Here is a 71399-nt window from a genome sequence, read left to right on the forward strand (position 1 = left end):
GCCTCATTGGGCACCCAGTGAGGAGCACGGCTCCCTTTCTAGCCCAGACTCTTGTGGTGCCTTCGCGTTCTCTCAGGAGGTCGGTGTGGCATAACAAATGCCTTTTTAATGACTGAGATCTGCACTTAAGCATATTCTCCTGCTTTGCTGTATCATTAAGTCTTTAAACCCTTCAATATTTTAATGATTTTTATAGTCCAGTGATGTGCAGGTTCGTTCACGTTATTATGCCCTCCGCACTCCCTTGCAAATGAGATGCCCCGGCTAGTGGGCACCAAGGAGCACTTAACACATGGCGCTGTTCTGAATGGGTCCCTGGCTCCATCACAAGTTAGACTGCCTAAAACAAGAGGGAGGAAGACTGTTCTACAGATATGACAAACAACTTAGCGATTGACTAGTTTTATGCCACATTCATCTTAAAATTCTTTGGGGAGCTTTGGGGAGCTCATGAGAGTGGGACATCTTTGTGAGACCAGTTGGAGCAAATGTGGCTTGTCTTAGTTCATACAACGTTCTGCAACAGGGTGCCACAGAGTGGGTACCTTCCAAAGGGTAGAAATGGAGTTTCCACAGTCTGGGGCCCAGGAAATTTAAGATCAAGGTGTCAGCAGGTTCAGAGGTGGCAATTTCTGTGTCCTTGCATTATAGAATAGGTTGGGCCAAGGGGGGGGGGTCAGGGGCTCTTTTATAAGGGCATTAATCCTATTCCTGGGAACCCCAGCCTTATGACGTAACCACAGCTCAGCGGCCTCACCTAACACCATCGTCACATTGAAAAGTCAGGATTTCCGCTTCTGAAGGGAGGAGTATAAACATCCCATCTCTGACTTTGTCGGACACTCAGAACAGGCTTGCTAGAGACAGAACCCCTGTTGGGGTCTCTGCCTTTTGCCTCGGCCCAAATCCATCTCCTGCTCTTCTGGATTGGAGCCCATGTACACCGGTACAATGAGAGCCTGATGGTGACATTAGGGGACAGCTCCAGAAGCAGGGGCCGGTTGAAAGGTCAACTTCAGTGACACAGGGACACAAGGTTCATGTTTCGTTACACCGGCCCCAGTGATGATAACCCAGGAGGCTCCCTCAGGCAAGCCTTAACTGACAGTGTCACTCACTCAGAGCTTCTGTCCCCTAGGTTCACCCCTCTGCATCTACACAGTCCCATTCCTGGTTTATGGACCAGTCGCGTATTTTACTTAACCATCATTTTATGGTTACCTTGTACATTTCTCTTCACACTTTTACCATGTGACCCTGGCAGCAGCCTCAGGTATCTGGCGTTTACCCCCCCCCCCCCGCCCCATCTGTTGATCGACTCTTTAAGAGGTTCGCCCCATGGTGACGCTTCCTAAAAAGCCCTTCTGAGAGTGTGCTGCCATTGTGAAGTGCCACCTGCCTATGTATGGACACGTCACAGATGTCCTTCTGCTCTTTGGGACTGTCTCTGCGCCTGTTACACACTGTCACCATCACTGTGGTTTTGTAGTGTCTCTGGTTGAGCAAATCTCCTCTCTACTTTCCCTTTTAAAAGCTATCCACGCATAGTGTTCCTCACAAAGAAAGCCAGCCAGCACATTGTCTGGCTCTGTCTTAAGTGCGTAGTTGAATCATTAGCGTAATTAGGTCTTTACAGAGTTATCCAATACAAGGCATCCTTTATCGGGACACTCAACCCAATGCAGATCGCTTTATGCTTCCTTATGAGAACTTTAAAAACGCTTAGAGACGCCTTGTGTGTTCTGGGTTAATAAGCTCCCACGCTTCTGGTAATCCATGCCGCTGTTATGAATAGTATCTTCGGAGCGATACTTTCTAGCAGCAGAGACTGTGGGCGGAGACAGCTGCTGCTGATTTTTGCAGGTTGATCTTGTGTCTGCCACACTCCCTGAACCTTAGCAGTTCTCACTTGCTCCAGACGCTGTTTTTTTTTTTTTAAGTGGATGGATGGGTGGTTTTTACACAATTATAAGAAGTATGTTTCTCTCCCCCCCCCCCCAACCTCTGTGGTGGTTGGCGGTGGGAACTAGGGGAAGTGTGACTCACTGAGAAGCGGAAAATCTCTAGGCCTCTGTATGCTGATACGTGTGGGTTCCGTGTAGCTTTTGGAGACTTACTGTCTGGCCAGCAAACACAGAGATGGAGAAAAGGGGGACGTAAAGTGCTATGGATAGAAAGAGGTGGAGAGGTTTAGAAAGAAGGAGGCTGGGCCTTAGAAAGAAGTGGTCAGCCTGGGACTTGAGAGACAGCTGAAAAAAATAAATGGTAAAAGGGCCCGAGAGTCCAGAGGGATAGATCAGATGACTCCTGCTCAACAGTGCCACCCAAAGAAGTCCCTGGGGCCATTGCATATCTTACTGTAAGACACAGAGAAACCCTGGCTCAAGAGACAGTCTTGGGTCCTGACAGATGCTCTACCTCAGCTCACACACAGCTAAGAGAGACCATGCTCCATCAGAAGCTGCCACACTGTTGGGACTGTGACCCCAAAACTTCTCAAGCCAAGGAACATCTTCAGATCCAGACCTTCTACGCTTCAGAGCCTCGGAGGTCAGCTCTTAACCCCAGGAGGCTCCCAGTACTGGTTCTCCCGAGAGAAGCTGGTTGAGAACCTTAGCGTGCCTACTGGTCGCCTTGGTTTAAAACTATAGCTAAGAGGTAAGATTGCTTGGTTGAGAGCTCTTCATGTCCCCGTGAGAAACAGCAAATGAGGCTATCTCTGCCCTGCGCAGTGTTCCTGGGGACAGGTGGTAGTTTACCAGTCCTGATTTCAAGTGGCTGTGAAATCAGGAAGTGAGGGGGCTTGGTTCTCCCATGTGGTTCTGGCCAGGTTTAAAACAGGAACAAAACATTTGACTGAGCCTTGCAGGATTTAACTCAATTCCCCGCCCTGCCTTTGCCCCTTAATTGTTTTGGACAATTTCTGCACACAGGCAACGGGAGCCCTGAACCTCCTGGGAGAAATTGCCTTTTTTATGCAGTCAGGGATGAGTGGAGATGCTTGGGCAGGTCTGTTCTTGCTGCTGGAAACAAAAAGATGCCTTCCAACCATACACTGTGCCAGGACCTGGGGGGTCTCCCACGGAGACGGGCCTCAAGAAGCCCTTGAAGAGGCCAGATCCTCCGAGTGAATCTGTAAGGGCAGGGTGTGGCTGGCCAATGAGAAGACGAGAAAACCACCTGGTCCAGTTAACTCCCTTGAGCTTGTCAAGTGAAGGCCGGACCCACACTCCCCCAAAGCTCTGTGGGTGAGACCCAGTGAGTCTCTGGTGAGCCTGTTTCCTGTTATGACCTGTCTCCACACGCCGAGTGGCGGCGAAACAACTGCAGTGACTAAGCTTTATAAATAGGACATTGAGAGTTAAAAATTACAGGAAATTCCCAGAGTCTCCCGTGGAGTCTTATTTTAAGGTGTACAGCTCAGAGAGAAGCCGGCTCTCTCCTCGCGACAGATAGGCAGCGACTCTGCTCTACCCGAACGGGGGTCTGGGGGGTGGGAGAGAAATTGGAGTGGAGGGGTCCTTCGGGGGCCCTGCTTAGGAACACGCCGAACCCTTCCCTCTTACTTCACTAACTCTCACTCAGCTCCCTCCTGGGAGGAAGGCACGTTTGTAATTAGCACTTTGTGGATGGAGAAACTGGAACTCACACCCATGTCTGACTCACTGCTGAACAAGAGATTACTCACATACTCTGTCCCCTCTGAACACAGAATAAGCATGCAGCCAGACCGTAGGAGATAAAGCAAGCTCTTTAAGTTAGAGCAGGCTGCCCTCGACTTTTGGTTGTCTTTCCTCTCCTGTCCCCTCAACGGTGACATGGTTTCGGGAAAGTCAGTCCAGTTTGGGATTAGTTGCTCCGCGGGTCCCTGCTTGCCGCCGGGGTTGGCTGTATCAGGGGCTGAAAGGGCAGCTGGCGGCATGGGGTTTGCAGGCTCTGAAGCTGAGGGCTCAGCTCTTTCTGGGTTTCTGGATAGGAAGACTGTTCAAATATTTGCCCAACAACTCCCCGAGTGCTTTGAAACAAGCCTGAGGAGCAGCCCTCACTGAGTCACAAAGTGTAGGCATTTGACAGAAATGTGGATGCAGGCAGTTCACCAACTTCTCCGCCTTCACAATTAGCCAGGCTGCCTCTCACCAGTGGCCTTCTCGCCATCAGTGACTGGCCTCATCTCCTTCTACTGCTCTGTTTGAAAACGTCTGGGGCATCCTCGATTCTGCAGCTCCAGCCAACCTGACCCTCCCCGGCTAGAGTTACAGGAGGCTACCAAACCTCTCTGTACCGTCTGAAACGCATAGCTATCTATACCAGAGCTTGACTCTTCCCCTCCTTAACCCTGCCCCTTGCTGACCCTAGGGTGGGCACAGGACCTCAGTTGAACTCATCCCTCCCTGGGATTTTTTCCTTTCAATTGCCAACAGGGTTGGGCACTTCTATCTTCTGTGAATGCCCGCTGGAGGACTAGAAATCCAGGGAAGCAGTGCCCAAGTATCCTGCTGTGTGGAAAAAGCACTTGCAGCCAAGAGGCAGGCAGTACTGAGGCCAGCTGCATGTATTTCATAATGTTATTTTTCTTTTTTTCTTTTTTCTTTTTTTTTTTTTTTTTTTTTTTTGGTTTTGGTTTTTCAAGACAGAGTTTCTCTGTGTAGCCTTGGCTGTCCTGGACTCGCTTTGTAGACCAGGCTGGCCTTGAACTCACAGTGATCTACCTGCCTCTGCCTCCCGAGTGCTGGGATTAAAGGCGTGTGCCACCACGCCCGGCTCCTCATAATGTTATTTTTCTACCATGTGATTCACCTTGCATTTATTTTCCCCCGTGATTAGAGTCATAAAAAATTGTGTGTGTGTGTATAACAAATACACACACACACACACACACACACACACACACACACACACACACACACACCTCATTGTAGCCCAGGCTGGTCTTGAACTTGGGCTCCTGCCGCCTAAGGGACGGTCTTAACTTCTCAAGCACAGGGATTGCAGATGTCCACTTAGTGTGCGGATATGACGTCACACTAGACACTGAACAAGCCAGTGCTTGCTCCACAGGTTCTTAGGATGAGAGCCCATTACAAAAGCCTCATAGGCTTTCTGCTCATAAGACACCATAGGTGTGATATCTGTGGGGAACCACATCCTAACAGGCACAAGCAGGTTATCTGCCCGCATCACAATCTCACCATGGGGTTCCCCTGCCCTGCTAGTTGTGTCCACTCATCCCTACGTCCATGTGTCCCCCCCCACATCCCCATCTCCGGTCTCTACCTCTTCGGTGGTGGACCCCACCTCCTTCCCACTGATGAATACATGTTTTCCAGATGCAGGTTCGAATTTCTATCCTCCCTCACAGAGAGGTGTGGTTGTGTGACTCAGTTCAGAGTATGAGATTTCAGTGTGTGCAGCTTTAAGGATGGAGTGGGGTGGGGGTAGAATACGGGGTTAGGCATGGGGGGGTTTCCTCCTCTAGGCTCCCCTTTTCTCCCCCCGCTGCCTAGTCTCTGCAGTAGCTAATGCCATCTGACACTATTTTGCTCTGTCTATTGCCTGCCTGCCTTCTCTAGAAAGCAGACACCACCCATAATGTGGTTACCGCAGTACATCTGTAATGATTGTTACAATAGTGAGCCACTTCTGAACCAGCTAGTGACCAGCCATTTCCCCGACACCTGTGTGTCCCCACTTTCCAGGTGCCACCTGCCTTACCTGGTGTGGGCTGCCAGGGCAAACTCCAGGCCTGGACAGCTTGACCTGCAGACAAGCATTTCTGGCAGTTTGGGAGTCAGTGACGTGCAAGCCGTAGGTGGCAGCCAATTCAGTTCTCTTGGAAGTTTCTCTTCCTGGCTTGCAGGTGGCTGTCTTCCTTCTGTGTTCCCGCATGGTGGGGGGAGGGGACCCTCTCATGCCTCTTCTTTAAGAGCGTGAATCCCATGAGTCATGCGCCCCACCCTCATGACCTCACCTTGCATGGGCCTCACCTCCAAACCTCGTTAGGGCTTTAACATTTAAACAAGCATTCCAGTCACATACCCGGGACCCTGCAGGCCTCCGCTTCTACCACTGAGTCGGGAACGTCCCGACTAAACGGTGCGCATCCTGTGCCCCCGACACGCAGTAGGATGGCCCTGCTACTGCTCACTATGAGAGCCCGCTTAACCAGGACAAACTGAGGAGCTGACGTGTGCAAACTAATGTGGGAAGAACTCCTTTTTCGGGTTTTAAAAAATTATTTTAAATCATGTGCCTGTGTGAGGGTATAGGGACGTGAGCATAGGTACCCTCAGAAGCCAGAGCCATGGGGACAGATGATGTGGATCTGCAGGTGGTTGTGCGCCACCCAATAGGGATGCAGGGACTGAAATTGGCCCTCTGCAAGAGCAGCAAGTGCACTTAACCCCTGAGCCATCTCTTCAGCTCCACTTCTCTCTCTCTCTCTCTCTCTCTCTCTCTCTCTCTCTCTCTCTCCCTTCTTCTTTTTCTCTCTTTCTCTCTCTTTCTCCTTCTGTCCCTCTAGCCCTCTCCCTCCTCACCCCTCTCTCAATAGGGCCTCATTCTAGCCCAGGCTGGCTTAGAACTCACTATATAACCCAGGCTAGCTTGAAACTCCTCACGGTCCTGCTGTCTCAGCCTCCCAATTGCTGGGATTACAGGTGAGCACCACAAAACCCAGATATTTGGTTGGGAAGAAATTAGAAAATTGAAAAGAATAATTGCAGGATCTGTGGCTAAGCCCAACCACAATTATAGAAATATAGTTTATTTTCTGTTTTTTAAAAAAAATCTCTAAAATATTGTTATTTTAAGCATACAGAAAGCTTAGAGAATAAAATAGCAAACACTAGTGAACACACTATAATTTTTATCATATTTGCTTTTTTTTTTTTTTAAATAACACACACGTGCCATGGCACATATGTGGAATTTGGGAGTCAGCATAAAGCAGTTGCTTCTCTTCTTATAATATTTAAGGCCTAGAGATTGAGCTCCGGGTGTCTGGCTTGAAGGAAAGCACCTTCACGTACTGAGCCATCCCGCTGGCCCCATGCCTGCTGAAGCAGGAACCATAGTCACCACACAGCATGTGAAATAACGTATTTTATTTATGCTGTCAATGTCCGCCCATTAAGCATAGGCCAGCGCTCAAGAAAATGCAGACCCTGGCCAAGGGTGAGAGAGTCAGTCTCCTCTTGGGAGGGTCCCATTGCTCCAATTCACAGCAGATGAAAGACACTCCCTCCAAAAGAATTGTGACCTCCATTCTAGAATATTCACGGTCCCTGTACTGGGTGAGGGTAGATGTCATCATCTGCCAATGATACAGTGGATCTCCCAGCTGGGGAGATGACTCCTCTGTGTCTGTCCAGAGATTCCAGGCACACCCCCAGGCTGGGCTTCGGCACTCCTGGCCACCGGGCCCAACCCATATCATAGGTCACAGGCCACCACCCTGAGAACCTAGGGCAGTCACAAGGAGGAAGTGAGAAGGGGAGGAGAGAGGAGGCCAGGAGGGATGCTGGGCCTCAGGGAGCAGGGAGATGGTGGTTGAAGGTGGGGCCACAGGATTGCAGAGGCCACAAACCCTGTGCAAACAACTTGCACCCTTTTCTCATCAAACTTACAAAACACAACTACCAAGACCTTGAAAGTCAAAGTGCTGAGTTTAGAGCATCATACCCAGGTTTGTGGCTGCCTTTGGGGAATGCAGAGCACCCAGTGACAGCCCCATCTCAGGCTAGTGGAGCTCACCCCACCCCCACCCCCTTGCTCAGAACTTAGTGGAGGCCAGCCAGCCCCTGACAGTAGCATTGTGGGAAACAGAGTATGAACAAGGGGTGGGACTAAATAATGCAGGCACTTGGGAGCCACTGTAAAGACTTGGGGTTTAAAGTTAGATGTGGGGTTCAGCAGGGTTCAAGGTCAGTCCCAGATACATAGGATGATTTTAGACCAGCACTTGGGACACAGAGCCAGGTGGGAACGCTGTGAGTTCAAGGCCAGCCTGGTAGTCTACATAGTGAGTTCCAGGTCAGCAAAGAGAGACTCTGTCTCAATACAAACAAACAAACAAACAAACAAAACAAAACAAATCAAAACAAAATTAAAAACCCTAAGACTTAGCCAAATGTAAGTCAAATATAAGTCTTACATACTTGTAAGACTTCAGAACACACAAGATAAAGAAAGCAAGATCACAAGTTCAAGGCCAACCTGTTTTACACAGCATATTCTAGGCTAGCCAGGCTACATAGCAAGAGCCTGTTAAAAATAGATAGATAGATAGATAGATAGATAGATAGATAGATAGATAGATAGATAGATAGACAGACAGGTGTGGTAAGCATTCCTTGGCAGGAGAGGATAGAGGAGAAGTGAACTCTGGGTAGTGTTGGAATGCAGGCATGCGCATATGCATGGATAGGAGGCTGGTTCCTTACACAGGTTGAAGGAAGTGGGAAGAGCAACCATGGAGCAGGAGGCTCCGCCTGGCTACTTCGAATGAGGAAGTAGGTAGGAAGATGAGGACTGCAGGAGATGCACCCCAGGCAGCTTTCACCACACCCACCTCTTTCTTTGGGTTCTCTGAACCTCACTTTGCAAATGTCACTTCTTGACCACATTGCTTTGTGTGTCTAACCAAGCACATGGCCTGAGTTCATCTCTGACAGCCTAGCAAGTTGGCCTCCACTTGTCCAGGCTTTTCCAGAAGACCCAGCTGGCCTCCGTACAGGCCCACTTGCCCACTGAAGCCAATGAGAGACGAAGGAGTCAGGTTCTCCTTCACACCCCCGACTCCAGCTGGGAGGATGGACTTGTCCGTTAAAAACCACATCACACAACAGTTGCCAAGGGGCGAGTCCCATGAGGGGCAGGTTATGCCTGAGGAATCACCCTGAGCCTTAGTTATCTCAAACGCCAGCTGTGGCTTCCTGCTTGTCCAAACCTCTCCCCATCCCAGTTCTGAGGACTTTCAGGACAAAGGGCTGTTTGCCAAGTATCTCATGTGGCCATAGCCAAGTGATAAGAGGGTTTCCACTTAGATTCAAGTATCCTTTACACAGATGCCTCAGCCACTAAGTCAACAAGCTGTTTCTGGCCAGGCCAGGATTCCAGGGAGAGGTGGGATATAGAAGCCAAGAACGTTGAGCAGGACACAAGGAGAGTTTTGGGGGGTAGGCTCACTTGGCTTCTGGCCACTTGGCTGCAGCATGAAGCCATAGGGAATGGTACATCATCTGGGAGAGTGTTGTCCCACAGAAGAGGAGCAATGCGGTGGCAGTTCTGAGGCCACTCAGCCATCGGCCCTCTTACCTTGATTTGTAGACAAGGTATCTCTCCATAGCCCTGGCAGTCCTGAAGCTCACTATGTAGACCAGGCTGGCCTCGAACTCACAGAGATCCTCCTGCCTCTGCCATCCTGGTGCTGGGATTAAAGGCGTGGGTCAACATGCCCGAGCTGTCCTCCTTAATGACTATGAAGAGCAGACACGCTCACCTGCCCCGATGGTACCCCAGAGTGCTGAAGAGGTTAGTGCAAATGCATTGCTCAAGTAGTGTCTTCAACCTATTAATTTAGGGTGACCTGAAAGAAGAGGAGCCTGAAAAAAAAAAAGATTATTCTTGCCCTTATGTCACTCCTCCAAATTATCAAGGCGTTCTCGCTGTTCTCCAGTTTTTAATTAGTGCTGTCTGGCTCCAAGACGGTACGAAACAGCGCTCCAGGCAGGTGTTTAATGTGGATCAAACGGTGAGGTAGGGCATGACTTTTGTGTCAGCGACTGTGAGAAGTAAAGAATGCCAAGAAAAATGGTGGCGCACGCCTTTGATCCCGTCACTTGGGAGGCAGAGGCAGGAGGATCTCTGAGTTCAAGGCCAGCCTGGTCTACAGAGTAAGTTCCAGGATGCCCAGGACTACACAGAGAAGGCCTGTCTTGAAAAACCAAACCAGCCAAACAAAAAAACCTATCCACTCTCCCCCTCCCCACCCCCACCCCTGGAAAAAAAAAAACAAAGATGGAAAAAACCTGAGTTAATGACAGGACAATGGAGACTGGAGATGCAGCTTAGCAAACATGGACTGCCTCGATGCCGTGGGGCTCTGGGTGCTATCCCCAATGCTGGCTCAGCAAGGAGCATAACAAGTTTCTTTAGAATCCTAGATGTGTAAGAATGTGATAGACACCTGCAAGCAGGGCGTGGGAGGGTGACTTGGCGTCCCACGCAGCAACACTTTGCACTGTAGTCTGTCCCCGCACTTGCTGGGTGGTCATACCTACATTTCTGTGTGCCTCTTCTATCTCAGGAAAGAATGTGGACAAGTCTAAGGCACCCGCTCTTAGGGGAGCTACTTTAGCAATGGTCCCGTGATGCAACCCTACATGTGAAAAACGTGAAGAAAAACAAATGCGGGGACTTTAAAAGGGGGTTTCTTAGTCCTTAAAACAAGACAAGTGCTTACTTCTGGGTTTGGACTCTGTCACGTGAAGCTGTGCGCCGGCAGCGGCTGCAGCCCTATGCGAATCAGGAGGCAAACACAGAGGACATGTCAGGGACATTGACTTTGACCCCTGTGTAAAGCTGCTGCGTTATCGTCACTAAGTGCGTTCTTGGCTATGGATCCTCTTGGTGTAAGCTGTGGCGTATTCTGTGATTTCAGTTCGTGGCATCCTGGAACTGTCAGTACAAAAACAAACAAAAAATAAATAATGAACAGCAACAAAAACCCAGCTCTTACCTCCAAGAGAATAGGACATAGTTTGTTCTGGAGTCAAATGTGGATTCGGGTTGCCTCAAATACCATGTTCCAACTTGGTGACAGTTTTGTCAAATTTGTGTAACAACAGAAGAAAGAAAATCACAAAGCAGGATACTTCTCACATCTGGTGGGGACATCTGGCAGGCGGGGTTACAGCCAAGCAGGGGAGCTTTGTCAGAAGCTTTGGGTGGTAGTTAACGACCCTCAGCCTTTGGCTTGGTGCAAACCAGGGGTCTGTTTGTACAATCTAAACAGATTTACCCACTAGTCAGAAGGACATTAGGTCACCTACAGAACTGGGCAATGAAAGGCTACCCAGAAGGCCAAGTTACCCCAGACACTTTGCCTTCCAACCTGCACCATGCCATTTACCTACAACTAGAGCAATTTAATCAGTCAGACTCGTAGAGTGTCCAAGTGTGGCTCTTTCAGAGCTTCAGCACATAAAACCAAGGGAGACCTGGTTTGTTTTGACAGTCTCTGATTCATTGCACCATAGCGGATCCTCAGCGAAGAACAGAAAAGCTCTTCAGAGGGAGAAAGGGGACAAAGGAATAGACACCAGAAGCTCCAGGCCCTATGTGAGGCTGTAAAAGTCACATAAGTTCCTGGATCCCATTTGTAACTCTGTGCGAAGAGCTCATTAAAGAGTCAAACACTTAGGAACCCGCTGTACCTCAGTGTCAGGGTGCTTGCCTAGGCTTTGGGTCCCATCCTCAGCATACCTAAAAGTGTCTCCTGCCTGATACTATACGTGGCACATCTGAGACCTTCGTAGGTACTTGTATTAACACAAGGAAGGGAGGGGAGTCCAATTTCAATCTCATTGAGAATCTCATCCTCTCAAAGGAAATACTTATTGACGTCATCATCCTGGCTGTGGAACCCTAACCTCCACGCAGTAGCAAAGAGATACGAGTACCAGGATATTTTAAGTGAGTTCTCTAACCCGGGGGGCCCACAGTCCCTAAAATAAGCCCAAGCTCAACTGGGACACCTCTGGAGCAGTAGTGTCCCTCTCTGCATGTGTTCGTGGCTTCAGGGTACACTCTAGTGAGGCTTCCACATGGACCAGATGCCTGGCTGCTCCAGACTGGCACACTCCAGTCTAGACACTTGTGTGGATGCTAAGAGGATTGGGCTCTCATAGACAGCCCTGGCTGAAACTCAGAGTAGCAGCTGTCAGGCAGCTGACCCAGAGCTAGCAGCTAGCGCTCTCTCTCTCTCTCTCTCTCTCTCTCTCTCTCTCTCTCTCTCTCTCTCTCTCTCTCTCTCTCTCTCTCTCCCATTGAGTTTTATTTGTATATATGGTAAGTATGTATTGCATCCTAGAAAAGGAGTCCCTTGGACTGACTGTCCCTTCCTCGTGTTTTGTTTTGTTTTGTTTTACCTCCTCTTGGCCCATGACAACAGCAGAGGTCATCAATGTATAAAAAGCACTCTGATGGAATGAGAGAAACCAGCTTTCATTCTAGATCTTTGAGCTACAAATCAAGCCTGGGCAGGATCTCTCTCCACAGTTGTTTAATCTGCCTGTGAGGATCACAACAAAGTCAACAGTGTCTTCAACTGCTCCGTGCTTAACTGTCACAGTTAGAAAATGGACGGTGACTTTGGAACGTGGCCAAGTGGAAACTTGGCATTTGCTCTTTCTTGCATTGTTGGTGCTCTCAAGAGCGTGTGCAGGGATACACGCATACCATTATGTGTGGCAGCAATGAAAGATGGGTGAAATATTTGGGCTGATGAGTAACAGCAAGAAGCAGAGTGAGCGTGTGTGTGTGTGTGTGTGTGTGTGTGTGTGTGTGTGTGTGCGCGCGCGCGCGCGCGCGCGAGCACATGCACATTCCTGGTTCCCACTGGATGTGAGGTGGATCCTACAAGCATGAGTCCTCTCTTTATAGACCAAGAACTCAAGGAAGCAGATGTGTGGTGTAGGCACACTTTGGGGGGCTGCTTTATTGGGTTCCTGTATTTACCACCATTTTCCACCTTAATCCCTTCCAACCCCCCAACACTAGGTAGGTGAGAAAGAGGGTTAGAGGGGGAGGGGGCATAGCTCTCTTTAGACTGCTGCCTGCTGATTAGGGACACAGAGTTCCTTGGGGCAGGGTTGATCTTCACTGACAGGATATCCAGTTTTCAGGATATCCAATTCCTTTCTCTCTCTCTCTCTCTCTCTCTCTCTCTCTCTCTCTCTCTCTCTCTCTCGTTATGTTAATATTTTTTCTCTTTAATTTATTTATTCACTTTACATACCAAGTGAAGGCCCCTCCCTCACATCAGGACTAACTGCTTCCTCTTCCACCAAGATCAGACAAGGCTACCCAGCGAGAGGAAAGTGATGCAATACCAGGCAACAGAGTCCACGTCAATGACAGCCCCCACTCCAGTTGCTAAGGGACCCACATGAAGACCCAGCTGTCCATCAGCTCCGTAAGTGTAGGGACCTAGGTCCAGTCCATGCATGCACTCAGGTTGATGGTTCAATCCCTGTGAGCCCCCACGGGCCTAGGTTAGTTGACTCCATTGGTCTTCTTGTGAAGTCCTTGTCCCCAAAATTCTCACTACAGTCTGGCCTTCTGGGGTGACACTCCTAAGTCAGTTTTAGAACTGGTGGAAGGACAGGCTGCTGGCTCCCAGACCTTCCCTCCACCCACTTGGTGAAGACTGGTGTCAGCCATGAACAGGACTCTCTATGTCCAAGAGGGAAGAGAGAACAGAGAAGCATATGAGATGCGAGTTAGCCCTGCCCCGAGCATCTCCCCCTGGCTGTCCCGCCATCTGAAAAGGGCTGCCGTTCAACTAGGACCAGAAGAAAAGCACACAGAGCTGAAGAAGTATGCTGTGGCAAAAATAAAAACACAAACAAACAAAAAACCCCAAACCAGGCAAAGCAAGACAGTCAGTCTGTTTGTGGGCTGAGCGGTCCCAGAGAAGAAAGGGACCAGAGAGAGGGATGGAACAAGAGGAAAATAGAATGTTCCCTTGGTGTTGGGGATACCTGTCAATGAATGCTACTTGGGCCAGGAAAGAAATGTACTGCATTTATTTGTTTGCTTATTTATTTCTTTATTTAGTGTGTGTGTGTGAGAGGTATGTATATATGTGTATGTGTGTATATCTGTGTAGTGTGTGTTTGTGTGTGTGTATGTGTATGTGTGAGTGTGTGTGTATGTATGTGTGAGTATGTGTGTATGTGTGTGTGAGTATGTATGTGTGAGTGTGTGTGTATGTATGTGTGAGTGTGTATATGTGTGTGTGAGTATGTATGTGTGAGTGTGTGTGTATGTATGTGTGAGTGTGTGTATGTGTGTGTGAGTATGTATGTGTGAGTGTGTGTGAGTATGTATGTGTGTGTATGTATGTGTGAGTGTGTGGTATGTATGTGTGAGTGTGTGTATGTGTATGAGTATTTATGTGTGTGCATGTGTGTGTGTGAGTATGCATGTGTGAGTGTGTGTGTGTGTATATGTGTGTGTGTATGTGTGTGTGAGTGTGTGCATGTGTGTAGGTGGTGGGGTGAGCAAGCTTCAGCACACATGTGGAAGCTGAAGGACAACTCTGGGAAGTTGATTCTCTCCTTGTACCTGGGAGACCAAGATTGAACTTGGGCCATTGGGCTTCATGGCAAGTAGGTTCTGGTCATACTTTTAATCTGATAGTTCTCCACAAGCGTTCTGGTCCCCAGCCTTGTGTCACTTTGGAGCCATGGACTTATGCGAGTAATAGTCTGGGAAGGCTCCCTGGAGGAGGTGACTCTTGAACTTAGTTACAATACAAACTTGGGCTTCTTACTGATTGCCCAGGAATCATCAAGGGCCTAATTCACGCAGCCTGGGCCAGTGAGTACAAACTCTGGACAAGCACCCTGCCCCTGAGTTCTACTCTAGCCCTGCAGTTTTGTGTTTCTGGCAAAATTCTTGTGCTTTGCATAGCAAAAATGATGATGGGTGACTAAGAGTTCCTCAGAACCCCACTGACGGGGTTATCCAGACAGGCCATCCCTGGCCCCAGTGAGCAGAGCAAGGGGCTTGAGTGGAGAGAGCAGGAGAGGGAGAGGTAGTGAAGACCTCGCCTAAGCCGCCTGTGAGAGGGTTGATGGAGCGAAGGAAAGAGCTTGGAGTTATCCCATAGGTCGTGGTGATTCTCAGAGTGGGCGTCTTGAGCTCCTTAGAGTACCATGGGCACTGCATGTGAACCAGCTTCTGTAGACCCCACCCAACAGAATATTGATTTATTTGGTCTGGAAAGGAGTTCAAGTATCTGCATTTTTCTTTTCTTTTCTTTTTTTTTTTTTAGGAAACTTACTTTCTTACTATGTCTCCCAGGCCAGCCTCACACTCCTGGACCCAGATGATCTCCCTCTGGTCTCAGCTCCCATGAGTTACAGCAGCCACCCATGACGTCATGCCCAGCAGAACACGCACTTAAACATATTAGTTGGTTTTACTTTTTATCTGAGAATTGGGTGACACTTTAATCTATCAAATAGTTTTTCTTAGTTACTGTTCTCCTGCTGTAAAGAGACACCACAGCCAAGGTGACTTATTCAGGAAAGCTTTTAGTGTCTGAGGGTGAGTCCATTTCCACTGTGGCAGGGAGCATGGCAACAGTACATCCTGACCCATAGCCAGGAGGAGGGAGGGAGGGTGGGAGGGAGGGAGAGAGAGAGAGACAGAGAGACAGACCAACAGACAGACACACAGACAGACAGACACAGAGACACATATACACAGAGACAGAGACACAAAGGCACACACATACATAGAGAGAGGCAGATACAGAGACAGAGGCAGACAAAGAGACTAGGCCTGGTCTGGGCATTTGCAACCTCAAAACTCACTCCCAGAGATACACCTCCTCCGACAATGCCGCATCTCAATCCTTCCTAAGCAATCTACCATCTGGGAACCAAACATTCAAAACTACGAACCTCTGGGGGCCATTGTCATTCAAACCACCACACACACAGACGTTCTCAGAAATCTGCATTTTTATCGGTGTGATTCCAATACAAGCTGAAGTTTGAGGCCCTGTGAAGACTGTAAAGGGCTTCACTGAGAAAAGCCAGGGTTAGGTGGGCATGCGGGTCAGCAGCCTGGGGAGACTGGAGGCCAGAGGCGCAGGTGGGGTGGGGCTAAGGGCTCATAGAATTGTGCAGCGTGAAGACTTGGGCCAAGACCCTGGCAATCTGAGTGAAGAGGACGTGACCCAAAAGAACTCATAGCCATTCAAGCTCAGCCATGCATCCATCCGTTGACGATCTACCAGTCATGGGCACATGGAGACTAGGCAGGTGCTGGGCTCCATATTTAGACCTGGGACCGAAGGATGTGACACCCAACAGAGAAGTCACCAGGCAAAAGCACAGGAGAGAGTCTGAAGGTGCCCTAGGGGAGTTCAGGGTTGGCAATTGTAAAGCACAGTGACCCTCCCATCAGCAGCAATGGGCTTTTCAGATCTTCAGAGTCTAGTTTGGTGACAATGGCAGTCTGCGACGCCTGCCAGGAGGCAGCAAACTCACCAGCAGTGAAGCTGGCTGTCAGTGTGTGTGGCCAGGCCTTCTAGAGAACCTTACAGAATGGGGGAACTTGTGTAAGTTTCTCCCTGGAGACTGGAAGACTGGTCAGGTGTTGGGGTGATCAGCTGCGGAGAACACAGGACGGCATGGCAGAGTACAATCCCTCTTTCTGCTGTGACTTGACCTTTCAATGAACACGTTCAAGCCCTAGCATCAGCTTAAGAGGAATTTCTGGCTTCTAGAAACAACCTCTGCCTTTGAAAAATCTCACAGCTAATTGGAAGAGTTGGACTTGACCATCTCTCTTGTCATGTCACGTGTCTGCCAAGTGCGCAGAGACCTCAATAAAGTTGTAGAAGAGGCGCATAGTAGAAGTGACCTATGATGCTGTAAATAAGTGTAGCATCCAGATCCATGAGTAATGGAAGTGAGGACAAAGAACCCTCCAGTCAGAAGAAACAGCATGTGTCTCACACATGGTCATAAACTGGCATGTGGTCAGGGACCATGAGTAACGGTGTATGGCTGGAGCAAAGGGCATGCATGGGACAAGGACAGGAAATGAACCCTGGTGAGAGTGGCTTAGCCTATTATCAAAGGCCCCATTATATGCAAAGATGCTGGTGTAAAATAATCTAGGAAAGCAAGAAGGAGAGACATTGACTCTGACAGCTACATTGAGGCGAGGGACAGGCGGGGCGTTTTTGTGATGGTCACCCTGGCTTGAAGAGAGGACTTGAACCAAGACAGAAGAGATTTGACCTTCAGCACTTCCTGCTCACCCAAGCCACATACCTACCTCTCTCTGATCTCCCAACAACCAGGAGCTGGGACAAGCCACATGTCCTTGGCTCCCCCAGCAGCCCTAGCCATCCTGTTGCTCCCACGCTTGTGCTTGCCAGCCTGTCCTCTGCAGGGCCACTGAGTGACCTTTCGCAGTTTTAATTGTCTCGTGCCTCTTCTCTGTTTGAAAACCCATCAGTGCTTGGTTTCCACGAGTGGTTTCAGGAATAAAGACCCGCCTCCTTCCTCGGGTTGATGAGATCCAGTTCCATGACTGCTTGATCCATGAGCCACACTCTCTAAGTTCCCAACCCAAGTCCTTTCTAGTCCTTAAGCATGCCCAGCCTAGCCCCACTTTAGCTCTTTTATGCTAGATCTTCCCCAGGGCTAGACCTTCATGGACTAGAAGTTCCTTGCCTAACTTAAATATCACATCCTCAGACTGTCCCCAACGGCCACAGCATTTGTAGGAGCTGCTCAAGTATCCATTGTCACTTTGGTTCTCTCCGTTCGTCTTCTGTCTGTCAACCCATGGTCTTCCTCCTCTGCAGTAGACGGTCTCCAAAATGGCTCCTCTTTTGTCCCTCTTTCACTGTACATACACACTGTTTCGCTGGTCAGGAAGTGGCTCCTGTCTCTCCTTCCGTTGAAGGACCTTAGGGTGCTACTATTTGCTCTGGCTGACAGAATGAGGCAAGATGGATGCTGTGCCAGTTCTGGACCTTACTTTAAAAATATATTTTATTTATTTATTTTATGTGTGTGTGAGGGGGTATGCATACCACACATGTGGGGGGGGGTCAGAGGACAACTTTTTGGAGTAAGTTCTTTCCTTTTGTCTTGTTTTGAGGCCGGGTCTCTCTTGTTGTCTCTGCCCTACTGTGGATTCTGTGCTAGCTGGCCTGCAAGCTTCTGGGCAAGTCTTCTGTTTTCACTCCCCATGTTGACCTAGAAGACGGGCAGAGCACAGATTAGCTTGTTCTGGCCAGAAGTAAAGGATGGCTCTGATGAGGTCGCTAGGGCAGTTAACTGGCCTTTCAACCCGCTGGCCAACCTGGAGGTATACAGATTTAGTTTTCCTGCCCACGTATCCAGGAGAGACAGAGCACTTGCTGTTGGCAGTAGAGCCAGTGATCTGAGACGGTTGCTCGGGCTCCAGGTGAGATGCTGATGACAGGAAGCAGGAGGAGCTGTGGGTCAGCTCAGTGGGCTTCAGACTGGCCAGCAGATGGACCAGCAGACGGAGGCCAGTGTCTACTGCAAACCTGCTCAGGTGAGGGTTGGCACCTCTGCAGAGCTCGCTTTATGGGGCTGGTCCTCCAGTAGTCTAGAAGGGTAAACTGGCATGCATCAAGGTTTTTTTTAAGTCCTGTGAAACAATACACTTCCTTGCCTTTCTTTCACATTACAAAAGGAAAAACATGTTTAACAAAACCTTTGTTTTCAAACCCCCAAGGCAAACCGGCCTTCCACTCCTGACTCCTTCTATGTACGTTCCAAAGAGTGTGAATAAGAGATAAAGTCTTAAGGTACTGCTAAATCCTCACTTTCAATACCTCAGCAGGCATCAGTCTCTCTGGGCTATTTTGTTTCTTGCCCTGGTTCTCCAGTCAGATGGAACTGAGCAAAGGAGGGCGATAGAACCAGACAATAGACTCCTTCAAAGTTGCCAGTCTAGTATCAAACTGAAAGGCATTCATTCACTAAGTCTCACCCCATTAGCTGGGTTCGTTTTGGTTTTAAGTAGCTGACACTCAGCAGAAGTTAGCTGAGACCAAATAGAAAATATATTAGTTCATACCACGTGGGGGTGGAGAAAGAAGGGAGGGAGGAAAAGAGGGAGGGAGAGGGAAGGAGAGAGGGAGAGGGAGGGAGGGAGGGAGGGAGGGAGGGAGGGAGGGAGGGAGGGAGGGAGGGAAAAAACAATCGGCAATGGCCACTGGGCCAGACCAGTGCGTGTTTGAATGATGTTGGCAAGAGTCTGTTCTTGCCCCACCATCCCAGCTTACTTCATCAATGCCAGCTTTAGTTCAGGGACGCTTCCCCAGCTGGTATCCTAGGGACTCTAAGCATGCTTCCTGCCAACCTTGCTGCTCCAGCAAGTCAGCTCCATTCTTGCAGCAACCTTCTGAGCCTTGCATCTCATTGATTATGTTATCACACCCATGTATGAACCAACTGTAACCAGGAGGATGCAGCGCTCTTATTGGTCAGGACAGATCACGTGCCTACACCTGGCCCAGTAGGATGGTTTTGAACCCATTTAAGTCATGTTTAGGGAGGAGGGTCTTCAGATGAAAAGTATGCAATTACCAAAAAGAGGGTCACAAGAGTAAACGATATGTAGTAGCCATGACACAGGTCGGGCTGTGACTCAGGGCCAGCTGTGGACAGAAGGCTGTATAGTCGCTCACAGCCCAGCTGCTATGGATTAATGTTTCATTGCTGTGAAACTCTTTTATTATTATTATTATTATTATTATTATTATTATTATTATTATTATTATTATTATTTTGGACTGTGCATACATCACTTCCACCCTCCTTTCCATTAGTCAGGTAGTGGCTGCAGCTGAAGTCATGTTGAAAGGCTCCTTGTCTTTTTGACGATGGCTGACTTGAACTTTCCAGCTCTCTGTGTCTCTGGTCCCCTCATGGTGTGGCATCTGGTTCCAGGACCAGGGCAGGACCTAGTCACTGACAGTTTCTTGTGGCTTGGAGTCAGGAACCTGTGTGAGTCTCTGAAGCCAAGCAGCTTTAGGTACGAGAGTCAAGGAGGAAGGACGGAGGACCACCTCTGCGCAGGTGTTTCAGGTTGGGAGCTGCTTTCACGGCCTAGAATACTAAGTTCTTGAGGGTGAAGTGTATCTCGTGAGTTTTCTCACTTGGTTCTCACCATGACTGTTAAGACTGTGTTACAAATAAGCATCCAGACTCACGGAAGCTGAGACACAGAGTAGGCAAGCGACTTGCTCGAAACACACAGTGCTCCTACCGCGGAATCTGTGTGTTTAGTTCCCCTCCGCTCGGTGTTGGGCTCCGCACAGAGAAGAGAAGTCTTCAAGGGGCTGAGATCCTGACAAGGTGGTGACAAGCACTGCAGCTTAGCTCTAACATGAATCTGGGATGTGTTCGTGTATAGACCCCATAGCACTTGGACTATATAGTAAGCACAGCCTCACAGCCTCACACACACACTCACACCCCTGTACGCATACACAAAGCTTCCCTTTCTCTAGTTTGATCTATTGAGCTTAGATACAATCCAAAAATAGTTCATAGACAATCCCAAAAGTATACTTTCCTGATAGTCATGTAATAGCCATCTAAGTTATGGACTGTCACAGAAAGATCAATATATTGCTCCATTTTACTATTACTCTTATAGCTCCAATTTTATAAATTAAACTTACCATAAGTAGCTATGCATAGGTGGGGGGGGGGCGCGCATGCTCATTGGCTTTGAGACATCAGTGCATATAGTCCAGGCTGACCTTGACCTCAGTAGTAGCCAAGTAGCCAAGGCTGACCTTGAATTTCTGATTTCCTGTCTTTGCCTTTGAGTGCTAGACTTATAAGCTTTCAGCTGCTGCTCTCAGTTTTATGCTGTGCTGGGAATCAAACCCAAGGCTTTGTATGCATTAGGCAAGCACTCCATTGGGCGGGTTATATCCCCAGCCCATAAGCATTTGGTTTGTTTGTTTGTTTTGTTTCAAGACAGGGTTTCTTTATGTAGCAGCCTTTACTGTCCTGGAACTTGCTCTGTAGTCCTGGCTGGCCTCGAACTCAGAAATCTGCCTGTGTCTGCCTCCTAAGTGCTGGGATTAAAGGCATGCACCACCATGCCCATCCACGCATAAGCGTTTTTATATAGGACAAAAGCACATTATATATAAAGAAATAGTTCTGTCTGCTGGTGTTCTTTAAACAGATACTCTGCTGATAAGAAAGAACAGTGTATATTTTAATTTTTTTATTACACTTATCTCTGTATGTGTGTTGTGTGGAGGTCAGAGGACAAATCAAGGGAGTCAGTTTTCTCCTTCCACTGTGTGGTACCCAGGGATACAACACAGGTATGTCATCAGGCCACTGAGCCATCCATCCGACGGTGCTTTTATCCACTGAGCCAATCCAATAGTCTACGCTGTATGTTTAAAATGGAAACGTGTATGAAGCAGCCTTTCCACTTTTTTAAGTGGAAGCATCAAAGGCTGGTGAGGGCTGGCCTGTCCCAAGGAGCCTTCCTGGTCCTGCCTCTGGCTGGGCCTGCAGGTATGATTTGACTCGATAGGGGAGGGGAGGGGCGTGATGACCGGTCCATGGAGGCTCTCTCAGCAGGTGCAGCAGAGCCTGGCTCAGTTTCTCATTTGCTGCAGAGAATGAGCCCTCTAGCCAGTGTGGCTTTACAGAACTCCATCTTAGAAAGTGAGACCTTTTTTTCCTTACTGGTTTTTTGTTTTGCTTTTGTTTTTGTTTTTTGCCTGTGATTTGCTGAGAACACAGCAAGTTTGACTCAAATACTTCTGTCACGCTACACACAAACCTATGGTAGTTTGTGCTACTGCCAGGTCTCCTCATAGAAAAGAAAAGAACCTTCCTTGGCAGGAAGCCTTTGTGGTTTGTCCCTCCACAAAAGGATGTGCTGAGATGAGTGGAGAATGAATAGGATCAGGCAGGGGGGGAAGGGGAGGCGGGGGGCGTGGAATTACAAGTTAATTTTGTTCAGGCCACGTGTTTGGAAGGCAAAACAAAACCCCAAAGCATTGCTGAAAGTGAAGTTGGGGAGACCGGTGGAGGCCGATCTTGCAGGTCAGGTGTGGGGTGAGGGTGGAGGGTGGGGGTAGGGAGGTTTGGGGGCTAGAGGGTGGAGGGAGGGGGGAGTTGGGGGAGGGGGGAGCTTCAGGCTCTGTTTGTCTTGTGACCACACTGCTGATTCCCACGAGGAAGGAGTTCTGGAGTTAGGCTGTGGTTTCCCTCTCTGGGGTGGCGGAGACCGTGGTCTTTCCCCTCAGCCGTCTGGGTAAGGCAGAGCTGTGGTAGAGCTTGCCAAATTAGGAGCCCAACGAGAAGAGAGTCCAGCAGCACTCTGAAAACTCTGAAAGCCACTGTAGTGAAGAGGCGTGTCCTCTCAGCTCCACTGAGCCCTGAGTGAGAAGGGCAGGAGGGTGGTGCCTAGCTCAGACCATAAAGCACACACTTAGCTTACAGTGGTGTGGGTTGAACCCCGAGGGGCCATCACTTACCCACAATAAAAGCAGAGACAGCAAGTCCAATCTTGAAGTCTCACAAGCAGACAGTAAAGCTGCACAGCTGCCTTGAACTCCTGGCCTGAGGCCCCTCAGTGGCGGACTGGCACACCAGTGTCAGCCTGGTTAAGTGCACTCCTTCCCCAAGCTGTGTTTAGTTGGTGTTCCATCGCAGCACAGAAAAGTGACTAAAACACCTTCCTGGTATTTCCCTCCCCTCTAAGTAACTCTGCATCATGCTTTCTTCACATCGATAAATACATTTCAATGAATTCGTTTCAATGACATTAAATGTCTAAAGTAATAGTCCCTTGCAGAGTTATAATTTATTTACTGAATCTTTTATTATTGGAGAATAATAATTGTCTATGGGGTGGGTGTTTTAGAACCATTATACAGCAGCGACTATCATCGTTTTCTGCGTATATTCCAAATAATGGGCAAAACGTATGGTCTTTTTAAAGGACTTTGGTCCTACATCAGCTAGGGTAGGCTAAATATTAAAGCAAACACTGCGAAGTCTTTGAGGCATAGCATAAGGACTTAGCGGTGTCTGCAAACTCCTTTATCCATATCTTCAGTAATTAAGAGGATGACACTAGTTTGGGTGTCTTTTTTTTTTCTGTAGATTGCATGGAAGCCGAGGCTCCTCCTCCTCCTCTACACAGGCAGATGCAGTGTGCCTGACTCTGCTTCCAGAAAGATTGTCACTACAGCAGGACTCTGCTGTCTGGCTCCTTTCAGAATGTCCACCCTATTACTGCATCCCAAGCTGGCTTGAATTTCTGGATCTTTCTTTGCTCCACCCCCCCCCTTCTACTCCTTCCTGCAGAACAAGGTATTATCTGCAAAATGAACCATCTCTTCTAGGATCAAGCCCCAACCTCCCTGCCCCAGCATCTCCTTTGAATGTAAGCTCACTAATCTGTCCTAGCTTAAAGACATATGGGGGCAGAGGTGGGATGGACACCAGGGAATAGAACTAGAAGGCAAGAATAGCATTCCAGTGTTGACATGGCACAATGGCTTTGACCAAATCTCCCAGTGTCTTGTCCTTGGCATTTAGTGGCCCAGCACATGGCAAAACCAGCAAGGGTAAGTTGCTTCGGAATTGTAGTAGAGGCCCCCAGAACCATGCAAGATCTAGCCCTTTGCGTGAACACGGCTTGCTGAATGCTGGCTCACGTCTGAGCTGTGGTTTCCTCCTTATTTCAAAAGGTAGTTACTCGAAGCTAATGCTTTTGAATGGCCTCTTATCCACATCTTTCCTGGACTCCCAGCTGTTGGCTGATGATTAGCTAGGGCTGGCCCCTTGCAAAGCAATGGTTAGCTGGGGCTAGCCCCTGGCAAAGCAATGTTTCCAGGGAGGTCTGAAAAGAGTTCTTCAAAAAGTATACTTGCACTAGGGCCTCTGAGAACGGAGGGCCTGGTGGGAGCTCAGCGGAGGAGTCACAATCACCAGAGAAGCAGCTGCTTCTGGTGGTACCAGCATTCCTAAAGACAGCACGTGTGTTTCCTTAAGAATGGGCCAGTGTAGCAGCCTTTGCAGTCCCACTGTCTCCCTAAGAAGCAACTTTGGACTCCGACCTCCTGACTGAGTGACTCACACTACCTCTCGCCCTTACAACCTAGAAAAAGAAACAGGAAGTGGCTTAGAGAGCCAGAGTACAGTGCAGTCTGATGGCACTAGCCTCAGATGAGATGGGAAATGTAGGCAGAAGTGTGGTATGGGGCCTCTCCTTCCTCCTGTTACCATGGAGCCTTCTGGTGATGTTGGTCCACCTCAGTGGAGTCTGGGGCAGGTACAAGATCATGGCTGAGGGGTCACTGCGGCTGGACCAATGCCTCTTTCCACCGTGAGGCCCTGTAGAATGACAAGGCCTTCTCTGCTGTGGCCTGGGATTCTTGACACAGATTTTTATCAAGCCTTTTAAGCCCCTGACTGGATGTAGAGGTAAATGCCTGTGATCCAGCACTTGGGAGGTAGAGGCAGGAGGACAGAGAGGTCGGGGTCATCTTTGGCTCCATAGTGAATTCCAGGCCAGCCTGGGTTACACAAGATCTTGTCTCAATATACAAATAAACAGAGCGGAAGCCTTCAAGAAGTGTTTCTATTCTTCTTCCAAAAAGAACAACCGCCCTTTGATACCCTCTGGGTGTTTTGGAGAGCCAGTGTAAACCTGGTAGCTTCCTCCACGTGCTGAGAAACGAAAGTCCACTGTCACCTAGGTCCCCAGAGGAGTGCTCCAATGGTGTGGTTAGCACTGTCCTGGACTGACTGGGCGAAGAGAGCAAGGGCCTGGCCTCCCAGTACATACCCAGGCATCCGTTTAGGGTTCTCCCAGGGCTGAAGGGCAGCTGGCAGCCAAGCCATGCCCACTCCTACAGGCAGAGCCTCTGACTGGTCTCCCCAGTCTCCTAGCCTCTCACTGGTGTCTTCTTCCCACAGGCCTGCCTCCCAGCAGACAGAACTTGAAGCCCTTGTGGTGGCAGGTTGCTGCCAAAACACTGTGGAGGCCTTTCCCACGCAGTCGGCACAACTACGTACTGACGATGGCCTCTTTAGGCCAGTGTCTCCAAGTACCACCTCATAGGGAAACGGCTGTTTCACGGACTGCTTCTTAGCCCACTCTGTAGCTCTCCAAGACCTGGCTTCCCAGGCCTAAGGTTGGTTCTAAAAGCACTAGCTTCTCTAGGCCAGTCCTCAGAATAAAGGGCCTGTAGACAACCCCTGTCATCCTCTTCTTTGAAGGAAGATAACCTGCCTCCTTTTCAGCCTCTTACGGCCTCTGGAAATGATCCAAGAAGTAGAGGGGACCACTAGCCGGAAGAACTCATTTGAGGCCTGCCACATCCCCTTCAGGGAGGATTAGAAGGAGAATATCAGGCTGTTTCCCCGTCTGCACTGGCTGGCCACCATTACAAGCATTGCCTCGGATTTTCCGTAAGCAAAAGGACTTGCTATTTCAGGAGGCTGTGCTCCTGATGTCCTTCAGCAGCAGGCAGTGAAGGTCACTTCCGGTCACAGACCGGGCGGGACCGGAATCCACAGGCGTCTCCTCAGAGAGAATGCTGACTCTGAGGTAAAGTCGGGGAAAGGACAAAAATGACCTTTACCCACTGTCCTCTCCAGGCCCCACCCGGATCCTGGTGACTAAAGTAGCTGTTTGGGGCCAGCAGAGAACAAACAAAACCCGTGATTTAGCTGGAGAGATGTTAAGAGGTGTTCTCTCCAGAGGACAGATCCCAGCACCCAATCTGACCATCCACAACTGTCTGTACCTCCAGTCCCAGGGATCTGACACCCTCCTCAGACCTCCACAGGCATATGCATTCATGTTTGTGCAACACACACACACACACCTAACTTTTTAAAAAGTTATTTGAAAGGGCAGCCTTGATTTATAGTATTGACCAATCCTCTTTAGTGTAAATGTTCCTGATAGCTTGAGTGTTTGAACAACCGAGTCACACTGACTTGAACGCCTATAGGCAGCTTCTCGTAAACCAAGAAGGGGAAACTCTAAAACCTCTTCCCCTGTCCCTCAAAACCCCCAGCCCGAACATCACTTTCAGTTTCTTGGCCAGTAGTGGCTGGCCTTTGCCCAGGTCATTCTGTGATATCGGTGACTTGGCGGTGTCACTGTAGTAAATGCCAAGGGACAGAGTACAGGGGGTGATGTTGACAAGTCCCTCTAGCCCAGCTGGAAGAGCTTAAAGTGATGGGTGGAGAGCCGTACAGATTCTGGGCCTTGACTCTTCTTTTGGCTGAATGCTAAAACTGACTGTTTTCTCCCTGCCCCACCCCCACCCTCAACTTCTTTTCCTTTCACTGGGGTCTCATGTAGCCTAGGTTGGCCTCAAATTCTTCACATAGCCTTGAGCCTCAAACCTCCTTTTCCCGCTTCCCACTTGCACCCTGACTAATGTGCTGCTGGGAACTGAAACTCAGTACTAACGCTATAGCCTGAGCAACGTCTCTACCCCTAAAACGGACTTTTTCTTTAAAAAAAAAAAAAGGCTTCAGGAAGATTCTGTGTCTAAACCCTAAAGCAGAGGTTCTCAGCTTGTGGTCCTAGCCTTTTGGGAGTCGAGCAACCTTTTCACAGGTGTCGTATAAGACCACCAGACAACACAGATATTTATGTCACAACTTATAGCAGTAGCAAAATTACAGTGGCGAAGTAGCAATGAAAATGATGTTACGATTGGGGGGAGCTATATTAAAGGGCCACACCATGAGGAAGGCTGACAACCATGGCCTCCAGCCTGAACAACTCATACTGATCATTTCTTGATTTTTAGGGAGGTTTGTGAGCAAGGCAGGGTCGGGTAGGTCGTACTTACTAAGCTGAGTATGGCCCAGTTTCTCCACAGCGCTGATAGTTCAGATTCTTCCTTTCCCTGTGGGGCCCAGGAGAGGGTGCGAACCCACTTTTCCTGCCCCCACAGGGCAGGATCTGAAACCACACGCCTGCATTTTCCATTTTGCCATCCTCCTGGGTTTGCCCTTGGCTGGAGCCAGTTTTGTGAAGGTCAGGGTACAGTGGACAAGGGAGTTCTCCTCAGGGGCCTGCCTGACAGTCCAGCCCATACTCTTCCCTGGGTGCTCTGGGCATATGTGTCCTGGCAGGCATGTACCCTGGGAGAAGCTGGTCTTGTCCGGTCTATGCTGGGCAAGCTAGCACAAGAGAAGAATCTCACTGAAATGTCCTTGAAACTGTCATCTCAACACTTGCCACTCAAGGTCAGTCACTTAACAAATATTTACTGAGGACCTACTAGGTGCCACCAAGGGAGGTAAACCCTCACGGAGCTTGCAGTTTGGTTTTTCAGGAAAGGAAAAATGCACAAATTTTCTTGATGAGAGACAGTGAGGGCCTTACAATGATATAAGAAGAGACACCTGACATCACCTCTGCATCTCCCCTCCACACTCACACACACACACACACACACACACACACACACACACACACACACACACACACAAACACAACACCCTAATACATACATACTCACACAAACCTACACGTACACACAACACACACAATGCACTCACATGCACATTCATACATACACACATATTCACACAAACACACATAAACATACACTCATACACACACACACACACACACACACACACACACACACACACACACACACACACACCTCTTCTCCTGGCCTTTTTTTGGCTACCCTCAGAGTTTCTGTCCCATAAAATGATCTCAAGGCCCAAAGTGTCCTCTGAGCTCCCGCAGTTCCCCTGACAAATCCCTGTCCTGGAGAGTCACAGGAGGTCCAGCAGGGTAGCTCATCCTCCCTTCCTCCACTCCCCTCCTAAGAAGGCACCAGACACTGGAAGAATCAGGCGGAGACCTGGGGGCTCTCAGCGTGTCTCTGCATTGGCCTTTTCAGGGGGTCTGCTTCCAGGTCGCCGGCTGTGGGAGTCCACAGGACTCAAGGAGAGAAGGGCGGCAGGGCATGCGCAGGTCGTCAGGGCTGACCAGGTGGATACAACCCTCATGGTATTCACCTCCTCCAGAAGCAGATTAAGGCCTTAAACCCTGGTAATTAGGCTATGGTCTCATTTGGAGACAGGGTCTTTAGAGAGGTAATCACGTCAGAATGTGTCTTTATAATCAACTCTGATTTAACATGACTCATACCCTTATAAAAAGGGAGAAATTGGGGACAAACCCAGCTGTGACAATGGAGGCAAAGGTCAAGTGATGCGTCCACAAACCAAGGAATTCTAAATATAGCAAGCTGAAAGTAGCAGTTAAGGAGAGAACAGCACAGAGGCAGTGCCCCTACACGTTCAAGTCCTGCCTGGCCTTGACCTTTGCCTCCTGGCCTCTGCCAGTGTGAGTTGTGCCTCTGGCACCACCCATCTCAAAATGCCATACCATCCTTCTAAGGATGTGACACATGGAGGTGACACTGGTCTCCAGAGGCTTCCCCACAACTTCACTCCAGGACCTGGAGGAATGCCAAGTAACTAGCTCCCACTGCCGCCCCACCCCAATCCCATGGAGGGTGTGGTCTACTTCAAGGCCTCTCAAGAAGGCATCTTTCAGAGAATCAAGCATCTCATTTTAGGAGGCTATCAGCACCAGAAATCACAGTATAATTGTGCTTACTGTGTGCCAGAGATTTCTAAAGAGTTTAGTGTCCCAACTCCCTTGTTTAGAATTACACATGAGGAAACTGAGGCACAAGGCGGTTAACTACTTTGCACTTGGGTTTGCAGCTGATAACTGGGAAATGTGGCCCTTTACCCTGATAGGCACCCCGCATGCGTTAAGCAGTACACTGTAGGGCTGGTGGGTTGCAAGTTAGATTCCAGCCATACAACATTGTGTCAGACCCTTGTGTTGATGATTAACAGTACCCACCGGTTCACTTCGTCTGTCAGTTTGTGTGCCATGCCACACTTTGTGGTTGTCATAGGTGGCTACCCAAGACTGAGCTACTTTCAAACACAGTACAAACTTCACAGGAACAACACCTTAGTCTCTTCCCACCCACAGTAGGCCAAGAGTCGTGTCCAGTTAGAGTCCTCTCCTTCGAAAGTCCACAATCCTTTCCCCATATGTCCTGTGGGAGACCAAATCTTTCTCCAGTGGCCCGCCCCGTCTGCCCACCTCCAGAGAGTCATGTAAGACAAGGCCCTTTCCCCCCAGAAGCAGGGTGACATTGATCAGCAAGGTCTGTCTGTGACCAATCAATTAATCTATTTCATCTTTGTCTCCTTTTCCTGGCAGAAACTGGTATCTAGCTGGATAGGGCGAATCTCTGGGGACCACAGCCTTTCTCTGTGAAATGATTCTTTTATGTGCACAAAAACATACATGAAGATCCTCTGGGGCTGAGGATGTAGCTCAATGGGTACCGTATTTACCATGCAGCAAGCCCCTGCGTTCAGTCCCCAGGATAGCAGAGACTAGACACGGGGACTCACACCTGAAACCCCAGCAGTCAGGAGGTAAAGGCAGGAAGGGTTTTCCAATATCCTTAGCTATATATGCATTTGAGATTGCCTGGGCTGCACAAGACCATTCGTTTGTTTATATGTCCATCTCCTGCCTGAGTCCCCTCCACCCCGACTGGTTTTGCTTTCCCCTTGGAGGATTGGAAGGCAAGATGGGGAGGAGGAAAAAAGTCAAAGATTAAAAGCAGGCCACTGGGGACCAAGTGGCCACCAGCTCATTCCTGTGTGGCAGTCTCGTGTCTAAGATAAGGCTGTCTTAAGGCAAGGCCGGGGTGGGGGGGGCAGAAGCAAGGACTGTGGCTACAGACCACTGCCATTTCCTTTTCTGCTGGTGGTGCTTCCTTTTTATGGCTCTTCCCTTGCCTTGGGAATCGGCCCATCCTAAGAGACTGGCTCTGCGCCTCAGCAATTTATTCCAAGGAACCCAAGTAAGGCGGTCAGTGTCTATGGCAGTTCCAAAAGTCCACCCTGGCACCTGTGATTCCCCTCACAGTGACTGGGAAAAGCTTGGGCTAAGTGGGCATAGGAACTGTTCCCTGGGAAAGGAAGCTGTGTTTTCATTTTTATTTGTCCCCAAATAATGCTTTCAGTTGATTTTCTAGTCTTGACTACAAAAAAATGGTATCAATGAGGCAAATGACACTGATATTGGTGGCAAGCCGCTGGGAGCTTGCTTACTGAGGCCCCCTCTGTGCCTGGCGTATGAAGAATACACTCACAGGCCTTCCTGTCTAAGAGATGAGAGTCTAAACTGGAGGCCAGTCTAATGCCATCAGGAGCGAGAAAAGCCGGCGTTTCTCTAAACTCGTAGTAGGGCTGCACTCGGGTTTTGCTAGAAGGACAAATATCTCAAGAAAATGGGAGTTTATGGTGGCAAGCCACATGGCTGGTCCCATAACCAAGTCTGGCAAGAGCTCTCTGTCTCTCTCCGGGAAGGGCCACACTTACCCTCATGGTGGCTCTGTCTCCTATGCCTCTGTTCTCAGCTGTACTCACAGCTGCTCCCTCTGTTCCCAATTCCTTCCTAACCCCAACTTGCACTGAGCTCATCTTGCCAGGATCCTGACTGCCTCAGGGCATCCTCTCAGCTTTAAGGACCTCCTCAAGAGATATATTCTTCCTTAATTGGTGGTTATAATTCCTGGGGAAGGCTGGGTTTGCCCAAGCTTCTAGACTCTGGTGAACCTATATTTTGGTTGACATGAGGTCGTTTGTCCACCCTGGTGGTCCAGCCAGGTGTAGACAGTAGTAGATAGATAGATGGATAGATGGATAGATGGGCCATGGGCCACCTAAACGTCTACGAGTGGGTCGACACCTAAAACAACATTTAGTATGGAGGTCACCAGTTATGACTGAAGTCATAGAAGATACAATCCCTCTGAGCTGGAGACAGTGGGTTTCATGGGCAGTGAGATGGCCAAGGGTTCATTCAACACATAGAGAAGAAAATGCTGAGATGGAGCGATGAGTACCACAGAGATTGTCACAGCGTCTACAAGTCCCCATGCAAGGAAGCTCTATCTCAGCCCCGATGACATCAGATTGGGGCATACAAAGCTTTAGCAAGTGAAGTGTGACATATGTCAATTTTAGGCACATGCTTTGCCAACCATTCCATGGCACCCCTAGCTCTCAGCCATTGGAATAACACCGCCCCCAAACAGGAGCTGTTCCATCAGCTTGGGGCGTCCAGAATGAGAGCACCCTGGAACACAGCCAGAGCCACTGCCTGCCCACAACAGATTACAACCCAGTAAACGTCTGTGCGCTGAGCCACTGAGGTTTCGAGTCATTTGTTACTATGACATTACCCAGCCTGTCCGAGCTGATATGAGGATCCAGCTGTGGTTTTAGACTCTCAGATAAATGGAAGGGAGGAATGGAGGTGGAGTGGTCGTAGGAAGCAGAGGCAGGAATCCAGATGTCAGAGAAGACAGCCTGGAAGCAGAGCGGCCAGAGAGGGCCTGGAAAGAGCTTTCAAGAGATATTTTATGGACTGGGTTCAGGAACAGGTTGTACCATGGCTTTGTTTGGGTTGCCACAGAAAATACTACAGATCAAGCGGCCTAAGCGGCTAACATTTATTTTCTGACAGTTTTGGAGAATAAAAGCACAAGATCAAGGTGTCCGCAGAGCTCCCTTACTTTGTATCCAGTCCTCTTTGTGTGTTGCATACAGCCACATGAGATCTCAGTCTGGCTTGCCCAGCTCTACCAGAGAAGACACAACTGGGCAAACTGACTCTCTCTAGGGCCTTCCATCTCAGTGCAGTTGAGGTATGAGGACTGGAGAGGAGAGGAAGGTCCCAGAGGTCCCAGAGATTTGAGAGCACACTACACGGGGCTGAGGTTTGGGTTAGAAAGCTTATGGAAACTCTTGTTTGGAAACACACACACACACACACACACACACACACACACACACACACAATGATAAACACCATGACTGAAAGAAACTTGGGAAACAGAGGTTTCTTTTATCTTAAGTCATGAAGGGAAGTCAGAGCAGGAACTCAAGGCAGGAGCTAGTACAGAGACTGTGGAGGATGCTGCATGCTCGTGACCTTCCACTGGATTTCTCAGCTACTTTTTTCTTTTCTTTTCTCTTCTTCTCTTGATTTCTTCTTCCTTTTTCCCTTTCCTTCTTTCTTTTTTTTCTGTTTGTTTTTTGAGACAGGGTCTCTGGCTGTCCTGAAAACTTGTTATGTAGACCAGGCTAGCCCTGAACTCACAGAGATCTGTCTGCCTCTGCCTCCTGAGTGCTGGGATTAAAAGCAAGTCCCACCACACCAGCCTTTCCGCTACCTTTTTTACACAAACCAGGACCACTACCTGCCCAAGGGCAGTGCTGCCCACAGAGGGCTGGGCCCTCCCACATCAATCCTTAGTCAAGAAAATGGAGTTATCAGCAGGCCAATCTGACGGAGTCTTTTTTTTTTTCTAAATTGAGGTTCCTTCTTCCCAGATGACCCTAGCTTTTGCCAAGTTGACTACAACTAACACACATATGCACAAAAATAAAATAAATAGCTAGATAAATAGATTTTTTTTAAACAATAAAAAACCAGAGCCAGAGAGATGGCTCAGTGGGTAAAAGTGCCTCCCAAGTGTAATAATACCTGAGTTCAGAGCCCCTGTGAAAAGCTAAGTGAAGTGATGAACACCTGTAACCCTCGCACTGATGACAGGAGAAGAGACTGGAGGCTCCAGCGACAGCTAACCTGGAGTGTGCGGCATGGCGGAAACAGGAAGTCCCGCCTCTCCACAAGGCAGAAATTGAGAATCAACACCCACAAGTTGTCCGCTCATCTCCACACACAGGTATGCACCACAAATAAGAAATAAATACATTGCCAATAAAAGAATAGGCTGTGAGAAGTGGACGCAGACGCCACCCTTAGGAGAATTAGGTAGAGAGGGGAGGAAGGGACATGATGCCCACCTCCAGCCACATCACTCTGTGATAGAAACACTCAGGGTGAGCCAGACTGCCCACCTCGGCTCACTGCACATCCAGCAAGGCAAGTAGGGCCAGGCTGGGGTCTCAGGTGGCACATGGCCCACGGGACTCATCAACTGTCCCTGAATTGCTGAGTTTTTAATGGGGTAGGTCAAGATCAATTAAATGCAAGGCAAAGACTAATTTTGGGCGTTCAGACCACTCACAGGCAGCCTTTCCCTGGGGTTCTGCCTCCAGACTCATTAGGTAGATATTTGCTCCACTGTGAAGCAATTACTCAGAGGAGCTAAGGCGCCTGCCTGAGGTGGGTGCTGGCAGAGCTGAGGCAGGCACACCACGCTGCCTCTCAGATGCCGCCTGGCTCTTCCTTGGAGATGCCGTCTCTTGACTCCAGCACAATTCCAGGCAGGGCAGGAAATCCCATGAAGTGGTCATTCCGACCCCTACCTCCTTCACGAGAGTGCGCATGTGCACGTGTGTGTGTGTGTGTGTGTGTGTGTGTGTGTGTGTGTGTGTGTCTACTGTCCTGGGACGTTTTCCTGAAACAAGACCAGGACTGTTTTAAATTAATATTGAGAGGAAAGTGTGACCCTGTACTGAGAAAGACTTGCCCTGGTTTTGAGGAAGCTACCAACCAAGCCCAATATTTGCATTTTCTCTTACTTGGAGAGGCCAAGAAACTAAGCCACCCCCTGACATTCCTAAACCAGTCTTCTGAGAGCCTGAAGGACTGAAAGAGTGCATCTGGACATACCCATGGCGGGGGCCCTCACGCAGGCACAGGGTGCATTGGTGTCTCGTGCCCCTTGACAGCATTGCCGCCATATGAGGAGCACAATCATACCCATTGTCCCCGGTGGCAGAAACTGGCTCCAACGTCTTCACTTTCCTCCACGTCTTTGTTTCCTTTAGGACACACACACACACACACACACACACACACACACACACACACACACACACACACAAACAGCTGGAGAGATGAGGTGGTTGGCTTACAAACAACAGACTCTGACAGAGCGCCTATCCTCCTCAGCTGCATGAAATTAATTTGGCATGGTTTTGCACACCATGAAGGCACGCACTGCAGAGGGATGCTTCTCTGCTCCTGATGCTTGCTCTTGACCCCAGGCAGCCTTCCCCCACCCTCACCCCTACCCCCCTACTGCCCACACCCTTCCTGGTTTGTTGGTTCTGTGTGTTCTAAAAGGAAGGAAACGGCCATATTCTTGCTGTATCTTTAAAATAAGAAGCTCCCTAGAGGTCCTGAATCTACACACTCCAAAGGCAAGGCGAAACTCGCTCACCGAGTTCAGCTGTACTTTAGGAAACAAATGCTAGGCGCTCAGGCTCCACTTTCAGTTCTAGGTTTTCTGGCGAGAACGCAGGGCGGAGCTCAACTTGGCGCATGCGCACGAGTCTCATGGAGGATGATGCTCATGAAAAACCAAGGACTGTATCCTCTTGAATGCAAAGCCTTGTGGGATGCTTTTTGTATGTTTGCATGGTAGCCAGGGTGAGAGCCACAGGAGGCACATGAGGGTGAGGAATTAGTACCGAGGGCCAGCTTTGCCTTTATTCCAAAAAGCATCATCAGGAATTGCGGTCCCTATTGAAAAGCCAGCATCCTGAGAGCACATTCTGCTTCCTGAGGTTTTGGAAAGGCCCGCGGAACTCCAGCCATCTCTGCAGCACTTTGAGGTCTGCGCATTGTGCAGTTTTTCTGGCTAACATTCACACCGAAGACCTTCTCATAACAGTGTCCAGGAACGAGCCCGTGTTCCCAGCCCACAGCATAAAAAGGTCCCTCCTTCCTGGGCATCTTTCCCCAGGCCTCAAGGGAAACTTTCTTCAAGATGACTGTTCGCCACAGTTTCATCCCCTTCTTCAAGGCTTCTGGTGAAAGCACATAGTCACCTCTTTTTTGCCCCCTAGGAGAAGTGCAAAGCCAAAAAAAGGAAATGTTTTGTCTGTTCGGATTATTGTATAGTGAACTATTCTTAAACCAATGAGCACTCTCTCACACTCTGCAGAGAAGCCTGGAATGGCTTCTCTGTGCCTCCGGCTGATGTTTGCTGAGACTGAGGTTTTCCCAAGACTGCTGGGGAAGAATCCGCCTGCAAACTCCCATCCTGTGGTCGCTGCAGGGCTGAGCTCCTTCCTGGCGATTGCCCAGCTGCTCACAGCCGCAGCCTCCCCTTCCCTACTTGATTGTCTTCAGGATGTGGTGGCTAGCTTCTCCCAGAGTGAGTCAGCCGAGAGCCACAGGGAGATCAAGACAGTGGCTCCACGTAGTCCTCTCTACCCTGGCATCACACCAGAAATCGTTCTACGCCCGTATAGAACAGAAGCCTGCACGATGTACCCAGCCTCGAATCGCTTCGTTTTGTCAAGTCGACAAAAGTGTAAGGACTGAAGAAGAATGAACCTTATCTGTGCCCGCGAACCGGCCACCGTCTGCCTCCACACCAGGGAGCACAAACCGATAAGTAACTCATCTGTGCCGATAAATAATTACACTCGTGACTATATCAAATCATATCAAAAACACCAGATACATGTATTTTTCTATCCCACCCGGGTCTGGGGATCCCATCCTGCCTTTTCGCACCGGGCCTCGCCCTTGCATCGGGAATGCTCTTACCTGGTGAGCCGCCCTCCTAGCCCCACAGTCTCTGTCTTTTTTTTTTTTTTTTTTTTTTTTATGTTTTCCACAGTTCTGTGGGCTGCAAATTTCGGGGGCGTGATGCCAATACTTGGTGAGGGCCTCCATGCAAGCGTGCCAGCTCAATTGCTCCTCTTGAGAAAGCCCCTGCCCCCTCCAACCATGAGCTCATCTAAGCCTCACTATCTCCCAAAGGTCCCGCCTCCAAATACTACCAACATTGGGATTTAGGGATTAGATTTCTAGCCCAAGAATTTGGGAAGGCTGCATTGAAGGTCCAGCAGTGCCATCCTGCTTGTGGGAGCTGCCTGCCCAGAGAGCTGAGCCAGCGGTCACGTGTTCGGCTTGCTTTCTTTTCTGTGGGCTCAGCACCAAGAAATACCAGCTCCTCAGGGCCAGAGACTGTTTGGGGCGGGGGTGGGGTTTAACTGCTTTCTGCAGTAATGACTTTCCTCTACTCCTGACTGTCTCCTGAGCATTCCCAGTTATCTATCTCCGAGTCCTCGTGACTCCCTGTCATCTCTTGGCACAGTCAGCGATGCCTGAGGTATCCCATGCAGCGCCCTAATGCTGGGGTTCAGTCGCCGGGATTTGAGCGGCGCCTCCAGGGACGCTTCGCATTTCATAATTCTCATTTTAAAAACATTACCAGGAGGCCCGAAGGCCAGAGACGGAATGAAGTGTCCGGTTGCTGTATGCCCCCACAGCGCTCAACGACTAGAGGGAGGCGACGCTGGTTCCAACGGATCCAGAGAGACACAGGGTTAAATCCTGAGGAAAGTTAAACGGGGCCTATTTGAAAAGGCAGTGGATTATCTGAGGCCCGGCTACACTTCGTGGTTGTGCTCTGCCACGCTGAAGGCAGCTGGGATGTCAGTCATTGGCGCTGCCCGCTGTCCTTTGAACGGAGTTGAAGTAAAATTAAATTGCTTTCTGGTGTTCAGGGGTCTTCGGGCTCTGCTGCCTACACCTCACTTAGACAACCAGCCTTAGTCACAACCGCGTTCCAACGCTGATTGTGTGGCTCTCCTGGTTCCCCGATGGGGACTTCTCTTCGGCCCGCGTGCTACAAGACATGATCCTCCCTTCCCTCCTCCCTCTTTTTGGTTCTCTTTGCTTCTCTTGCTTGATTTCGTCTCAAAGGAGCCTTAAGTGAATCCAGTCTGGGGCGTTTACCCCCTTCTTACAACCAAGAGTACAAGAGACAAATCGGACCTTCGATGTTGTCCAGTCCAACTTCTCCCAAGATTCAGAAAACTTCAAAGGCTCATGCCCCAACTGGGACCACTTCCGTGATGACTCCACGGCCAGCAAGCGGCAATTGGTGCCCTTTGGAAGGCTCCATGGCCCGAGGCTTTATCCCCACATTGACTCTCTCACATTGAAACTACCCTCTCCAAAATTTAAGGTGACTTATTTTTGTCTTCTTGAGCAAACTAGATGACAGCTTCTCCTTTATAGTGGCCTTTCAAATATCTGAATAAAAATGTTACCAGGCAGGGTGACATTGCATCAATGAACACAATTTGGCTGAGTCCCAGACCTGCCACCGTTGGTAGTGTGTGATTTTGAGTAAGCTCCATCATTGTACCTGTAAGCAGATATATGACCCACCCTACAATGCCATCGCCAACGACGATGGGACTGCCTCCCATCTCCACGCCCAGTGACCTCATATTGGTCACTTCAAATTGGCAATCTACAGGACTAGAAAGATGGCTCAGCAGTTAAGAGCACTGGCTACTGTTGCAGAAGACCCAGGTTCAAATCTCAGTATCTACACGATGGCTAACAACCATCTCTAACTCCAGGTCTAGAGGCTCTGATACCATCTTCTGGCCTCTGTGGGCACTAGTCACACTTGTGCTGCACAGACTTAGGTGCAGGGCAAAACACTCATACATATAAGATAAAAAAAATAAAATAAAGCTGGGCACAGTGGTGCATACTTATAATCCCAGCACTCGGAGAGGGCAGAGGCAGAGGCAGGAAGTTCTCTATGAGTTCGAGGCCAGCCTGGTCTACAAAGTGAGTCCAAGAGAGCCAAAGCTACACAGAGAAACCCTGTCTCAAAAAACCAAAAATAAAATAAAATATATTTCTTTTAATTTGGCAACTTAGGAGGCTTTAGAGATGGCTCAGTGATTAAGGATACTTGCTGCTCTTACAGAGGACTGGGCTTTAATTCCTAGAACCCACTGGCAGCTCACAACTGTCTGTAGCTTCAGTTACAGGGGTTTGACACTGTCTTCTGATCTCTGTGGGTCTAAGGCACACATGTGGTGCACATACATATAATCATAAACACAAAATAAAAATTAAAAATTTCTTTAAAATTGGCATTGTAACAGTATGTGCACCATGGGTGTTGGTAAATGCTACAAATTAGGAGGGTCCTCCGGTTTGGCTTTATTGTCAAGTTCTTTAGGAACTCTAAATAGTCCTTAATTTGACAGGCTATTATAAACCAGCCTCCAAGCAGTCACATTCCTGGATTTTTGTGTGATCACTTTCCACGTCGTCCTTCGGGTTGGTTTCGGGACTCCCTTGGTGAAGCAGAAAGTGACGTGAATGCTGGGTACAGGCACAAAGCACCCTTGAGCAGTCTCCCCCACCGATCTGATGCTATGAGAAGCTGTGGACAGTCCACCTTCCTGTGGATGAGAAGCCATGTAGAGGATGAAGGAACATGAGAGGACATCGGTGTCCCACAGGCCTCACGCATGCAGAAACCTCACACCAGAAAGAAATAGCTCTCTGGTCCCACTGTGGAGTTTGTGAGCAAATGGTTATTGTTGGTAAGACGTTAGGTTTTAGGAGCGGCTTCTACAGGACGGGAGATGATTATAACAGTTATCATCAGAGCTTGCCAAGCTTTTTCTCGGCCAAGGTAAACTCCCTGGTCCCTAGCTGGCATCCTGGTCTTCCTCTGGATGAGCTCCATTGGCCAGTTCTGAGATAGGCTGGTGATCTTCCCCAGGGCTTGCACTGTGCAGAGGCTGTGGGCTGCCAGCCCAGGAGTCTGCAGGCAGACAAAGCCGGACTTTTGGCCCTCACGGCTCCTTCTGTGACCTCATCCGAAGCCTCTTCAGTCAGCTCAAACCCCCCGGGGCTGTGAAACTGAGCCCTCCCGTTCCAACATCACTTTAAAGACTCTCAGCAGACATTTCCCAGCCATTACTATTATCTTTCCACTTTCGGCTTATTATTCGGCCTTTCAAAGTCAGGATCTGAATTTGTTGTTAAAGTTTTGCAACTGTAATGCGTCTGCCATGGTTTGAGCGTTTCCCAAGTTTATGTGTCAGAAATGTAATTCCCAGTGCAACAACTTTGGAAGGTGGAGCCTTCAGCGATGGTGAGGGCTCGGAGGGCTCTGTCCGCTTGAACGCCTTCACATCATTATGACGGGGGTGGGTTCATCGATACAAGATTTATCTTCTCTTTGTGTGTGTATCTGTTTGTGCTTGCTTGCGTGTGTGTGTGTGTGTGTGTGTGTGTGTGTGTTTTCAAGACAGAGTCTCTCTGTGTAGCCTTGGCTGTCCTGGACTCACTTTGTAGACCAGGCTGGCCTCAAACTCACAGCGATCCCCTGTCTACAAAGTGAGTCCAGGACAGCCAAGGCTACACAGAGAAACTCTGTCTCAAAAAACTAAAAGAAGAAGAAAAAGAAGACCTTAACCATGTTCTTGGACTTTTCAGCCTCCAAAACCATCAAATAAAACTCTGCTCATTGTAATTTACCCACTCTGTGGTATTCTATTGCAGCAGAGCAGAAGAGCCTAAGACCATTTCTTTCTATGCATACACTCTTTCATCCAGACCCATGCCCAACCCAACACGCACAGCGCATGCGCATCGGACAGACCCGCAGGTCAGCTTTCACAGCAGCTCTAGTGCCTGCCTAATGATGGCGTCACAGCCCTGTGATCAGCCCCCTGCCTTCCTTCCCCGTCTTAGCGCCTAGGAAATCCCTCAGTAGTAAAACCCACAGTTTTCATGACTTAACCAAGCAGGAGTTATCCTTGTCAGAAAGCCCAGCACTGCTGACAGCAGCTTCAGGATTTCCCTTCGTCTTTTAGGGACCTGTACTCAGATAAAGACAGGTCATTGACGTGGCGGTAGAAAAGGATTTCAGGATAAGGTAGTATGAAGCAGAGGTAGAATTTATTTTTTAAAATGGGAGGCATTCTGAAGAAACATGAAATGTGCTGAAAGCACGGGCTTCTCAAAGGGCCGTTGTGCTTAGTGTCTTGGAAGTAGCCGCGTAAGCCGTTTTAGTGGTTCTCAAATTAAATCTGAAAAGCCTGCTAAGAACTCTCCTCCGTTTAATAAATAGGATTATGAGATGGCTCCAGAGGTGACTTGGGTGGGATTACAATCTGATAAGATAAAACTAGGAGCAGCCAAGGTTGCTCACGGGAGGAGGAGAGTGATTTACTTTACTCTAAAAGGTCCTTTACTCTAAAAGGAGTTTCTCAAGAGATTCCTCGAGCCTTCCAGAGGAGCAGCTGCAAAAAGGAAAGCTCATATGTACTCAGGCCTTAAACGTAACTTGCTGCTATTTATTTGTTTTTGTTTGGAATACCTCTGCGTAAAAGGAATACCGCCCCTTCATGAACCTTAAGTGTTGTTAAGTGTGTTTGGATTCTGCTGGGGAGAGGCCTCCATCAGACTCTGGGGTGACGGACCCCTCCTCCTTCCCCTGCCCTCGTTATTGACACAAGCTGGCTGTCCTGTCATGACGCCATGTGGCTTCTGTCCTTCACATCAGCTTCATGAGTTCCAGTGGTGGCTCTACCGCCAGGTGCTACATACATGACCCTCACAGGGAGGGAGCAGAGGGAATGGAAATCGACACATACCACATTCGGCTCATCCTGTTTCTGGTCACTCAGAAAACAACTTTCTTTCTTTCTTTCTTTCTTTCTTTCTTTCTCTTTCTTTTCTTTTTTGTTTTGTTTTTGTTTGTTTGTTTGTTTGTTTTTTGAAACAGGGTTTCTCTCTGTAACAGCCCTAGCGGTCCTGGACTCGCTTTGTAGACCAGGCTGGGCTCGAACTCAGCGATCCACCTGCCTCTGTGCCACCCCCCCACCCCCCCAGTGCTGGGATCAGAAAACAACTTTCTTAAAGCCCTGATTATTTTTATTGCCCAGAAATAGGTCACATGGAGATAGCAGCCTCAGTCGTTGTGGAATCTGAGGGAAATGGATGTTTGTAACTGGGAACACTGCCATTGTGGGGAAAAAATAAATAAATAACTGACGTTCTGTTAATCGTAAAGAAGTGGAAACTGAACAGTGAGAGGAGCTAGCTGCCTTTGCCACCTCCTCCCACACGCACCGCACGCTGTTGTCTTTATACTCCCAAACACATGCCATGGTAATTGAAAGAGTTAGGAAAAAAAGAGATGTCACAGATTGAAAAAAACAAAACACAAACAAACAAACAAACAAAAAACCCAACCAACTAGCCACATGTTCCTCTCATTGCCGTATGAAAGCCCTCTTCCATGTGACTGATATTCCATCAAGAATCTCTCTCTCTCCCTCTTGGCTCTCCTACACTGGATTAGCGGATGTTTGTGGCCAGCAGACCACAGCAGCTGATGCTAATGACTAACTTCAGCTTCTAGTCTTTCCCTCTCAGCATTTAGTGAGAAGAATCCTGGGTTACCCCCCCCCCCCACTAATTAGCACTTACATTGTTCCAAGGCTTTCTTTTTACATATTTATTTCATGTGTACGTGTTCCCTCATGTAGAGGTCGGAGGACACCTTTTGGGAGTCGGTTCTCTCCTTCTACCGTGTAGGTTCCAGATATGGATGCCCGGTGGTCAGCCTGGGCAGCAAGGCTGCCCCTGGTTAGCCTCCCGGAAGATGGGAAGGCCAGCGGCAGTCAGCATCAAAGCAGCAGATGCAAGAGGAGGCAAAGTTTGGTACCCCAATGCCATCATCCCAGCCACTGTTGACTGTAGCTCTCGAAGCACCCAGGGATAACAATTCACACAGCCTGGAGCAAATGAAATGGCTGTTGCTGGAAGAGCCTGTGTTTGCAGAGGATGGGCAAACAAGTGGTTCAGAGGAGTGCTAGCAGGATGCTCCAGGGGCATGGGTCTGGTTTGCAAACCTTGTTCCTAGGAACCCTACAGGGGAGGCCCGGCAAACCAAGCACCTTGCTCCAGCCAGGCAGTTTGCCTTGTCAATTCTGATTTTATTTTAGTGTATTTGTTATCATTATGATTATTACTAACGCATGCGCTGTGTGAGCCATGTGTGTGCGTGGTATGTGTGTGGAGATCAGAGGACAGATTTGAGGGGGTCCTTCTCTCCTTTGCGTGGCTCTTAGGGGTAGAAGTCGGGTTGTAGTTGTACAGCAAGCACTTTCACCATCTTCGTCAGCCTCAGATTTTATTGCAGTTTTTTAATATTTTATTTATTTATTATTAAGTATACAGTACTCCGCCTTCATGTACACCTGAAGGCCAGAAGAGGGCATTAGATCATATTATAGATGGTTGTGAGCCACCATGTGGTTGCTGGGAATTGAACTCAGGACCTCTGGAAGGGCAGTCAGTGCTCCTAACCTCTGAGCCATCTCTCCAGCCCCTTATTGTAGTTTTTGAGACAGGGCTCAAAACCTATAATCCTCCTACCTCAGGCTTCCAAGGGGTAGAATTCTACGTGTGTACACTCAGCTTTTATTATACATTTATCTTGCTGTTTTTGTTTGTTTTTTTTATTACATTCATTTATTTGTGAACATTTTGTATGTGTGTGTACATGCATGCATGTGTGCATGTGTGCAAAGACACACTGGGCAGCTTTGGGCAGCTTTGGTGAATTGGCTCTTTCATTTCTCAATGTGGTTCCCGGGGATTGAACGTTGGGTCTTGTCTGCATGTGTCTTTACCCACAGGCACAATATATGGGCTCCATTTGTGGAGGGTTTCCTTTGATTGTATTGCTGTTGGTTTTTCAGACGGAGGCTCACGCCTCAGTCCAGGTGAGCCTGGAAATCCCTATGTAGCCTATGTAGCCTAGTCTAGCCTCCAACTCATGGCATCCTCCTGCCTCAGCCTTTCACTCACTTAATAGAAGAAGACAGTAGGAGTAGAAAAGAGACCCTGCCATAGAATATTATTCCTGTCTGTCCTTCCAGACTCAGATGTCTCCGAGGGTGCATGCTGCAAGCCTAGCCTGTGACCGAGCCTAGGAGCTCCTGCTGTGGTCACACGTGACAGCTGCCTGCCTGGTTTCTTTCTCTGGGAAGCCATTACCCTACTGACAGATGTGGTAACAGAGGGACTGTCCGTTACAGGCCCTATCCCCAGTCCTGCGTTTGCCTGTGCATGCCGTGCTCTGCTGCTTCCCAGAGTTGTTCAGTATGAACCTGCATACCCAGACGGCGAGCGCAGAAGCACAAGTTCTAGAGTCAGACTGTCTGTGTGTAAATTCCAGACGTTAGTAGCTGTGTGGCTGTTGGGGAACCCCTTAACTTCTCTGTGCCTATGTCTTCACCTGTTAAAGAAGTGGTCATGGCCTCAACTCATTATTATTTTTTAAAATCAGATTTAATCACCTGCTTAACTGGTGGCTACCCCAGTGATTTAGAAAGAAAGCATCCTAAGGTTGATGACCCACTTAAAGGCGGATACCGTCCCTGAAACCGGTTTTCAGGAGTGGAGAAAGAAAGTGCTTTTGTCCACTGAAATTTCTAAACTAGGACTTGGAGTGGCCATGGTACTTGCCATGTGACACAGGCATCTCTGGTGAGGGGAACGAAGCCGCTGTGCAAAGATGGAAAGAGATGACCAGAAAGGTGAGCCGGAGAGTCCTGGCCCCGCTGGGTAGCCGTTTCTGTACTTTCTGCAGTCCTTCCTTCAGCCTCTCAGGTGTCCTTTCCAGTGTCATAGGCCGGTCTGCCAGCCACTTGTACGTTTCATTGTTTAAACTAGGCGAGTTTACTTCCCTGTCCCCAACTAGTCTAGAAGCCTTCCCGTGGGGATGCTGGGGTCCAGAAGGGCCGGTGTAGGCAATCACTCTGGATCAGTCTGCATGTGGAAAAGTCCTCCTCTTTAAGGTCGGCAACACTAGTGCAAGGGTGGTGCCTGGTCTCCATGTGAGGGGGGCCGGAGAGAGTGTGGGGACCTCCCAGGTACACGCTTTGTCTGAACCACACTGTCTGTGTGCTCAGGAGATGGCAGTTTCATGAGCTCCCCTGAGTTTGATCCTCCACCAAGAAGGATTCTCTCAACATATATACAGGATCGTTTTTTTCTACAACATTGTACAACGCTGCTGCAGACCAAAGGTAGCTACAGAGTTACCAGTGGCCACCATAGCATGACTGGTGGCAGGGTTTCCGTTTAGGGGTAGGAACTAAGCTTGGAGTCTGTTAGTCAATTTTCCATGGCCGTGACAAGCATTTGCGATAAACAAAGTACCAGGAGGAAAGTTTCCCTGGCTGGTGGTCTCAGGGGGATCATTCCCCGGTCTCTTGGCCTGCTGTTCTGGGCTTGTGCCTGCACAGTACCTCATGGTGGGAGTCCAGAAAAAAGGACAGGTCTGGAGTGACAATATCTCCTCAAAGATACATTATAGGGACCTAAACGCTTTCCATTAGACCCGAGAACTTAATGTGTGTGTCTATAGATTGTGTGTGCATGCTTTTATGCATGTATTTGCATGTATGTGTGAAATCAGAGGTGCTTCATCTATTGCTATTGCTATCTATCTATCTATCTATCTATCATCTATCTATCTATCTATCTATCTATCTATCTATCATCTACCTATCTATCAATCATCTATCTATCATCTATCTATCATCTATCTATCTATCTATCTATCTATCTATCTACCTATCTATCTATCTTTGAGACAAGGTCTCTCACCAGACTAACTAGTTATCAAGTCCCATGGATTCTCCTATCTATGCCTCTTGCCTTTTTGTGTGGATGCTGGGAGTGCACACTCAGGTCGCTATACTTATGTGGCAAGCCCTTTACCAACTGAGCCATCTCTCTAATCATGACTTTTAAATGTTCACTACCTGTGACATAGGCATTTGGGAGACACTAGTGATCCAAGATATAGCAAAGTTCATCAATGTTACAGACTTGGGTTCCAGGTCTTAGATTCAGTCTCTGATGGAGGGTTTCCAGATTTCCCTGATGTAACCGGATTTCCCTGATGTAATCGCCTTCCTAAAGCCAGCATCTGCATAAAAGGTGGACCAGCCCCCTCCTCACCAATGCCCTGGTAGGAAAGAATCCAGTGCTACTCCAGCTTTTGTTAACATAGAGATAAGACCAACAGGTAATTCTCAGAGACACCCCTAGAGTGTAGGAGGCAAGGGCCATTATCATATATAAATGGAGAATTTTAGACTCTTATCAGGAGGAAATGAGGTGGAAGGTTTGGTGAAAGGGGACACAATAAGTACCCCCTCTTGCAGTGGGAGCATGGAGAGAGAAGCAGATGGCCTGCCTTGGAGGGCCCAGCAGCAGCTCTGCAAACTTTATGTGCTCCCATGTCATTCACTCAGTGACTGGGGGAGAGAGCAATCAGTACCTGAGAGAAGGCCAGGTACTCCTGAGTGGCCATCAAGACCATCATCCTCTTGTTTGTGAAGCGAAAGCGTTTCTGGGATTGCTAAAGAGACTGTCCGATGCTGGGCTAGAGAGAAGGTGGAGGGAGCACCCCCCATCCACAACGCTAAGGCTATGTATGTCCTCATGGTGTGCAAGTACATCAAGCACTTGGCAACAGGCTGTTCCTCTGTCCGCTTTCCTCAGGTTGGCCTGACTTAACCCTCTCATCCCTCAGAGCTGGCCTCAGAGGGTGCTTACAACATGCTGTGAACTAATTAGAAGATGCTCAGGGAGGGAACCTTCCCGTTCCTGTAGTCAGTGCTAATCTGGGCTGCTGGGGCATGCACTGGACATCTTTGGGAAGGGCCACTTGGTACACTACATAAATGGTTACCTGGAGTAGGAAGGCTAAGCTCTGGAAAAGCCAGGAGAGAGAATATAGGCCCAAGGATGCAAAATCTTGCTGCTGTTGCTGCTGCTGCTGCTGATGATGATGATGATGATGACGATGACGATGATGACGATGACAACAATGATGATGACAACAGCTGTGGTTTACATGGGACACAGGCACAAGTCAGAGAAGTGAAACTCATCACCTGTCATGATTTTAAAGGATTTACCAGACACAATGGCCCACACCTGTAAGGCTGGTAGATCCCTGGTCTACAAAGCAAGTCCAGAACAGCCAAGGCTACACAGAGAAACCCTGTCTCAGTCTAAGTGACTGACCCAGGCAATAATCAATAGAGTCCTTATTCTGTAAGATCTGTGGGTCTTGAAATATCCACTTGCTCAGTGAGCAGGTTGGGCTTTGCTGACCTGACACAAACCTAGCCATATCTGGGAAGAGGGAATCTTAACTGAGAAAATGCTTCCATAACATTGGTCTGTAAGTGTGTCTTGGTTAATAATTGATGTGGGAGGTGCCGCCCCTAGGGAGCTAGTCCCAGGGTGTATAAGGAAGCAAACTGAGCAAACCAGGGGAGCAAGCCAGTAAGCAGCACATGGTCTTCCTGTCTCCAAGTTCCTGCCTTGAGTTTCATCACTGAACTGTGATGTGGAAGTGCAAGCCAATCAACCCTTTTCCACAGTTGCTTTTGGTCATGGTATTTTATCACAGCAATAGATGCCCAGAGACGCTCAGTATCAGTGTCACCCTCTCCCAGGGCCTCAACTGAACACCCAGGTGTGCCCTCACAATCTTTCTCCTTGAACATCACCATGTCTCTACCTGCTAATTTCTGCCATGCCAGCGCCTCTGCAAGGTTCCAGGCACCAGCTTTGGTCTTTTTTTTTTTCTGCCCTACAATTTTCCACATTATCTATAACTGTACTGGTTATAGATATGAGAACAGATTATTGGGCTCGTACCCTACATCTTACCTTTATCTTAACCTGTTTGTGCTGCTATAAGATATTCCACACTGGGCAATTTACACACAACAGCAGTTTCTTGTCTCATTGTCCTGGAGGCCAGGAGGGCACCAGCTGGTTTGCTGTGTAGTGAGGCCTTCTTGTGCACTGACTTTTTACTGTGTTCTCACACAGAAGTTGAGGTGTGAGAACAATGCTGTGTTCTCACAGGGTAGAGGGATGAAAGGGCAAAAGGGAGAAACCATCTTATCATACCTGACATAGAAGTAATCAATCTTATCCATGAGGGCACCCTTCTTCCTCTCCTTCTTCTTCTCCTTCTTCTCCTTCTTCTCCTTCTTCTTCTTCTTCTTCTTCTTCTTCTTCTTCTTCTTCTTCTTCTTCTCCTTCTTCTTCTTCTTCTTCTTCTTCTTCTTCTCCTTCTTCTTCTCCTCCTCCTCCTCCTCCTCCTTCTTCTTCTTCATGTGGGGTGAGAGTCATACTTATCTGTGGGTTAAGGATAAATATTCAGGATGCAGTTAGGAATTATATTGGTTTGTTAAGGGCATTGCCTAAACCTCTAGGTTCCCTCCTCTAGGGTCTATAACCTCTCCAGCCACAGGGAGAGGACTAGGTTTACAGTATCAGGCATTAAGTCCCTCCCATTGATCGGACCTTAATTCCAATTAGGCAGCTGTTCATTCTATAGCCACCATGGAAACATTAGGGTGTCTTGCCACATTGGTCATTTACAGCTGCACAGGACTATTGATTGCTTTGCTTTCTTGGCAGCTTTCATGGCACTTTTTATCCTAAGAGAGCTAGTCCTCAGGGAAGAGGTTTCCAGGTCAGGATCAGCTCAATTCCTCCTCATCCCGAAAATCTCAAGTGTGTGGTGTCTTCATCAATAGCTTCCTACCTTCAGGATCTCGGAGACAACCAAGTGAAGGAGAGATAAACCTGTTTTTTATTATGCCAAGTGTGGGATTGAACAGTCTTGTGAGAGAACAGGTAAGGTTAATCCACTAGAAGACTGACCATCTCGTGCAGGAGCTTGATTGTTGCCAGCTGAAAAGATCCAGTGAACAGACTCTAGGAGGAGATATGTAAATGAGCCCAGAACTGGAGGCGGGGCTTTTGAAGACTGGGGATAGTTTTGGTTGTTTATCACTGCATCTTGAGATGCTCCTAGAGAGAACTGCTCAAGGGAAGGCTTCGGGGCTCCGGCTCCTGCTGAGGTTCCAGGTTCTGATTACTCCAGGTTCCAGCAGAAGAAATCCTGCTGATTACGCCAGGAGAATCATTCCTCGGAACAGATATCCTTCCCGTTTGGTATTGTGTTTGTTAATCCTCATTTCCTGTTGTTTTGGTTAGTTGGGTTATAAGTGACTTACGCTTGGTTAATAAGTTGTAATAAAATATATTGGATAAGAAAATTGAGCCTACAACCAAGGGCAGAGCCTACGGCCTGTATTGTTTGGGGAGTCAGTTGGAGGCCCCCTGATCAACAACTGGAAGGAAGCTTTCCCAAGCCTGGTGCTTGAATTTCCATTAGTGATTTTGGGGGAAGCATTATCATCCTGCAAAGGGCATGCTTCTTTTAATTAATTAATTATTTTTTTAAATTTAACATTTGTTTTTGTTATTTGACTCAAGGTTACTTTGTGTAGCTTTGGCTATCCTAGAACTCTCTTTGTAGACCACACTGGCCTCAAACTCAGAGATTCACCTGCCTTTGCCTCCCAAGGGCTGGGATTAAAGGTGTGTACCACCATGCCCAGTTTAAGGGCACACTTCTTAATCTATTACATTGAGGATTAGGTTTTAGCTAATAAATTAGGAGGGACGCATTCAGACCACATCATTCCTATGTTAGTGAGGGAAACTCTACAGAGTCCTGGATCCCAATATCAGCTGAGTCCTCTGATCCTTTGACATGGCCAATGATCCTTGAAGAAAGATGTCTTTTAAGGTATCAGGTGAGAATGAAATATGAGTCTTTAACATTATGAAAGTGAGTCTGAAGGTTCTCCAGGTAATGGACTTAGAAGTGACCACCAGGTCCACCTTGTGGTAACTGTGTGAGCTTGGGAATGTCGTCATTAAACAGCTACAATTCTGAATCCCTGAGAGTCCTCGTCTTCATTGCCAACTTGACTGGAATATAGAAAAACCTAGCAGGTTGGTAAGGTAGCCCTGTGGGTGTGTCTGTGAATGTATTTTCAAAGAAGAGTAACTCGGGAGAAACCCACTCTGAGCGGTGAAAGGAATTTTAACCCAGTAACATGGCTACTCTGGCAAAGGATCACATCCAAAGACTGTGTGATCTGGATGGAATAAAAACACACCCTTAGTACACACCTTTATTTTTTTTTCTTTAAAATTCTTTTATTTATTTATTTATTTTTAATTTATTTTTTTATTTTATTTTATTTTTTTAAATACATTTTTATTAATTTATACATATTACATCTCAGTTGTTAGCCCATCCCATGTATCCTCCCATTCCTCCCTTCCTCCCACTTCCCCCCTACTCCCCTCCCCTCCCCTAAGTCTGTGTCTGAGGGGGATCTCCTCCCCCTGTATATGCTCATACGGTATCAAGTCTCTCCTTGGTGACCTATTATCTTTCCTCTGAGTGCCACCAGGCATCTCCGTCCAAGGGACATGTTCAAATATGGGGCACCAGAGTTTGTGTGAAAGTTAGATCTCCTTCTCCACTCAACAGTGGAGAATGTCCATCGGCTAGTCCGGGTAGGGGTTCAAGGTTTTTACTGCCTATTTTTTCCTTGGCTGTTGCCACAGTTTGCGGAGGGCCCCAGGGCCCAGACTCGCCTGTAGTTTTCCAGGACCCACTGGATCCTTCCATTTCCTCTTTCTCCCAGGCTTCTCACACCTAAAGTTTCAATAGGATGTCCTCCCCTCTTACCCACTATTCTGGTAGGTACAGTTTTTCATGGGGACGTACACCTTGGACTAGTGTCTCGATATAAGTGAGTATATACCATTTAGCTCTTTTTGCTTCTGTGTGAACTCACTCATTATGACAATTTCTAGTTCAATCCATTTGTCCACAAATTTTGGAAATTCCTTGTTTTTAATAGCTGAGTAGTATTCCATAGTGTAAATGTACCACAGTTTCTTTATCCATTCTTCTATAGAGGGACATGTAGGTTGTTTCCAAGTTCTGGCTATTATGAATAAGGCAGCTATGAACATGGTTGAGTATATGTCCCTGTTGTGTAGTAGTAGTACACACCTTTAATCCCAAACAATGACATCTAATTGAGGAGGCAGACAAAGTGATGAATCAGAGAAAGATTTGACAGAATGAGTCAGAAATAGGGTACCCCTAACTCTCAGGAGGACAGACGGGAAAGAGTAGCTACTTAAGACCAGTGCAGAGGGAAGGGGGAGGGGGGGCGGGTTTAGGGAGGGAGAGAGGCTTTTTGTTTTGTCTACCTCTGACAGGAGGATGAGATAAAGGAAAGTACAAGTGAACGTGAGGTGGCAGGACCATGATCTGAGACTAGCAAGGCCCATCTCTGCCTTCAGTTCTCCAGGCGTTTTCCCCACCCAGCCAATCAAATATTTCAAGAAGGTAGTCATCCCTAAATCACATTTCTAGACTGAGGTTATGTGGCATCTTCCTCCCATACTTTAACGTCACCGTCCTCTAGAAATCCTTCTCTGGGTTAAGGTGTCTCTTAAAACATGGATGCAGAGGGCTGGAGAGATGATGGCTCAGAGGTTAAGAGCAATGGCTATTCTTCCAAAGGTCCTGAGTTCAATCCCCAGCAACCACATGGTGCCTTATAACCATCTATAATGAGATTTGGTGTCATCTTTTGGCCTGCAGGTAGACATGCAGGCAGAATATTATATAAATAATAAATAAATAAATACACTAAGAAAAAAAATGGGTGTAGAACTAGACCTACTATGTCAGGTGTCACCTGACAGGTAACAAGCCAGATGGGCTGTCCCTCTCTCCCAAGACACATGGCTGTTCACATAGCAGGAGATTCATGCTGAGCTGGAAGATAATCAAAATCTCAGTTGGTTTCACACACACCAAGTGCAATTCCTTCTGTTCTTGTGACTGTTTTCTTCTTCTAACCACTAACTATAAAACTCTGCTTCTATTCCTTCTAAGCCTGGTATTCATGCTGACCCATAATGCCACTCTCCCAGCTTCTCTTCCCTTGGTCCCAGAGGCAGAAGCTACCTTTGGACTTGTCAGGTGACTAAAGCCCTATTGACACAAGAGTCTTTGTTAGCTAGATCCAGGTGGCTCAGATACCATGGTCCTTATGAATACCTGTAGGATGCCCAGGAAGAGGGCCGCTAACCTGAGCCAAAAACATATGAAGCTTTGATGGAGAAGGAAGGGCCTCACTGAGCAGCTGAGGCACTGCTATCAGAAAAGGGGCTGAGTAACATCTGCTTGCAAGTGCCAATCACTCTTGGGAAATGCAGCTAATTACATAGGAAAGAAAGATAAGTGCAAACCCTCCAGATAGCAAACAGAGACAAGGATTTCACAAGCCAAGGACTGGTGCTCAGTAAACACTGAGTAAACACAGCAAGAAAAACCAGGCAAGCAAATAAATGAAAACGACTTGTGAACAGACTCAATTGCTGTATAGCCTGGAGGACCCCTACTCTTGAAAAAAGGGTGATAGCTGCCCTGTACATGTACAGGAGGACAGGAGTTCCTAGCCATGAGGGAGCTGCCTTAGACCTACAAACAGAGCATCAGGCTAGTGAGATCTGGGGCCTCCCCTGGGCCTCTGGTGTCTTGCTCATTTGCCTAGGAACGTTTTCGGGCTGGCTGTCCTTCATTCATCCCTCCAGAATGAAATCTCAAGAAGGATAAATTCAAAGCAAATCAGCCATTTTGAAAAGCCAATTGTGTCACACTGACATCTCCAAGGAAGACTTGACTAAAAACCCAGTCCTCAGGAAGCTACTGGGGTGCAGAGTGTGGGGGTTAGGGTACCAGAGCTGCCGCCTGGGAGGGCAGCTTCCACCTGTGAGCCCCAAGCCCTGTCCCCCATGAGTTACAATCCCCTCTTGCCATCTCTTCTGAAAGACATGACAGCGATTGCAAAATCAGCTTCTTCAAGACACCTCAACTGTCAGTGCAGGAAGTGGAGCACCCCACTTCTCCCCTTCTTTGGAGCTTTTCCTTTGTTTTCAGAGACTCAGATGACATAAGGAGACTTTTGAAATAACTTATTTTCTCTGGTAGATTTAAACTCCGTGAGAGCAGGAACAGTATCTTTTCTCATCTCTACGACCTTCCACAGTGCTTACAACAGTCCTGTAGGCACAGCAGAGATAGAATGAATATTTAATAATAAAGATGGTGATGATGACTCTTTGTACCTGTAAGGCTGAGGACCTGAGCCAAGCATCACATTGAGCACTCCCAGATGTTAACCAGTGAAAAGGGGAGGGTAAGAGTTTGCCACATGGCTGCTAATGACCTGCCAAGATGGTATTTGAAATCCAGTTGCACTTTGCCTGTAGAAGTGCTATAGAAGCCCAAACAACCCTGTATGGAATGCCACCATTAGATTATACACACACACACACACACACACACACACACACACACACACACACTCAACTGGCAGGGACGCACATCAAGCGACCCCTCCCCATTTTGTCATGAAGAAAGCTGCTATTGTCTATTCTCAGCTGGACGGGGGTCAAGTAAGGACAAGGCTCCCTGGAAGCTTCCTGAGCTGGTTCTGAGGCCTCACACTATTGTAAGTCCAGCTGTTCTTGTGGAATTGACCTGGGTGGTGACCTGTGAATGCTCAGGGACAGAAAATAATAAAGAAGGTTTTCCCTGAGGGCCAAGCCATTTCTTAGCATTCATAGCAGGGAGGGGGAGTGTCTACTGAGTTTGTCCGAATCAATCATCCCTTTGCCCAGGGGCTTTGCTTCATTGGTCCCACTAGCCGTGGAGTTAACCCTGTAAGGATCTTTCTGTAGCACATCAGATTAACCTGCTACAGGGCCCCTGGGATCTATTAACCGTTCTTCAGCAAGAAGATCCTGATAGCCACCCGGCACACAGAACCAAGACGCCTTTTCCAGCCTCCCTTTCTCATGGTTCCCTGCATAGTCAAGGCAGGGGAAGTGATGTGTGGGCGGAGAAGGGCATCCTGTCCCAGGGAGAAGGGGGATGTACATGGCCGATGCTGAGGATAGTGAGAAAGTAAGATAGAAAGATACGCAGTGTTGACAGCTTCAGAAAGCCTCCGTCCAGATCTTACTTACATGAGAAGAAAATAGATTCTATCTTGCTGAAATCATGTGCGGGTGGGGGAGTGGAGTCATTAAAAACTGAATCTAATTCCCAGTAGCACCTGGGTAGGGCATGAAGTTGCTTGTCCTACAGAAGTCCAGTGTAACCCGAAGACTTGAAGAACTGTGAAAATAGAACACTAACTCCATAAATCGTTTTCTTTGTTGTGGGCTTCGATCTGGACGGCCGATCCCACAGCCACTTCGGGAGCGGGTTTGGGTGGGGAAGAATTCAAACAAGGAAAGAGTTTTTAGGCGAATGCTCCACTACGAACTGAAAACGCTGCAAGCTCTCTGTGCTGCCTAGTTTTAGTCAGCTTGGCGCAAGCTCACACCATCTGAGAGGAGGGAATCTTAGTTGAGTAAAGAAAGCCTTGACAAGTGATTGAAGGGGGCGGGGCAGCCCATTGTGGGTGGGGCCATCTCTGGACTGATTGTCCTGGAGCTATATCGCAAAGCAGACTGAGCAAGCCAGTAAACAGCACCCCTCCATAGCCTCTGCATAGGCTCCTGCCTCCAGGTTCCTGCTCTGCTTGAGTTCCTGTCCTGAAATCCTTTAATGATGACTATCAAACCCACAGAATTCTTCTCTTCCCCCCCCCCCCCCCCGCCCCTGTGGATATGTGGTGAGATGGATCCCACGGTTATAAAGGTGGTAGGGGAGTCCTAATTCAAATGGACATAGTGAAAACGTTTACTCACAGACATCTATAGTGGAAGTGCAAGGCAGCTAGCTGTAACTCAAACACTCCAGGAAGTCTCTCCCTCAAAGCTGCTCTCCTACCCCCATATAGTAGGCAGATGGCCACTGGCGGCCTTAGGATCACGTTGGAACAAGTTAGGCCCTGTTTTCTACCAGTTACAGCAAACATCCAAGGACTGGCCATTTTTTTGTCTGATTTGGGCCCATATCTAGTCTTGAATGGGTGGTTGGGAGACACTGCATGTGGGTACTGGGAGTGGAATCTGGGTCCTCTGCAAGAGCCTCAGGTACTTGCTCTTAACAGCAGGCCATCTCAGCAGCAGCTTCTTCACCCCTTTTCATCCTCCATTCCGATGAGAGAGACACCTGCGGTTCTTAATCTTGCCTAGAGGGTAAACCTGGCTCACTAATTTCAGTATCTTTATTGGATACATAAATAAACCTGAGCCAGAAGGAAGGGGGCATGGAAATGAGGGAAGATGTGATCTAAGAGTAAGGATTCATTTTGTCCCCAGCTGAGTGCTAATAGGATCTGAGTTGGGCAAGGGAGATGCTACGGGTGTGGCCCTTGCTAGACAGGTGGCCAGAGGCTCACAGAGTTGGGGAGGGGGAACTTGTTTGGTTGGCTATATTATATTGTATTACTGTTCTTATTCTAGGACATTAATTAGAAATAGAGGTCTGCCACTTGAGTCCTGGCTTCTCTCTTGAAATCTTGACAAATGCCCCCAGGTCATTGGGCTGGGTATAAAAACAGACGAGGCAGGGGATATGAGCTGGTATCTGGCAAATTCAAAGGGAAGCCTGGCCCCCCACAGACCAGGTGAAGTGGACCCTCATCTGCTCAGCCTCATGGGTAGGGTGGTGATTAATAATGACTGATAACTTGGCAGGACCTAGAATCATTCATGAGATATACCTCTGGGCAGATCTGTGAGCGTTTTCTAGTTTGAATTCATAGGGGTGGTACCACCCCTAAATGTGGGTGGTAGCAATTTCGTAATCTGGAAAACCAGGCTGCACAAGAGGGAAGAGAGTAAACAGAGCCCCAATGTTCACCTCTCTGTGATTCCTAACTGTGGATACAATGTGATCAGATGCCGGGACTTCCTGATGAACTAATTGCATCTTCAAACTGTGAGCCAAGATAAACTGTTCCTTCGTAAGGAGCTTTTGCCCAGCATTTCGTCACAGCAACAAAGAAAGTAATTGAAACAAGTCCATCAAGGAGCCGGTGGATCACCACCCCCTCGCCCCACCTTGCTTCAGAGAAACGGCTGGACTCCCCACTCCTGGAGCTACACAGCCAGGAGAAGCCTGCTAGTATCTGAAGGATGCCTGGCCCCAGTGTACCGTGTGAGGATCAGGAGGACAATCACTATTCCCTGTAGGAAATCACAACCAAAACAACCAGTTGAAACACAGCTGGCCCTTGCATACTCAACCTCTGGAGTTGTCCTTGCATGCATCACAAAAGAAGCAGACAGCTGGGCGTGGTGGCACATGCCTTTAATCCCAGCACTTGGGAGGCAGAGGCAGGTAGATCGCTGTGAGTTCAAGGCCAGCCTGGTCTACAAAGCGAGTCTAGGACAGCCAAGGCTACACAGAGAAACCCTATCTCGAAAAACCAAAAAAAAAAAAAAAGAAGAAGAAGAAGAAGAAGAAGAAGAAGAAGCCAGGAGTGACAGCACACACCTGTAATCCCAGCACTCTGGAGGCTGAGGCAGGAGGATTGCCTAGGCTATACAATGAGACCTTGTGTCCAAAATAAATAATAAATAAACAAAAAAGCAGAAGCTGAAACAGACCTTACAAAAAGTCCCAGGAAGGCTTCCTCACTACAGCAACTGTACCACCTACAGCCTCCACCCCAAGTAAATATAACCACCAACACTGATGGTGGTCCCTATGGGAGAGGGAATGGGCCAGCCTATGGTACCGTTGCTTCTGCAGAGTGCAGGGCCCAACTGCAGCGTTGGATGTGGCTCCCGGGATACCCATCTCTAGATAAGGGACCTTTCTCCCCAGATCCTAGCTGCCTCGGCTGCTGGAGCACTCAGGACTAGAAACAATGCAAGGACTATGTTTTAGCTGAGGTGCAGTGGCTGACAAGTAAGGACTGGTACTTTACATTTATCACACACTTTTCTTATGTGGCCTAAAACCAGTTAAGCCTACAGTGAGCACTGTGTGTGGTAATGTAATAGTATTCAAGAGACGGGGGCCCTGTAGTTTAAGGTCATCTTTGGCTATATAGTGAGTCTGGGGCCAATCTACGCTATGTAAAACCTATCCAAAAGTAAAACCCACAAAATTTACAGTCATCTCCCATTAAAATCAAAACTGAATACCCTGTGAGCCCAACCTACAGGAGTGAAGCTGTGTTCTCATGGAAAAAGCCAAAAATAACCTTCATTTAAAAAAAATTAAGAACAGAAGTCTCTCAATGTTTAAACAGACCAAAAGAATACACCATAGGGTTAAATATAACAACTCACATTAACAAATATTTAAGGACAAAAATAAAAATTAAAGGCATTACAACACCAGAAACATCAGAAGGAGCAGCCAGCTTTTGCTCAGGCTGCCATTTAATTAATCCAAGTTGGACATGTGGCTCTGGTTCCATGTGGTTCCTGGCCAGAGCAATGAAAACCAGCGAAGAAAAGCTGCCAGCCAAGCCGTACATACAGCGCCTCCTCACCCCCACCCAAGACAGCCCAGGACCCCATGCCCACCTAGCAATGTTCACTACCCGCCCTCTTCACTCCTCTCACTGCCCCTGCAGGATTGAGAGCTTCTTCGAAGCTTAAACATGGCTTTATTTGGCTTAGCATCTGTGATGTGCATCTGGGGAAGATGAATGAATGATCAAACGTGAATGAACGGAGAGAGGCAGAGGGAGGGCTGGTACACCAAGGTTTCCTAGGAAACCCTTGCGGGAGGGCTGGGCGTGTGTCTCTGTTGGTAGAGTGCTGGCCTGGCATGCACGAGGCCCTACATTTGATCCCCAGCACCACATGAACTGGATGTGAGGAGCCTGGCCTGTAGTCCCAACACCTAAGAGGACCGGGAATGTGAAGCCCGCCTCTGCTCCAGAGTGAATTTCAGGTTACTCTGGACTACCTGAGACCCTGTCTTAAAATAATCATCCTCCTAACTATCTATTTTGAAGTATTTAATTAATGGCAATTAACTATAGTCACCCTCCTCTGTTCTGCAATATTAGAAGTAATCCTCCGTCCAACTGCTCCCTGCACCGATTAAAAGCATCCTCCTCCCCTCCCCCCACCACCCCCCTTCCCAGAGTCTTGGAGTCCCTGTTACTCCTACTTCTGAAAGAACTTTTCAAAAGCATCCTCCTGTAATGAGAGCCTGTCTTGGTCCTTCTGTATCTTGTTTGCCTTACCATCACGTCTCCCCAGGTCCATCCATATGACAAGAGTTCTTCTCTTTTGTGGTTAAAGAATAAACAGATAGACAGACAGACCATATTCCCTTCTTCTTCTTCTTCTTCTTATTCTTCTTCTTCTTCTTCTTCTTCTTCTTCTTCTTCTTCTTCTTCTTCTTCTTCTTCTTCTTCCGTGGTACTGGGGATTGAACTCTGGGCCTTGAGTACCACTGAGCCACATTCCCCAACTCCACATTTTTCTTTTGCATTCACCTGTTAATGGTTACTTATGTGGGTGCCAGAGTGCTTCAGTGTGCATGAGCGTGTGGGTGTGCCTTTCCACATGCTCATTTCACTTCCTTTGAATCCATATCCACGAATGGAGTGTTTGGATCACATGGCTTTTATAGCTGTAGATTTGTGTGGAACGCCCATATTGTTTCCCGTTGTGACTAGGCAGATTTACATTCCTACCAACGGTGGGATATACTTTTCATTACTTGTATGATGATTGTCCTATTATTACTTAACTGTTAGGTTATTAGAAAGGATAAGAATTGAGATGTAATGTGAATAAACTAACAAAATATATTTTAAAAAAAGAAAGGATAAGAAGGTGAGTCAAGAGCTTTTGCTTGGAAGAAGTAGACACAAGCACACAGCTCTCAAGAATTGTGGGTCCCTTTGAAGGCCAACTTGGTTTCCTGGACGCCATATTTGGGTAATAAAGGAAGAGCCATATATCGATGATGAGTGGCCCGGCAACTTGGGAAAAGCCACACAGGGTGGCCAGTTGGGAGCAATTAGAGCTTGTTGCCCAACAGCCCGGAACATATCTGCAGAACCCAGAGTCTTCCAAGATCAATGAGAGTGCTAAAAAGCAAGTGTGTGTGTGTGTGTGTGTGTGTGTGTGTGAGCACACCGGCAGCAGAGTGCTTGTCTGAAATGTCCAAGTCCCTGGATTCAATTTTCAGCACCATAAAAGAAGTTGCTAAGTCAATTCTACTGGCCCATGTATCTGTGATTCCAGAACTCAGAAAACCAATGCAAGAGAATTGCCCAGGCTACACAGCAAGACCCTGTCTAAATAAATAAATACCTCCACTTTGTCTTCTTATGAGCCCAGCAGCTCTTCCCGTGATCCATCGTGGAATTCCAGTCTGACGATTAATCTACCTGCTGACCCCCCGACCTCTAGTGTTCCATCTCTTTCTCCTGTATTGCAAAATACTCACTGTAAGTTTCCTTGTCAAATTTGCCAAGACAGGGCACTCGGCGGACTGCCTATGTTCAGGCTTCCTTTGTCAGGTATCCAACTATGAATAGCTAGCTACGCAGTCACAGTTCATTCAGCCTGCAAGTTATGTGCATGGAGGCTGGGCAGCAGAGGCTCCTAGTGGCGCTGCAGGCACAGCAGGCATTCTGAGGGCCAAGACCCCAGCCTCAGACCGTAGAGATGGCATTAATAAAATATGCAGAAGAAAGATAAAGATATGTCTGGAGAGGAATGCTGGGTTTTCATGCCTGACAGTTCTAGCTTATTTCTGAATTGGAGATTTCTCTTAGGCTGGGAAGGTGGCGCATAAATGTCCTTAGCTTCCACTGCTGCCATTAGTATGTTTCGGAGGAACCCACTTGGGTCCAAGAGTCAACAATAGGTGTTTGGTGTGCATGCCATGCTGTAGTAGAGGGCTGAAGTCTGTGGGTGTGGGGAGGAATACAGGTCCTGACAGAGGGAGTGAGTCAATGATTTATATCATCCATTAATTAGGGAATCTATGGGTGACAAACATGGCACAAAATAAGAGGTGAGGGGTGTAAATATTGCACTCAGAGAACAAAAAGGGAGGCTGAAGTAAGTTGCAAAATTGCAATTTTAAATATGATTAAAGTCCTGTGGGGCCCCAAAACTGTAACCTTTAGGGTTATTTCCTTAGGGAGGCTTTTTTTTTTCTGTAGTCAGACAAATGTGATTTGCATTCTTATTAAACAGAGAAGTAATTTATATTTCAAGTTTCTGATGCAGTCTAGGGGTCTGGAAATGGTCTAGTCTAGGGGTCTTGATCAGGTATGTTTTCTTTGCCTGTTAAAGAATGTTTAAAAAAGTAGGTGAAGTCTGAAGTGCAGCAGGCAGCAGCAGCAGAGAAATCGCAAACACTGCAGACAGAATCAGCATTTATTGGAGTTGAGGAAACACACACACTGCAACAGACACACAGAAAACCAGAGATGGACTTGGGAAGACAGAAGGAAACTGTCTCCTCTTGAGGGCTGGCCTTTTAAAGGCCCTTAAGAGTTTCCTTTCCCTCATTTAGGGTTGGTCAGTTTGAAGACATGATTGTCTTCGCGGTTCATTGGGCTGGGACTGGTATGTGGATGCGTCCTGACGCAGCTGAACTTGTCCATTAGCAGGGGCCAACTGGTGGGAGACAAAAGCTGCCAGTCTTTTGTTTTGTTTTGTTTTTTGTTTTTTCAAGACAGGGTTTCTCTGTGTAGCCTTGGCTATCCTGGACTCACTCTGTAGACCAGGCTGGCCTCGACCTCACAGCGTTCCGCCTGCCTCTGCCTCCCGAGTGCTGGGATTAAAGGCGTGGGCCACCACACCCGGCTAAAAGCTGCCAGTCTTGAGGTTGAGCAAGAAGCTGGCTATCTCAGAAATTCATCACTCTTATTGCCTAGCCATGACCCCTCTCCTTATGTGTCTGCACTAATTCCTAGTCTCTCGTTCCCATGTAGGGTCATGTAATTTTGTAGCTATAAATGTGTAGTCTCTAATTCATAAGAAATAGTAGTTTAAAGTTACCTTCTGTTGGAGAACCAGGCAATTTTCAAATGGTCTTGATGGACAGTAACGTTTACAGTAACTGAGAGGACCTTTTGCCTCTAACTTTTTATAATTCTTAGGGCTTGTTGTTGTTGTTGTTGATGATGATTGATTTGTTTTTGAGACAATGTTTCTCTGTATAGTCCAGTGGAGCCTCGAACTCATGGCCCACCAGCTTCAGCTTCCCACATGCTGGGATTACAGGTGTGCACCACCAGGACCAGCAAATAACTTTTTTCTTTCCTTCGTTCTTTCTTTCTCTTTTCTTTTCTCTTTCTTTCTTTCTTTTTGTGGTTTTTCTTTTCTTTTTTCTTTTTTTCTTTTCTTTCTTTCTTTTTGTTTTTTGTTTTTTGTTTTTTCAAGACAGGGTTTCTCTGTGTAGCCTTGGCTGTCCTGGACTCACTCCCAAGGGCTAGGATTACAAGCATCTGTCAACGTGCCCAGCTGATCAGCTATAACTTTGAACACTGGAGGAAAAGATGGACAAAATTGTGTTTCAGTGAGTATTTTTAAAGGGAAAACAGTGGTGAATGTGAGACCCCAGATGCCCACGCATCAGGAGCAGCGGGTCTCTCTACTTGGCCTGGCAACTAAGCGGCACCATAACTAAAACCTGTTCTCCTGGTGCTCAGCATCCGGGTCTGTAAAATCGGTCTGTTCAGCACTACACTTGGTAGGAGCCCCAAAAGTCATTTTCAATTTTTTGGTAATTTGTTTGTTTGTTTTTTTGAGACAGGGTTTCTTTGTGTATCCCTGGCTATCCTGGAACTCACCCTGTAGACCAGGCTGGCCTTGAATTTACAGATAGACACCTGCCTCTGCTTTCCTAATGCTGGAATTAAGGGCGTGTACCACCACCGCCTGGCCATTTTCGAACGTTTTTAAAGGGCTTCGTTTCTCTTGCCCCACACATTCTGCTAGGGAAGGAAGCAAAGAGAGGCGGGCATCCAAACAATCCACAGCCAACATCCTGGGCTGCCCTCCCCTCTAAGCTCCGTGGCGACTGACTTCCTCAGTTGAAGGCAGGAACCAAGTCTCAGGCCCTCTGACTGCACCTCCTCCCCAGCGTCCTGCTCCAGAATGCAAAACCAGACTGCACCTGCGCCCCGCGAGACCTGGCAGCTGCTGGGCAACACCCACTGCCCCATCGCGCTAGGGCTTAGGCAGGCAGCCAAGCTTCGTGGGCTCCTGGTCTGAGGTCCACCCCCAGCCCCAGGCTCTGCCCCGGGAGTCACCCCTTGTTTTCATAAAACACACTCTGCTGCCTCTTTGGGCACATTTGCCAGTTGCTATGGACGGTTTCTGTTTTGACCCAAGCTGGGATGCAAAGTGATTCTGAGCTGCCAATTCGGTGTGTTCCCCCACTTTCTGTTCTCATGGTTCTTGTCCATCTGCCTGACCCTGGCAAGGTACCAGGTGTTTTCTCTAAGGCTACATCTTCGGGTTCTTCCTTTCCACTCTGAGAGGCTAAGGATTAAAAAAATAATAATAATACAGTAGCTTCTCCAGCATTCCTCAGGGGCCAATTGAACCACACCCTTTTTTTCTCCTCCAGAATAGATGAAGCCACAAACCAAAGCCCTCTGGTTGCTTCTGCCAACTCCAAATGGGCCCAGACCCACAAAACCCAAAAGTGGACTCTCTCCAGGAACTAGAGGACAAGGAATGGGGCTGGGGAAAGAGCAGGACAAGACTCAATGGTCCATGTCAGCACCTAACAAAAAGCAAGGAGGGGGCCCAGGAGACAGCGAGGGGTATCTGTTTTTGTTTTGTTTTTCGAGACAGGGTTTCTCTATGTTACTTTGGCTGTCCCGGACTCACTTTATAGGCCAGGCTGGCCTCGAACTCACAGCAATCCATCTGCCTCTGCCTCCCGAGTGCTGGGATTAAAGGCGTGCGCCACCACGCCCGGCTTCAAGGAGTATCTGAACCACAGAGCTTCAAAACATTATACTGAGTACAGAGCCAATCCAGGTCCCCGGCGTAACAAGGAATGAAGTGGCACCAGGAGGGACAGGTCTTCTGGTTTATCATCACCAACCCCTGACCCCCGACCCCCTACACGCACGCACGCACGCACGCACGCACAATACCAATAACACTTCATCAGATTTCCAACAAGCCCCAGATGCCACTTACGTCCTAAACACACTCCTAAAAAATCAGATTCCTCCTTAGTTTGAAGGCTACTTCTAGATAATTTCCTAAAATACAGTCCAAAAGACATTAATTAGGTCTTTGAGGTTATAAATAGGTATTAAATGAAAAGAGTTGCGGTCAGGAATCATGCTGAGCTTAAGGAAATAGTAGCTTCAAAGGGAGAACAGGATTTGCTGTAAAACTTCTCACAGAACCTTTACTATATAAATATGCATTTTGAATCACAGAGTGTGGTATAGAGTATGCAGATTCCTAAATTTAATTGACTTTGAGAGTCTTGTTGTCTGTTTTGTCTGGGGAAGGGCTCCTGTTAGATGGAACTCACCTTGGGTGACTCTTTTTTGTTTGTTTGTTTTGTTTTGGGGGTTGGGGTTTTGGTTTTTTGAGGCAGGGATTTTTTTTGTGTGGCCCTGCCTGTCCTGGAATCACTTTGTAGATGAGGCTAGCCTTGAACTCACAGAATGCTGAGATTACAGGCGTGATGACACAAGCCTGGCTCCTTGGGTAACTCCAGAGCACTCCTGGAGACTTGTGCACCAGTGTGCTGTGGCATCCAGGAACCAGAACTCCAAAAGTCCTTATGCATGGCTGGCTTTTTGTTGTTGTTGTTGCTTGTTTCTTTAATTGATTGGTTGGGTTGGGTTGGTTTTCACAACAGGATCTCCGTACGTAGCCCAAGCTGGCCCTTCCTCAGTTTCCAAAGTGCATGCATGTACCACCAGGTCCTGACTTGCATTTTTTATTGAACTGAAACACCTTAAGAACTCAGGCAAACAGAATGTGAAGACAACAGGAAGTTGGCCGGAGCCTCAGGAAGCCACTGCAAAGGTGGCCTCAGAGAGAAACCAGTGTGGTGAGCTCCTGACACGCGCAGGTGATAAGATGCTTGGCAGAAGGAACAGCCTGGCTGGTGCCTTGGGCTTACACAGTTCAAGGAGACAAAAATAGCCCAGATGGCCGAGAGACGTATGTGTGTGTGTATGAAATGATTCCAATGCTGGCAGATGGACTGGAGCTCTCCTCTCCTGCTGGCCTGGCAGCCTTGGCGTGGAAAGTCTTGCCTGGGAGCTGGGTCACAGTGAAATACTGGAAGTAAAAAGCCCAGACAGATAGAATAGCAGTGAGTCACAGTCACAGTAAACCAAGAGCCATCAGGTGCTCCGGAAGGAAGCTGAAGCCAGGAGCCTCAGCTGAGCTCAGCCAGCCAGGAGCAGGACACCCCCCGTTGTGAGCCGCACAAAGGGTAGAGTGTTCCAGTCAGAAGGATCAGGTGTCTCAACATGGAAGTGGAGGCTTTGCTCCAAGGTCGGGGCCACAAAACCCCCGCCTGTTTCTTCCCTGAAGGATGTCAGCCCAGCACACTCATTCCTCTCGGGGAGTTGGCAGGGGTCTCAGGGGCCCATGGGGACCCTGTTGTTTCCTGAGTAAAACTGGATGAGCAATCCACTGGTGTTCGGGGTCCCAGGCCCCCATTCAGGGCTTGAAAAATCTGGATTCTTCCTTCAGAGGCTCTGTGTCCTGGAGCCTCTCCCTGAGGAGTTTAGTAACTGTTGGCTCTTAAAAGTTTCCAGCTGAACTGGATGGGCTAGTGCCTGAGGCCACGTGCTCAAGGCCATAGTTCCAAGGATAGAAAAGAGGCCATCCAGGGTCCCTAAGCCCCTTAGTTGTCCAGGTCTGGTGGCCTTGGAAAATCCTACCTCAGGCGGCTACACAACCTGGGATGGCAAAACACAAATAAACTTGGATAATTTTTTTCCCCCTCTCACAGGTCACAGTCAAGCTTATTAAACTTGGATGACAGTGAACCAATGACTAAGTGGGTAATGAAAACCTCAAGGCTAGACTCTCTGGGGCCTGCTCTCTAGACAGTGCCCCTCACGGCCCCCTCAGCAGAAGAGCCTTTGTGAATTTGAAACCCTCCATGGTGACCCCACCTCCTCTCAAGGCTGCTTCCCTGCTTGTCCACGGCTTCATAACCCACTTGCTCCCCATCTGCTCTAAGGAAGGAGGAAATCTAAGCCTTTAGCTGAAGCTCAGCCCACACTCCCTCCTGCCCCGAGAGGAACACTGATGTGTTTCCAACAGACCGAAGTTACTCAGCCGAGCTTCCTGCCAGGAGGCCCTTGGCGATTCTATTCCATGGAACTCTGGATTCATGCACCCCGAGCCTCCCAGTTTCCTCTGGAAAGTGAGTTAGGAACTTCAAAGTGACAGGCCCCAGCTGAGAAGCCCCTGAGTTGCTTCAAAGACTGTCTTTTTCCATCTTGAACCTTCTGCGGGGAGTGTTTCTCTCTCACCTCGGAAACAACATAAACAGAGAAGTTTACAACCTCCTCTGAGGCATTTCTGTTCCTCACTAGGAGTTGGGTCACCTGCCTTGGGAAGGCTGTGTGCCGTCTGCCCCACAGCCTTGCCTCAAGCTCCGGCTGTCCTGCTTCCTTCTTTCTGTCCAGAGGATCTGATCCTCGGAGGCTTCACTCGGGATAGGGATGGTACCATGGGTATAGCCGACTCACAACATTCATGTGCTGGGAACTTATTACCTACTGCAACAGCGTCCAGAGGGCGTCATTAGAGTTGAAACGCCAGCCGTCAGGAGGCAGAAGCAGGAAGATTCTGAGTTCAAGGCCAGGCTGAGTGACATAGTAAGTCCAGGGCCAGCCTAGGCTACAGAGTGAGACCCTGCTTCAAAAAACAAACAATAAAGGAGGTATTAGAAGAACTTTTACACGGTGCCTTTATGAGAACTCGGAACAGCTCCATCCCATGATCACGGACAGTTGTATTAGGTTTGCTCTCTTGTACCATGAGGTTTTCAGCTGAGCTATGATGCTACAGGAAGGCCCTAAACAGCTGCAGCCTGCGCATTGTGTACTTCTCAGTCTCCAGGGGCCAAATAAAGTCTTTAATATATGTTGTGTGTATGTTGCCTATGTGTGGGTGTACATGTGGAGGTTGGAGGTTTGTGGAGTCAGTTTTTTTCTTCTATCTTTAAGTAGGTTCTGGGAACCCTGCCAAATGATTTTTGTTCTTTATAAATAACTCAGTCTGTGATATTCTGTTATAGCAGCACAAAATGGATCTAGACCGGTGGGCTATATAATTTTCTATACAATATCCTAGAATAGATTTGAGAGGATCTCAATTTTTTAAAAATAGGGCCAGTGAGATGGCTTAGCGGGTAGAGGTACCTGTGTGCATGTGCACACAAATGATTGTAAGAAAAATTAAGGAGAAAAATTAAAGTCACTTCCCGTCCTCAAGATAGCATGTATGTCTGTGTATTTAAGTTAAGTGCATGTTGGAAATCTGTACACACATGGCCAACCTCTCAGGTCACCATGGACTAAGGTTTTGTGACTCTTTTAGTTTCTGATGCTCTGTGCAGAACAGTCTAGGACGTGTCAAACCTGATGGCTGATGAAGACATTAGAGACAAATTCTAATGAATTCTAAACCGAACTGAGAAGTATAAAGGTGGTCAGCCTGTGAAATGGCCTCAAGCTGGTCAGATGTCCCCGCCGCCTAGGGACCACGGACGGTGCTAGCTCAGAGCCTCTTTGTCACAGTTGTGCCTTCCTGTCTGAGAGTGAGAAAGGCTGCATGACTCTGTGAGCAGTGATGGCTATGAGCACGCTTTCAACTTGGGAGACTGCAGGGCGGTGACCTACCACGCGGCAGCCACATGGGTCATCGCCTCTGCATACTCCAGTTAAAAAATATCGTTAAAATTAATTTTATTAAATGTTTTAAATTAAAGAATCATTTACATTGAGATTAAAATAATTCCTGGGGTAGGTCCCTATCATATGTGTCCCCTGCTCCAGAGTCCTCTGTTCCCAGGAAGAAACATAAGCTGTAGACGTCACACTCTTTTTCAGTCCTGAGTTGCCGCTACTTACTAGTCAGAGGAAGAAGTCTTACCCAAACCACCCATTAACAGACAAATTTAAGCAAGAACAGTACAAGCTGCCGCCAGCAGCTGAGGGTGGGTTTCGAGAAGGGAATGCCATGCCTACCAGGCAGTGATTACCTACGATGACAACAGCCAATTTAGCAAAGGGTCAGTGGCTGGTTGGCTTGATTATTCTAAAACCGAAACCCACTAATCACGTACTTGAAGTAGCAGCAAATGGTAGCATTGTGGTAACAGAAAGAATTCTACCACTTCCTGGCAAGTCATGAGTATTCCATTTATGGTTTTCATTGTGTTCTAGTTTTCTCAAATTTGAATGTCCCTGAGAAGTAAGCTCTAAGTTTATGTGTGTGTTTTGCAGGGGCAGGGGGAGGGGCAGCTCTGAGGAGCTCTTCCTTGGCACCTCTTAAGCTTGCTCCTCCCAAAAACCCCTCTAGGATATGGTCTTAGTCACTGTTCTACTGCTGTAAAGAGACACCATGACCAAGGCATCTCATAAAGGAAAGCATTTATTTGGGGGCTGCTTACAATGTTTGAGGGTTAGCCCATGACCATCATGGTGGGGAGCATGGCAGCAGGCAGGCAGGCACGGTGCTGGAGCAGTAGCTGAGCGCTTCCATCTACAGCCAGGAGGCAGAGAGGCAGAGCTAACTGGGAATGACAGAGGTTTTTGAAATCCTAGTAACATACCTTCTTCAATAAGGTCACGCCTCCTAATCCTTCCCAAATAGTTCCACCAACTGGAAACTAAGTACTCAAAGGCATTCAAATCACCATAGATACTTTCTAAGCAATGGGACTCAGTTCCGCTCACCCGGGCTGTTTGTTGCCAACCAGCCAGGGCACCAGGCCTGGAGGACTGGTTCTTATGGTAATGTAATGAACTACTTGGCTCTGAAGGAGGCCATAAGGGCCATGTCTGGGACATTTTTGACATGACCACTGGCCATTGTCCACAGCTATGGTTTTACTCTATATGCATCTTATTGGTCCAGGGCATTCTGGAACCAAGCATAAACTCATTGGTCTCAAAACTGAAATTCTTTCTTTCACTGTGGTTGTTGTCTGTGTTTGTGTGCACTTGTGTATGTGTGTGTGTATGTGTGTGTCTCGGGGAGGGGGGTGCATACACCCATATACACACATGTGGAGGCCAGAGATCAATGTCCAATGTCTCCCTCTATTGTTCTCCTGCTCATTTTCTGAGGTAAGGACTCTTATTGGACCTGGAGCTCGCTGCTCTGGCTAGACTGGCTGGAGACCAAGTCCCCAGGATCCTCTACCCGTCCCTGTCCAGCATTAGAATCAAATCACAGCATCCAGGTTTTTATGTGGGCGCTTGGGAGCTGGCATCAGGTCCCTGTGCTTGTGCAGCAAGCATGTCACCTGTTGGGCCATCTCCTCAGGCCTTTGAACTTTTCTCTTGAGCGGTGGGGTCTACATATTACTTGGCTTGTTCCGGAATCCTAATTTAGCTCCTTTCCTCCTTCTAGAATGAGTGGGGTCTCTACAGACCATACCATGTCTCTTGATTTCTCACAACATCAAGGACAAGAGTTAATTCCTAGAGGCTTTTTTTTTTTTCTTGTTTTAAGGTTTGCAAGAGAAACAGAACCAGTAGTAGGTAAGTGAGCAGATGGATAGATAGATAGATTCATAGTAAGTTCATAGTAAGGAAATGGCTCCTGTGGTTACAGAGTCTGAGAAGTCCCCAATCGGACATCTGTAAGTTGGGAAGCCAATGGCTTAATTCAGAGTCAAGTCTAAAGTCCCCTCCTGAGACCCAGAATATGATGATGTAGCTCTGGGTTGGGGACTGAAGAGGAGATGTTCCAGTCACACCATGAATCAAGAAAAGGAGAAAGCATCCTTCTGTGCCTTGTGCTGGCCAGGCTGTCACCTGAGTAAACAGTAAACAGGCCCCACTTGCCCATGTTCACAGGCTCCTACTACACATAACACATGCTCTGCAGCCCCCATCCTGCCTTCCTCTGGCCATGTCCTGCAGGCACTGTAGGACCAGAGCGTGAGTCCCATCACGGATCCCATCATCGGTGCCACAGAGAAGGTGTCTGGACACTGGATCGGTCAGTTCAAAGGCTGGGGAGATGACTCAGCCGGTAAGGGCCTGCAATGCAAGCTTGAGGACCTGAGTTCGGATACCAGGACCCACAGAAAACCTGGTGTGGTGATGGCTGCTCTTAACCTCAGTGCTAGGGTGTGAGGAGAGCAAAGGCAAGTCTCTGAAGCGCTCTGGTAGCCAGCCTCACTGAATTGATGAGCTTCAGATTCAGTGAGAGACCCGCTCTAAAAAAAAAAGAAAGAAAGAAAGAAAGAAAGAAAGAAAAAGAAGAAAAGAAAAGAAAGAAAGAAGGAAGGAAGAGAAGAGAAAAGAAAAAGAAAAGGGAGTGGAAAATGATCATGAAAAGATATTCAACATCTACCTCTGGTTTCCACAACTTGTTCCGTGCGCGCGCGCGCGCACACACACACACACACACACACACACACACACACACACACACACGCAGGGTTCACACGAGCAGTCAGAAATGACAACCACAGCTCTTCCCCAGCGTTTCTCAGGTGCTGTATTAGGTTAAGCGACTTTTCAAGGGTGCCCATTAGCTTTGGTCAGACAGAGGTTAGAGTACAGAGCTCTTATCGAATCCAGGGCTTTATCTACAACATCCAGCTTCCTGGAGGCATCCGCCTAGGGCTGTCAGACTGATCTAGAGGGTGGAGAGTGCATAAAACGGGTAGTCCTGTGCCCATCACAACCCTGTAAAATACGCCTTGCGTGGGGCCTTCTGCTGAAGTTTGTCACTCAGATGCCCCAGTGGCTGGTCTCTCCAGCAGGAGATTCTGCCTCCAGCTCTGTAATTACTTCAGTTTCCCTTTGGAGAGGAAAGAAGGTGATGCACATTTATGCATTTTGTGCCTCAGTTTACCTCTTTTTAGAATAGAGGCAATGTCTTCTCTGCGGCTCTGAAGATGTAGGAAATGACCACATTAAAAAACAACAACAAAAAAATGAAACCCCAAGACAAGAGGAGCCTTTTTGCACCCACACAGACATCCTTAGAGTCTGGTTGCCATGGCCTGCACTTGAGAAATCCTGGCGTCAAAATATCTTAATGGCAGCTCTCCTTGCTTCCTATACACCAAGGGCTTCCTACCTTCTCTTGGGATTCTGTGGAGCTGGTGGAATGCTGCCTAAGGAACCCCAGTTTTGCAGGATTGAATGAGGTAAAAAGAAGAAAGATCTTCCCTCTCGTCCATGGTTAGCATTGAGTGGTCATGGTACTAGGATTGTACCAAACACTTTGCCTATGTTAACACACGACTCCTCATCACAGCCACGGTGAGAGATATACAAATAAAAATCTTAAATGGCAGTTTAAACAGCATGTTATGATGAGTGTTCCCATTTCCCAGATGTGGACAATGAGGTTCAGAACATGTCAAAGAACCTGCTCAAGGCCATTACATCTGCTCAGCGACAGAGCTCAAACTTACCCACGCAGTAGTATTTCCGTGGACAAAGGGGCTGAGGATGGACCGCTGTCATCATGCGTTTCATCTTTCCCTGTGTGCTCTTTGTCGTGGGACCCTGAGGCGACTGAGGCAGCTAGCATAGCAAAATGGGTGTGGTGGCTGTGACCACACTACTGGGAAGCCGGCAGCTCCGTCAAGGACTGCCTGGCTAAGTCTAGCCACAGTAGAGCAAGCACCAAGTGTGATGTGCATATTGTCAGCTGAGTCCCGTGGGAGATAATCTTAAATGTGCCATCCTCTGAAGTATTTGGGTTACAGATCTCTCAGGCCTTGCTCTCATAGGGGGAAAAAGTCATATTATCAAAAATTGATAACCCCAAGAACCTGTTGTGGGGTCAGGAGAGCAGCAGGGCTGCAGAGCTAGCTGGGTTGGGAAAGTTTTTTCTGGAAGTGTCAGAGATTTTACTCTTACTTGCTGGTACCGTGTGTGTGTGTGTGTGTGTGTGTGTGTGTGTGTGTGTGTGTGTGTGTGTGTGTGTGTATCCTGTGCATGAACATGTAGAGGCTACTGGTCAACAACCTCTCCACCTTATTTTTATTTATTTATTTTTAGTGGAGGTGTATGAGTGTTTTGCCTGCATGTATATGTGTGCACCACATGCATGCCGAGTGCCTGCAGCAGCCAGAAGAGAACACTGGATCCCTTGGGACTAGAGTCACCGACAGTTGTGAGCTGCCATGTGGGTGCTGATAATCGAACCCGGGTCCTCTGGAAGAGCAGTCAGTGATCTGTTGTTGTTGTTTTGTGTTTTGTTGTTGTTTTTGTTTTTCAAGACAGGGTTTCACTGTGTAACAGCCCTTGGCTGGCCTAGACTCTCTTTGTAGACCAGATTTAACTAGCCTGTCTCTGCTTCCCAGTGCTGGGATTAAAGGCGTGCCGCCACCTCTTAACCACTGAGCCATCTCTCCAGCCCCTCTCACATTTTTTTTTTTTTTATGAGACAAGGTCTCTTCTAAACCTGGAGCTTGCCCTTTCAGCTAGACCGGCTGGCCACAAGCCCCCAGGACACATGTATCCTTGTCCTTCCTTAGTACTGGGGTGGGGCAAATGCGTACTGCCACACCCAGCTTTTGCATGGCACTTGGGTTCCAAACCCAGCTTCTCGCGCTTGCACAAGCTCTTTAGCTACTGAACCATTCCCTTAGCTTCACTTCCTGTCATCTTAACGCTGCCCCCTAAAATGCACCCAAATTAACAACTCCCAAATACCTATCCTTCCCAAAAGACTTCCTATTCAGTGGGCCCCAGCAAACCCAGTCAAGTTAAGACTGCAAGAGATGTGGTCTCCATCCTCCACATGCTCTCTGGCCTCATTAGCCTTTCCTCTGGTTCACAAAGGCCCTCAGGGTCCTCGCTGAGTGATACACACCTGTGGACCCTCATCCTATGGCCCACTCAAGGCCCATCCCTTCATCGATGTCAAAACCTACTCATCCCGCTAGCCTATACCCTTCAACTTGCTTTCTGACCTTCAGAGAGAGAGCGTGTAGCTGCCCCATGTAGGAGGGCACAGGTGCTAAAGGTTCATCCCTTCCTCTTAGGCAAGACCTGTGGAGGTATGGCTCATAGAACTCAAGCTGCCCCTGCTGTTGAGTTCTTTGATGGAGGTTAGAGAGGCCAGGGTGCTCTGAAAACCACACGCCTCCCCTCATTTCGGTAGTAAAGATGAAATTTGAAAGACGTTTGCCTCAAGACAGACACAAAAACCTAAGTGACCAGAAGAGATAAGGGTCAACCCCTGTCTCTTCCCCACATGAATTCCCTTTGTTCTCCTTTCTAGCAAGGCACGGCACTTCCCAGCTGGGCTGCAGGGTACTAAGGGGTAACCTAGTTCCAAATCACTATATGGAACTTGATTCTTTTCAGCCAGCCAATGAGCTCCACCACACTAGTCCGAATGTTAGGGACTGTTCTAACAGTCCATCCTCCAGGGAAGCCCTTTAAATGGGAAGGTAAACAATTGGAAATAGCTTCAGGAGGTCCCTGAAACTGATGAGAATCACTAGGCCCTTCCCTGCCAGAGTAAGAGGCAAAAGAAGACTATCAGGGATGCTTGGCCGGGCACTTCTAGGAAAGTCTTCTCTAATTGTACACAAACAAAAACAAAGATCAACTTGTGTCCCTTGCAGCCATCTTGTCATC

At 48.1% G+C, this 71399-nt stretch overlaps 1 protein-coding gene and 1 long non-coding RNA gene across 2 annotated transcripts; one reads left to right on the top strand and one right to left on the bottom strand.

The window, feature by feature from the left end:
• The first annotated feature begins 21831 nt into the window (after positions 1-21831).
• Positions 21832-27153, top strand: LOC311603536. Its single transcript, XR_014781115.1, has 3 exons — positions 21832-21878; positions 22944-23226; positions 24765-27153. It is a non-coding gene; the product is annotated as an uncharacterized lncRNA (long non-coding RNA).
• Positions 27154-43153: 16000 nt separating this feature from the next.
• Positions 43154-46953, bottom strand: LOC311604103 (uncharacterized protein; the record flags this gene model as incomplete). The annotated part of the gene is made up of 3 exons (XM_084793645.1): positions 46660-46953; positions 45422-45575; positions 43154-43441 (listed from the first exon to the last, which is right to left on the bottom strand). The coding sequence occupies exons 1-3, from the start codon at positions 46866-46868 to the stop codon at positions 43154-43156; spliced, it is 651 nt and encodes a 216-aa protein (XP_084649771.1). The 5' UTR covers positions 46869-46953.
• Positions 46954-71399: the final 24446 nt, after the last annotated feature.

The sequence above is a fragment of the Acomys minous genome (genome assembly GCF_964271855.1).
Source record: "Acomys minous genome assembly, chromosome: 8".
Lineage (NCBI taxonomy): Eukaryota > Metazoa > Chordata > Mammalia > Rodentia > Muridae > Acomys > Acomys minous.